The 72,089-nt window shown below is 34.7% G+C and overlaps 5 protein-coding genes and 3 non-coding genes across 8 annotated transcripts; 3 read left to right on the top strand and 5 right to left on the bottom strand.

The window, feature by feature from the left end:
• Nucleotides 1–2,448: 2,448 nt before the first annotated feature.
• LOC127842339 (NF-kappa-B inhibitor alpha-like) lies at nt 2,449–9,646 on the bottom strand. The gene is made up of 2 exons (XM_052371795.1): nt 7,861–9,646; nt 2,449–7,516 (listed from the first exon to the last, which is right to left on the bottom strand). The coding sequence occupies exon 1, from the start codon at nt 9,026–9,028 to the stop codon at nt 7,880–7,882; it is 1,149 nt and encodes a 382-aa protein (XP_052227755.1). The 5' UTR covers nt 9,029–9,646; the 3' UTR covers nt 2,449–7,516; nt 7,861–7,879.
• A 5,965-nt stretch (nt 9,647–15,611) lies between these two features.
• Nucleotides 15,612–15,752, top strand: LOC127843298 (U4 spliceosomal RNA). The gene has a single exon (XR_008032206.1). It is a non-coding gene; the product is annotated as a U4 spliceosomal RNA (small nuclear RNA).
• Nucleotides 15,753–19,396: 3,644 nt separating this feature from the next.
• On the bottom strand, nt 19,397–22,430 carry LOC127842338 (NF-kappa-B inhibitor alpha-like). The gene is made up of 2 exons (XM_052371794.1): nt 20,622–22,430; nt 19,397–20,328 (listed from the first exon to the last, which is right to left on the bottom strand). The coding sequence occupies exons 1-2, from the start codon at nt 21,892–21,894 to the stop codon at nt 20,318–20,320; spliced, it is 1,284 nt and encodes a 427-aa protein (XP_052227754.1). The 5' UTR covers nt 21,895–22,430; the 3' UTR covers nt 19,397–20,317.
• A 4,381-nt stretch (nt 22,431–26,811) lies between these two features.
• On the top strand, nt 26,812–26,952 carry LOC127843290 (U4 spliceosomal RNA). Its single transcript, XR_008032199.1, has one exon. It is a non-coding gene; the product is annotated as a U4 spliceosomal RNA (small nuclear RNA).
• Nucleotides 26,953–32,175: 5,223 nt separating this feature from the next.
• On the bottom strand, nt 32,176–35,275 carry LOC127842342 (NF-kappa-B inhibitor alpha-like). Its single transcript, XM_052371805.1, has 2 exons — nt 33,491–35,275; nt 32,176–32,822 (listed from the first exon to the last, which is right to left on the bottom strand). Exons 1-2 carry the CDS (start codon nt 34,554–34,556, stop codon nt 32,812–32,814), a joined length of 1,077 nt encoding a protein of 358 aa, XP_052227765.1. The 5' UTR covers nt 34,557–35,275; the 3' UTR covers nt 32,176–32,811.
• A 9,288-nt stretch (nt 35,276–44,563) lies between these two features.
• On the top strand, nt 44,564–44,704 carry LOC127843288 (U4 spliceosomal RNA). Its single transcript, XR_008032197.1, has one exon. It is a non-coding gene; the product is annotated as a U4 spliceosomal RNA (small nuclear RNA).
• A 4,423-nt stretch (nt 44,705–49,127) lies between these two features.
• LOC127842344 (nuclear factor NF-kappa-B p100 subunit-like) lies at nt 49,128–51,508 on the bottom strand. Its single transcript, XM_052371807.1, has 2 exons — nt 50,308–51,508; nt 49,128–49,768 (listed from the first exon to the last, which is right to left on the bottom strand). Exon 1 carries the CDS (start codon nt 51,345–51,347, stop codon nt 50,313–50,315), a length of 1,035 nt encoding a protein of 344 aa, XP_052227767.1. The 5' UTR covers nt 51,348–51,508; the 3' UTR covers nt 49,128–49,768; nt 50,308–50,312.
• A 17,395-nt stretch (nt 51,509–68,903) lies between these two features.
• Nucleotides 68,904–71,264, bottom strand: LOC127842343 (NF-kappa-B inhibitor alpha-like). The gene is made up of 2 exons (XM_052371806.1): nt 70,056–71,264; nt 68,904–69,646 (listed from the first exon to the last, which is right to left on the bottom strand). Exons 1-2 carry the CDS (start codon nt 71,086–71,088, stop codon nt 69,636–69,638), a joined length of 1,044 nt encoding a protein of 347 aa, XP_052227766.1. The 5' UTR covers nt 71,089–71,264; the 3' UTR covers nt 68,904–69,635.
• Between the last annotated feature and the right edge of the window lie 825 nt (nt 71,265–72,089).

The following is a 72,089-nucleotide window of genomic DNA, read 5'->3' as shown; positions in this document are numbered from 1 at the left end:
CTTGTTCAATTTATAGATCGCTGTGACGTCTTAACGCACTTAAACTAAATGGCCCATTCCCCAAGCGGAGATCACAAAGTTTGTATTGTAACAGGCGCATGTGATTTCTCAAAGAGACACCCACTTTATAGTTTAAATTGCTTACCCGCTTTAGATTAAATGTAAATAATGTACTTATTAATAGCATTCATCTACTGACGTAATAGTATCTTTAGTAAATGAAGGCTATTTTGAAGATACATTATAGTATTTTTATTGCAAGTTATTTATGGGTAAAGTGTATGGACTTTAAAAAGGCGGGAACTTGCAAAACTTATTCAGTTTTTTTATTTATAAAGTTGGAAAGCTTCAACGTGCTGAGTAAAAGGCGAGATTATCAAAACATGATTGCTATTCGAATGCTGGGCAGATGGTTCAAAGTACACCCACCCTTCGCTTGTGTGATATTGTGTTGCAATATAACAGACGATGAAACTCCATCAGGAGAGAAATTCTTGTTCTAATCAAATGCTTTCCATAAAATACCAGTAATAAAAGCATAATATTAGTGAATGTAACTTTCGAAAATTTGGAAGAAAAAATAATGAAGAGATGGAGCTTAAACTTCGACGTCTGCATTTGATTGCAGTGCTGATTTTTATATACATTTTAGGGGTTTGTCAATGTAAAATATAACGTTTGTATTCATAGGTACACGATGTGTTATAAATGATAATAAGGGATGTGTTATAACATGTCGTTTCAGCGAATTTATAAGTTCCAGTTCTGGAATCGAGTAAAATTGTAAAAATATAACACTTAACTACTTCTATGTTGTCATTTAAATCTTGAAATACAAACCACAGTTGGTAAGCGTGATGCTATGATATATTAATTAGTGAAAACATCATTTTGAATGATAAATAATCAAATTATAACGAAACATCTATTTTTCTGTACAGTTGATGAAGTTATGGCTGTTTAAAGCGATGCATCCCGTTTTAGGGTGATTTTGAGTTGAATACCTTGTAATAAATTTATTTGATAGTGATTTTTTTTCTTCAGAAAAATTGATTGTTCGTTATAATTTGATTATTTACCATTCACAATGATGTTTTCACTAATTAATATCATAGCCACACGCTAACCACCTGTGATATTTACTATCATAAATTCCTACGGCTCCTGAGTCATGTTCAAACCCACGTGGCCTTTTATTTTTTCTGACTTTGTTCAAAATTGTTCCTATCAACTACTTCGTTTTGTATTATAATATATATTGATTAAAAGAATGCATATGTTGCAGTTAAGTGAATTTATGTAAAAGATAACATACATTGCTGTAGGAATCCAATTTTCCTTACTACATTGTATAGCCTTAGTAAGTCAATTCAAGGATTGACATTAGTTTACGTTCCCTTATTGTCTTATTCACAACGTGCGCATGCGTATGGAGTTTCTTCCAGTGCAATTCAGACGTCACGGTTTACCTACTACAAATGATATTCCAACCCGGCCTCCTTAATGTGTCTTTGGGACATTTTTTTCGGCGTAGCTGTTTAACGTCACTTTTGACCTTAGATGACCTTCATTCATGATAGGTCCGAACTGAATAAACCCGACTTGTGCATTGGCTAATAATACAAAAATCCCCGTAAACATTGGTAGTCTGGTTCCCAGACTAAAACAATGGATGCATATCATTTGAACTGAAATATGAATATATTGTAAATTACATGTAAATTACAATAAATTAAAAACTGTCATGATACAAAACATCCTCTAAACATTACATCGAAACGTTTCTCCTTAGTTTACGAAGCAGTATAGCATTAATCACATGTCTCTACAATTAAACGAATCAAAAACTAGGCTAGATTGCACTTTGCGGGTACGCAGTTGTTTACCACTATCGACAAAGCGGGGGTTTGGGGGCGGTAGCCCGCGATGCTAAGGAAATATATAGGTGTTGGAAATATATCTGTCTTTGATTTATTACAATCCATATTTGCGTTTATTAGTGTAAATATATTTCTTTGTACTTTGTTTTGTTGATTTTTTTAATAAAAAGTTCTGTTTTTCTGCAAAAAATTCATATCACTATGATGCTTGCAATATTGAGTCTTTTATGTTTACATTCTACTAACATCTGTACACATTAAAACACAATATCTTTTATTTCATTCCAACATTATGTTCATAGTTTTTCAGTGGCGAATATGTTTTCTTTTCCTATTGAAACTAATCTATAACTCGTTCAATTATGAAAACCTAGAGTGCGTTTCACTAAGCTGCGTACGCAAATAATTTCCGTAAATATTTGCGTACGCAAATCTTGTTCTCAAAAACGCGTTTCACTAAACAGCGTAAATTAACGCAGTGCGTAAATTATGTCGTAAATTTACGCCAGATATGTACTTCTAGTCATTACAATACTTATTGACAAAAATACACAAAAATTTTCACCTCTTCTTGTTCTTCATTTTTATTTGTTAATACATTAAACTATATTATCTTATTATCACTCACTACCTTCATTAAATAACATGGTCGCTTCATTCCATCTCCTTTCACTGGTCGCAAACATTACAACATCAATGCCGTATATCTTTTTAAAGATATTTCTTGTTTTAATTATAAAACAAATAGTTAAGTGAGAGCTCATAAAAACGAAACATGCGTTAAAGGGATCTTTTCACGGTTTGGTAAATTGACAAAATTGAAAAAAAATTGTTTCAAATTCGCAAATTTTCGGTTTAGTTATGATATTTGTGAGGAAACAGTATTACTGAACATTTGCCATGGTCTAATATAGCCATTATATGCATCTTTTGACGATTTAAAAACCTAAAAATTATAAAGCGTTGCAACGCGAAACGATTGAATAATTTGGAGAGTTCTGTTGTTGTCGTTTAAATTTGTGAAACTACGAAGATTGCTTATATAACGTTAAAAATACGCATGTTACGTATGCTTGGCAGGATAGCTCAGTTGGCTAATGCATTTTTACTTCAGGATTCCGGGGGTCACTGGTTCGAGCCCTGCTGCGGGCTACTTTTTTTCCTTTTTTAAATTTTATTTTTGTTTTTTTTACTGGAGCTTTTAAAATTTAATGTTTACATTTATCAATATAAAGCATTTAATGACAAACTTCAAAACATGCCAAAATCTGTGAAAAGGCCCCTTTAAGGAGACGTTCAATAAAGCATAATTAACATATTATATTTTTTTAATGAAATAATAGTGCCGTATTTATGCCACTTTCAGACAAAAGCTTCAGTCCCAACTTAGATTTTTCTTAAGATCTTTGATAAAGAAGGAGTATATTAACCTCAATAGATCCATTTTGAGATTAAGTGGTATACTGACATAAACAAACACATTGAATAGACTGAATACTATGCCAACGTACACATTTTATGGCACAATGTTGGTTATAATTTCAAAGAAATGCCCAATTAAATTTAAAATATATATCTTCAAATACATAACTTTTAAAAGATTGCATATATTGCTGACAACTAAGTGTTGACTGCTTCCATGTTTACAAATCAATGATTAAACTGTCCTATCTGTTTTCGATAAAATGTTCTTATTTGATATTGAATTATCATAAAGTCATTAAATAAATCAGAAAAAAAGTGCTAACATAAAATGTTGGAATACTAAAATCAAAACATTATTTTAAACATGTGTCTCATGCGCCACAATGCGTCATATGGTCCTTGTGTTATTAACCCATTTATGCCTAGTGGACTCTCCCATCTTTCTAAATTAGATCAATTTATTTCCAAAGTTAGGGATGTATTGTATATGTTTTTATATTTAGAATGTTTCTTACAGAAATTCCTTTAATCATACAGCGAATACCCTGAGCTGCGGCGTCTCATCTGGGTCTACGCTGTTTGCCAAGGCTTTTTTTCTAGACGCTAGGCATAAATGGGTTAAATAGTGAGCACGCGATAATACATTAAACTAACTTAAACGTATAAAAAGTAATATTATTACATGACAATAATAATAGATTACGTAACGTAAGAATTTCTTAAATTCCTAAGTAAATATCCATTGCATCGGTATCCAAGGAAACCTGGTATCTCATACCGTGAAATCGGTCCACCACGCCTATTTACACTACTGTATACATGTACGAATCAGTTACATATTACTCATTTTCGTAAGTTTCGGTTAAACTTGTCTTCGATCGATTTTACAAAGTTGTATCGCGATATGAATTTCGTAAACAAGGCTTTGGCAATGTTGCACTGAATCGAGGAATGTGTATCGCTTCATAGTAAACCCATATCCATTAAATCCTCAGTATTAAGACTCAAGACTTTTCATTTGAACTGTCTTCAGACGTTTTACTTTTGATGTAAAACAACTTTTGCAATAACATGCTGTCTAAATAAATTAAAGATTATGCAAAATCATGCAATAACTGGCATTTCATTAAACAAGTCAAATGACTGCAGTTAACGTATTTTTGAGTTATTTTAGTAGTGCTGACGGATGGACGGACGGGCGATTACCGTAAGTTTTATAATAATGATAACTTGTTGCCGACGAATTGTAACACCTGAAGGAGAGTATTTACAAAACATAAATATAAATATCTAAACAATATATTTCTTCTGTAATCTTTCTCTAGAGATATATGTATTGCTGTCGTATTCCTAAATCATGAAAACTGCATAAAATATTCGTTTCTGGACTGTAGAAATAACGCACGAAATTATAATACAAAAAGAAAAATGTACCTCATCAAATACAATAAATAATAAAGATATCAATCAAGATTAATCAATTAAAATATTACGTACATGTTAACATTAAAATTTTAAATCAAACTGTAAATGAATTCTCACATACAATATGTTTGTTTTCATATGTTCTAAAATCGCAGGCATGCTGTAACCCAATATGTGTGCAACGTGCACATAAATAACATCAAATATGTATGCAACGTGCATATAAATGACATCAAATATGTATGCAACGTGCACATAAATTACATCAAATATGTATACAACGTGCACATAAATAACATCAAATATGTATGCAACGTCCACATAAATAACATTAAATATGTATACAACTTGCACATAAATAACATCAAATATGTATGAAACGTTCACATAAATAACATCAAATATGTATGCAACGTGCACATAAATAACATCAAACATGTATGCAACGTCTACATAAACAACATCAAATATGTATGCAACGTCCACATAAATAACATTAAATATGTATGCAATGTCCACATAAATAACATTAAATATGTATGCACGTGCACATAAATAAAAACAAATATGTATGCACGTGCACATAAATTAAAACAAATATATATGCACCTTGCACATAAAATACATTAAATATTCATGCAACTTGCACATACTTAACATCAAAATCGTTTACACGTACATATAAATAATATTATCAACGATAATAATGCACGTTTGTACAGATACAGTTTGTTTTTAGTGTGCACAACAGTGTTTTTTCAGTTTTGGTGGAAAGGGGTCGGGTCCCCTGAGGGGGGGGGGAATTCGAGCTTAAAAGCCAAAAAGGGGGAAAAGAGGGAAATCTCAATGCATTACAAGTAACAGTACAACTTAAATCAAGTTTTAACACTATAATTCACCATACATAGAGAGAAAAACATTATTCCAACTCTTTTTCATGTTTTGTTCATGTTCAACATCAACTTTCTTGGCTTTTCTGTGAATTATCTTAATGTGGTATTGATTAAAATTGAATTACACTTACGAGAGGGGAATTTTTCAAATATTTGGGGGGGAAATATATACTCTAGAGATGGGAGAATGGGGCCGAATAACGCCAAATTTTTCATCCAAAAAAAACACTGCACAGGATTGATTTACATGGTTGTTTGTATAAGCTTTAGAAAACAATTAAACAAGTACAATGTAATAAACAATTTAAGAAAGACCTTTGCGCACTTATTTCAACTTTTAGAAGAGTTTGATGTTAAATTCAAGTTAAAAAAAGAAGAAAAAAATACTATTCAAGTCATACATATAAAATAAATTTAAAACTGTTATGGAATTTTAAAATTCATGCTGTAAGTATTGTAAAACAAAACAACATTATCACTGTAACTTACTACCGTTCTATCTATACATGCTACATGTCCATTAATATTGTCCATTAGGAAAATATGTTATAAGTTTCGATTGTTTAACAAGAGTATTTGTTCATGTTGTGATGTGATTTAATGAGCGTCTTTTTATTGAAAACAAAATAATCTATCATAAATAACTGATTGATGTTATACGTCCCGTTAAGTTTAAACCCATGTACCGAACGTAAACGAATACATATATCTATTTTAAAGTAGATTGCTTAAATAGAGTATACGCAGACCGCAGTTGAAACTCTATTATCATGCATGGTTTAGTTGAACCCTTACAGTGCTGGAACCGAATTTTGAATGCCTTTGCAAACAGTTTGGATCCAGATGAGACGCCACAGAACGTGGCGTCTCATCTGGATCCAAACTGTTTGCTATTCTGATAGTATTCTTTGAAAAAAATCGAAGAAAATGCTAATTTTAGAAATTCAGCAGACGACATTTTTGCAGGCGACAAATTTCCCAGCATGCAAAGGGTTAAAATCATAGCACTCCAGCATTGGTGAAGCCCTGTGCTAACCATGTTAAAACATTTGAAAGATGTCGTCACATATACAATGTTCCAAAAACCATAATACACACACAATATTTCATTAAGCCCATCCATCCAGTCTTGAGCAGTCCTTTCTTTCAAACATTTAGTTCGTCGTAATACAATAATTCTTATAAAAAGTGTTTGCCATTGTGATATTTCCTTTAATATTTCCCAATTGAATTTAACTTGGAAAGACAAAATAATGAAAGGGATCTGTATAACTTTAGATATCAAACAATTGGAGCAGTTTATTTTAAAAGACTTTACTTAATTTATTTTTAAACACAATATTTGCCTTTTGTACATAGTTTTGCTAGTAGTTTAATATCCTAAAATTTCACTTTAAATAACAGTCTGAAATGTTTACATGCTCGTTTGCTATTCACAACAAACTGCACACTGAGTTCCGAGTGGAAACAATTTATGAATAAACAAAAACAAACCAATTCGGTTGCAAAAACAATTGCAATGTACCTGCTAACCCTGGGATAAATATATTGTGTAACCATTTACCGTCATTTCTTAAGTATATTGTTCGGCAATACATACTCTGAGATCAATCTACCCATCGTTCATTTAATAACAGTTGAATCGAACAAGCACCATTGATTGCCAACTTAAATGTTTAACCTATCACAACACACATTAATAAAAACAAGTATATATGGCACATGAGTTTGAACACTTGTGCCATATGTCAACTTGCAAGATAACTACGCACGTTATACCACATTATTACGGTACATCATGCTGATCTGATGCTTAATCTCATTAGCGTCTAGAACCACAGTAGCCAGCCATTTGTCTCAATATCTGATAACGTTACACAGCATGCCCATAATCTGAAAAACAACAAGAACTATCTTTGAGTATATTTCAATTAGTATGCCAATTGAAAAGGAAATTGACTCTTATTTTAGGGGCATACTTGTTCTAGTTAGCGCACACGCCAGTGTAAAAAAAAACACTCTGACGAAAACTGATAATAATAATAATGTTATCAGTAAAGCACGAAACCACAACTAGAACACACTTGATAAATCTCACTATTGACACATAACCAATAATATTTACATACATATAATTTATGTAAGAGATTAAACTGCATACTTATTTAAGTTAAAAATATTTCAGTCAAATCAGCTGCAAAGGACATGAATCACTTTAAAGCAAAGTACATTAATACCTCTGATTGTCATCCTCTTTTAATCGTCTGCATCTAGCATGGTAAGATTTTCGTCGGCTGGGTAAAAAGGCCTCAAAAGTGCGATGACCTCTGACATTGATTTTGGCCTCCCGATTGCCAGCTGTAACGCAGTATAACCTGAAAAGGTAAGCGCATCCAGTTCGAGCCCTTCGTTTGCCAAAAGCAAACTAACCATTCGAATATCCCCGGCCTCTGCAGCAAAGTGTAGAACGGTTCGGCCACTCCTCCTTTCAGGAGCGTTAATGTCTGCCCCGTGGTCTAAAAGAATATGCACTAGCTCACATTTACGGTTCAGAACAGCAGTATGAAGACACGTTTGGCCTTGGTTGTCGTAAAAACTTACACAACGCGTTGGTTCATTATCATCTGCTTCAAGAAGAGCGTTAAGACTCGCTCTGTCGCCTTTCAAACATGCAATGTGTGCAGGTGTGCGTAGTTGACTGTCTTGAAGTGTCGTCTGCGCTCCCAACCCTAATAGACAACGCACGATATCAGTCCGTCCTGTATGCACGGCCAGATGTAGGGGCGTCTGTCTGTACTTGTCGTTTTGATGATTCAATACATCATGATCAGGGAATCTTTTCAGAATCGTGTTTATTATGCAATATATTTGTTCTATTGTAAATAAACATATTATTGCCAAATGCAGCGGCGTATCACCTTCTGCATCGATGCATGTATAGGTAAAATCATCAATGATATGTTTCTCTATATCACCAGTGCGTTCAGCATTGAGTGTCTCGGTGCCGTGTTCAATTGCTTGTTCATGTAAGCAGATATCACTTAATCTCTGTGCGATTTCTTTTGTTTCTTGAACATTCTCTTTCTGGCCGTGTGGTTCTTTATCTTTGCAACTTTCTACTTCAACAAGTTGAAATTGCTCGTGCATATGTTTCCCGCGTTCATCCCTAACGGCAACGCCATTTGTGTGTTGGTTCGGTTGGTTTAGTTCTTTATCTTGGCAACTTCCGATTTCCGCGAGTGTTGCTTGTTTGTATAAATGTTCCCCGCATTCATCACTAACAGCAACGCCAACTTTTGAATACAGTTGTGAAGCCGGCAAGGTGCGACACAAGTCAATCTTTGAAGGGCATTCGTCTGGTTCAACATTTGAATCTAAATCCGTGTGTCTGTCTGCCATGTTCATTACCAACTGATACTCACTTGTGTAACTAACTAAGCTATTGACACACAATATTTTATGTTTTTTTCAACAAAAATCTACGTCATGTTTGACATGGTTAACATTAGTGAAATATCTTTGTTAATTCATCAAAGTCGTACTATGTTTAGTCGTGTCTTGGCCAAGCGAGAACTGGTATTTCCATCGTACTATGTTTCGTCGTGTCTTGACCAAGCACGAACTGGTATTTCCAACAAACTTTCTTTTTTATAGCAAACAAATACGGTTTAGTAATAGTAATTGTCTCTGGAAATTCCAGTTAACACATTCCATTGAAAACAAACGATTTCGACGTTTAATTTAGTAAACACAGTTTAATATGGTTGTTGAAATGTTCTTCACACGAACTCGCCGTATAAGTTAAATAATGTCAGTGAACTTTCGTTATTCGTACAACAATACAGGAAGTATTTACATGTATTCATTAAGTAATTAATAACCGTATACTAACGTATGTTTGTGTAATATATTTATTATATAATCCTTCACTTGTCAACAAAAAAAGTCTAAATTAACGGTTGTTTCGATTGACGAAAAATTTATTTGAATAAATTTCCTTTTTTAACCTCACATGATATTTAGTTCACGCAGAAACAAAAAAAAATACACACAATCTATTTATAATTAAGTAAAGGGACATTACTACGGTTTGTAAGTCAATATACGAAACGACGGTTACTCCCTCTTGCATTTTACATTTGAAAGTTAAATAAAACAGCCTATCAAACTCCTTGTACTTCTCAACGCGCCGCCGTCCGATTTCCACGTTGTATCCAAACTGTGTCACCATAATACGAATCTCCACAAGATCGGACTTTCGACCTGACTCTGAAAACAAACTAACATGATCAGATTTAGAAATAAATATATTAATTTATTAAAAAAGTATTTGTATATTGACCTAAGGTGTGGTAATTAATTGACGGGTCTGTATTTAAAATCTGTTTTATTCTAAGATTCGACTAGCTGTTAAATTGTATATCAATATACATGGGACCCAATATATATAGAGAATATTATGTGAGTTTTGGATAAAGATCAAGTTTATCATGCGAGGCTTAGAACCGATGTAGCGCGAGGCTTGCCGAGCGCTAACATGGTTCGTGCCGAGCATGATAAACTTGATCTTTATTCTTAACTCACATAATATTCTATTTATCCTATTATTTTGGGGTCGTTTATCGTTCAAAAAGAGTAGAAATACTTTAAAATTCAAAGAAACAGCGCTGGTTTTCCAAGTTGACTCCGAAGTGTTTGTTTACTTCAACGCCAATTGGCAATGCGTATGGAATATATAACACACTTAGGAACTGTGTTGTTCATTAACTGTTTTGATATGATGGTACTTGTGTTGCCCCTAAGTGATTTTGGCAAAACGTTTGGAGGTTTTCGTGCCTAACTAACGCTAAATTGGTCATTGTCGGCTCAGGTACTACTTTATACTATTATAGTAAAACGGATACTCTTTTAAGCACCGGTTATTTTGCACTATACTGAAGAGTACCCGGGGACCGGGGAACTTGTAAGTAGTATCCGGGCCGTCAAACACGAAACGTGGCTATCTCATTTAGTCGCTGTTGGCTCAGGTACTACTTAAAAGTACCCCGGGTACTCTTTTGAATACTACAAATATATCCCGGTTACGGAAAATACCTGAGCCGACAATGACCAATCGGTCTCTACTGATTTAAGTGTAAACCCGATCGTAACAGTTTTGGAAATCTAACATTCATTTGCGATTATAACTTGACAGCGGCGAACTAACGTAAAACATTCTTGGGTAGGTTATAAACCAAAAAAAAAATTGTTTATCTTTTATTTGATGTTTAATTACTTACACGAAAAACGCGCATCAACTGATGAGTGATAAACCAGATCTTTTTATAAATGTTTTAAGATGACAATTTGGGAAACACACACCAAATCAGCAGTGTGTTAAGGATTTTACTTTATAAATTTCCTTATCCCAATACAGTAATGAACAGGATACCGCATATGACTGCACGATACAAGATGCAATTAACTTTGCCTTTATCCTAAATATTGTTTTTTAATCTATCACATTTGTACTGAGCTTAAATAAGTGTGAATAGTGCATAGCCCTCGTAAATCGCGATATGACGATCGTGAAACATGTGTTCATTGTAAACATTTATAAATGGTGGATGACGTGATTTTATTCAATGGTGAATGCATGCAGTAACGATAATATTAACACTCTTTCAGTTTGGAAGAATATATAAATTATGTAAACATATTGTTTAATTGAGCTTGTTATTAACCTTTCCTACACTGGATCACGAAAAGCAATCTTGGTCATGCACATTAAGTTAAAGCTACATGTCCACAGATTTGTGACTTTTTGGAAAATGGCATTAAATGTACTTTCAGAAACTATAATATTTGGAATAATCTGCAACAGTATTCATATACAGAACACAAATTCAACAATGCTTCTTGCCTTCATCGCAATTTGAACCTGCGAAAGCTTTAGAATGAACAACGTATATTACACGATATTTAAGGCATGTACATACTAATGTCCAAATTCTCGATCGCACGCATTAAATATCTTTCGGTCGATGACAGGTAGTATTAAAAGTTGATTTTTACTTGAAACCATGACAATGTTTAAAATTGTCAATCGACAATATACAAATAAGTGACGGAAGATAATGCGTGTAAATAACGGATATACCCCAATTATTACCGGGTGACATATCACGCCTCTAAACTCTACATTTACAGTACCTAAATCAATACATAGGCAAGTTAATGTCACACGTACACATCTTTAATATGCGTTTAAAGGTTGTTTTTTTTACATAATTTTGTCACAAGTTACAAACCATAAATTAAACAAAATGAATAAACTTCATTGTTTAAAGGGGTGATATAAAAATAAACAATAAATGAAGAAATACAATAGTAATACCTCTTATTCGAGCAGATGCTTTCAATATGGGTAGTAAGAAGACCGGTGTCGATTAAAAAAACACAAAGACAAACAATTATGAACATGAAAGCAATATAGCATATTTTTACCGAAGGGATCAAATTGTTTGAATGATATAAGATATGTACAATGCACGTGATATTTCATTATACTAATTGTCTTAGTCCTTACTCGCTGATTTTTTGGGAGATGTGTTTGATACATATTTAAAGAAACATCATGTGGCATGTAAACCATGTATACAGTTCCGTCTACGTTAAACAGATTGAAAAAGCAAATAAAGCATAAATATTTGTACATTTGCTTGGTATCCTATCTGTGGCCTTACAATAAAAAGTAGAAAATTGTTTTCGATCATCAAAATTGTGCTTTTTATGAAACTGCTGCTATCCGAAAAAGAGCCTCAAATAAAGAGATGTACAACTTTACGTCGATACATTTCAAAACGTGTGAGCGTGGTAAGCGCCTCTGACAGTTGATATTGATTTTCAAAGTTTGAACGCAATCAGGGCAATATCTTAAAGATATAATTTGGTATCTTCATAATGCTTCTGACGAATAGAACAACGATTAAAGGAGGTCAACACCTCTCAAATCATTTCATAAAAAAATATTGCGATGTATCACCTTTATAAACTGCATATGTCACTGAATAGGAATTAATTATGTATTTTACGCTCAATTAAAAGTGTCCGAAAGATATAACAAGTAAATATTTATCACGTACGAGTTTATAAATTGTACGTTATAGGTATATACAAAATGTAATGAACGTGTCAGAACTTTAATTTTAGTTTGAAGTATCTACAGTGTCTATAAATGGTTGTCCGATACTGGACGCAATGGGTACGTCATCCAATCTGTACCATGGGCTATACTGTCAACATGGACTACTTGTTTAGGCGACGACTCTCCAAATACCAATGGATATTACATTTTTGTAATTAACATCTTTTAATGATGAAATGATACGGTTTATTGAAGGGAAATGCGTTGTTACTTTAGAGAATAAACATCTCTTGTTTTTTCTTCGGCAAAATGTTTGAATATTCGCATTTCCAGTGAATGAATGAGACTGAATAATGTGTATGACTTGTTGTTTTTGTACGGATTTGTGTGACTAGTTTTGCAGTTTCCAAGTGTAAGTTAGATATAGATGTCATAACCAAGAAATACAGATATCCCAGTGCATAAACCAAACATACTTTCAGTAAGGTACATCGAAACCAAAACCACAAATAATTCAACATGATATTAGCCCACCTCGTCCATTTTAATATTGAATATTCCGATGAATAGATTGGATAATTAACAGTCACGTCCAAATGTTTATGAATACATGAATATTGCATAAACGTTAAAAGATACATACCTAGATTCACGTTAAATTATCACTGCATTTATGGGCAAGGTATAAGTGTGCAATTATACGCAAGTGTATTGTACAAGGACAATATTCCATAGATGCACACTTCTGACTCGATTGTTCTTGATTAAGAGCGAAATGGGGTGGACACGGTTTTGTTTTGGCACACTATACATCACTACGTTAATTGGGCCAAAACGCTGATAGCGATACAAATGAACTAAAGTCAAACAAGTGTGGGTGGATTTTGCTGTTTTATAATTACTCATTGTATGTATCGTTTTAAACACAATAAATCCAATGAAATAACGTTCCATTTGACTGTGTACATGTGAATTTTATGTTGTTCATGTACAGTAATAATATTACTCCAGACACTGTTTCCATATAGTTGTTCGTGGTACTATTAGCTACTGTTAGGTGCATAAGATTAAACTGTTAAGCAAGTATGCTATAACAAGTATGTTGTAACCAATATGAAAACGGAAAAATTGATATAACCCCAGAGGGAATGCTTGAATGGAAAGCATTATTAATATGAGTCGTGTTCTGAGAAAACTGGGCTTAATGCTTGTGCGTAAAGTGTCGTCCCAGATTAGCCTGTGCGGTCCTCACAGGTTAATCAGGGACGACACTTTCCTCTTTTATGGTATTTTTAATTTCAAGGAAGTCCCTCTTTACCGAAAATCAAGTTTAGGCGGAAAGTGTCGTCCCTGATTAGCCTGTGCGGTCTGCACAGGCTTATCTGGGGTGACACTTTACGCACATGCAATAAGCCCAGTTACGCACATGCATTAAGCCCAGTTTTCTCAGAACAAGGCTCATATCTTTAACCTATGTATGTTATGTGTAGGTTTAAGAAAAGCATTTCTCTGAAACAATTACTTGTGAATGCAATCATGATTGTTTTACTTAACAGCGAAGCAATTTTCTTATATATTTTTAAACCATGATGGATGATGGTTTGGGATGCAGTAGTTCCTGGAACAAAAGATGACAACATCTCCATCATTTATAAGATTTATGGTTAAAACGGTATTGCAAATTTATAAAAAAAAAAACGCAGAAATAGTTGATGTGTCGTAAAAAAATAAGAACACAAGCTTTAGAATTATCCTCACTGAACGGGTTTCCTATTGTTGTCCTCGAATTAGTTGCAGTGAACCGAGAAAGTCTTTACAGATCTAGCGAAAAAAGGTTTATATTTATTTTGAAATTAAAAGTTCCTTTGTTTTCATATATCATAGATGTACCCCGAGCATTCATAAAAACTAATTCGAAGACAACAACAGGAAATCTGTAAAGTGTGTACACTCATGCAACATGTGAGCTTATTAATTTTCGACACATCAACTATTTGTTCGGTTTTATTTATTTGCTTTGTAGTTTGATCAAAAGCACTCATTATAGATTGTGAAGTTTTCTTCCTAGGATTTTACCAAGGAGTGCGACAATACAAGCCAAGTGTTAGACATCCTAAACTAATAACTCTTCGTTGTTTAGTAGAACAATTTTTATTACATTATGAAGTCATTTGTATATATGAAATGCTGTACTCAAAGCTACAAACAGCATGCACAGGTTTAATAAATCTATATGAATAATATGTTTCATACAACCATTCTCTCTGGGATGATATCATGACTTCCAGATTATATCTCCGCTGTAATACAGGAGTCATTAATCATTTGTGATTAACACTTATCATTATACAGTTTCTATATTTACACTATTCATATGTACGGACAATACTAGTGTAAGGATGTTAATTCGTATCTAACTTGATATTCTTATGCAAATACATTTATAAAGAACAACACAAACTTAATTTTTCAGGTTACAACACACAGTAGCTACTGTGTTAAATTATTTTCTGTTACGTTTTCCGCTACAGATTCATTAGACTCAAAATTGATCAAATATTCTAGAGGCGGAAGTTGTTGATATACCTACATACTTGCATTTCAATTGAAGACACTGGCGACCGTATCCAATACGTGTTCTAGCTTGTGACGGGAAGACGACGAAATAAAGACAAATTATCGAAATAAAGGGACGCAATCCTATAACAAAATATGGAATATTTTGGACGTGTATTTTTAAGACAGAGATTTTCTTTTTTATATAATTGTTAATGATTTAAAGACGCTGTCAATTTCATATATCTTTAAATTCCGCTTTGTTATATTAGATTTGCATATATTGTTTTCTCTGTAGCTCTCAGTAGCTTTGCGCAGTGGCGGTACCATAGCCAATGAGGTTTATCCGTGGCGTGGTTATTGCTAGTTGAAAACTATACCCAATACCCCGCGCCGACGCCCTGAAATATGGGCGGCGAGTGCAATTTTTTAACGTCCTTACGGGGACTGTTAATAATCGATAATCTTACACATAAGATGTAAAAATGAAAAGTATATTATTAAAACAACAACACCAGTAAAGGTTTTTATGGCAAACACAGTGCGTTTGAATCAGCATTGAGATGGCATAATTTTAGTAAAACGCACGGGTACAACATATTCGGTGACGTGACTTCTCGACCATACTATATTCTATAACTTTTAAGAAATATTCAAACAATATATTCATGATAGGGAATGCTTGTAAGTAATTATTCATGATAGGCCATTGCTTATTAGAACTACACTTAATTTATGTTGGCTTGCGTGGTACGATTTTAAGTTACTCTGTTAAATTGTCACACGCACGCGTCTCTACGGTAACGTTGACTTCGCTGCAGTAACTACAGCAGTTTAGCTTTAAATCTTCATTTTAACCCTTTAATTAATACATTTTATTATAATATGTATATCAAAAATATGTTTCAACGCATATTATGCGTATCGAAGTTGATATCATTTTCGAGGAGTGTATTTGTTACGGAAAATATTCTGCAAAAGGAGGGATTTCCTTGTTTTTTACTGATGTCGCAAGTCAACTCAAATAGTTTCATGGACTTACATGACACTTGCCTGTTTACAAAATGTAATTCTGTATTAACCAACATGTGAAACAAAAGTGATTTTTGAAAAACACGTATCGTGGAAATCACATGCATGTTACAAGACAATAAAGGGAACATAGGAATGTCATTTAAACCAACAAAAATGCAATCCTGTTTTCTACTGTTTCATATGTACAGATATTTTTGTTCTTGTGCTGAGTCGTGCCAATCTTTATAGCATGACATATATTTCATGAGCATTTGATATTCATATTTATGTTGAACAAAGAGTACGGATCTTGTTTGCACGGTACGATGGATCGCCATTTTGAGCGACCTTTACAACAAAATTCAGCAAATATTTTAACAGGATTCACATGCAAAATCAAAAATAATAATATGGTGTTTAAAACGATATATACAGTCAGACATTAAAATGTAATCAAACCAAAACTTTGCAACAAAATCCACTCATACTTGTTGAAATTAAGTTCCTGTTTACACTTCAGCGTTTTGGTACGTTGTAAAGTATTACAAAACGACATCATGTTCTCAATAATTATGTTCCTGGTCAAGAAACAGTGCGCACGTACTGTACTCCTATAGAATAGTGCAGTTTTTCAATATAATACCTTATGTATGTACACACCTGTACATCACTTAATCATGTACATGTAGTGATAATTTTATGTGAGTATGAGTTTGGCATCATAGCTATGGTATGTTAGTTTATATTGAGAAGTTGTTTTGTCAGTTCCTTAAAATGATGCATATAATTAGAAACTTAATCATCAGGCCATTGGTGACACTACTTAGTCAATTTCTTATAAAATTGAAAACAAAACTTATCACATTGACAGTTATGTGCTCCTCGAATCGTTCGTGTGCTTATTGCCATAATAGTTCGATGCTCATCTGATGTGTCCCTGCTTCACAGTGCAATCTGTATGAAAAGCTCATTTGCAATAGACAGGCATCATGTAACAATGGATTTGAGACGAAGTAGTTAATAAATTTCTAAGAAAACAAGTGTTACGATACGTATGTACTTTAAACATTAATTATTTCAAGACATAGATGTGAGTCGAGAGATAGTATATGAATCTAAAACTCTAAAAGACTATTATGATCATTCGAAAATGTTGGACGATCGTCTAACTCAGATCAAAATTATCAGATAAAAGTCTCTAAGTAAAATCCTGTGATTCAGTATACACTTGATAACCTATTACATATCTCATCATGAAACATCATGTTTACTCAACTTATCATCGAACATACACGGTCTAAGGATTTATTTAAGTCAAGGAGGATAACATCTGGTTTTCCCATAGGGGAATACGGGCAATGGGCTGACTTTCAAATAATTCAACGTTTCACACAGAAGGCATTCTAAGATCTCATATAGTATGTTAAATGCATTGAATTGCATTGAATTGTATTTGAAAAATCTCGTTACCATAATTCTGTATATAAATAGGCAGACTTCACATGCTAATCTTAGATGACACTTTACGCACATGCATTAAACCCCTTTTTCACAGAGCACGACTCAAATGTAAGTATAAAGAAGCCCCAGACTTGCAAAATTGTGTTAATTTAAGAATTTCACCATACTTGTCAAAACGAACATTGTAAATGAGGCCCCGAACAACGTTATTACATTACACGACACTAACTCACTGTTTGGTGAGCAGTGACACCCAAGGCAAATATTTTAACGCACAGTTGTAACTCAACATAGAAACGAATGTGCTGAATTCGTGTATACATGAACATTTTGTACGGGACTGTTAATTATTCGTCATAGTCGTCATCGTCATAGTTTCTGTAAAAATGAAGAGGTTCAGACAACGGAGAAAAAGGGACTCTTTCAAACAGGCACTTCTTTCGACCACGGAGGAATACAAAATGATTTATTGTAATGTAACCTGTATGCTTTGGAACAACTGCACTTGTTTGATATGACATTAATATCACATCTGCACTTGGAAACTGCCAATTAAGTCACACAAATCGTTCTAAAAAAATAAAGTCATGAAATGAAGTAATTAAGATTCTTTTCTTGGAAATTACAATTGGATTGGTATTGAAACATATTTTTGTCTCTTGTCCAAATTATTTACAATTAGCAATGCCGATAAAAATACGAAATGCTCGTCTGACGATGATTGCTGTTAGCCGTCATAGGCATGCAAACAAATTAAATGAGTTTATCTTAATTTTATGCTAGTCAATTTGATAATACAACTGGAAACACAATGACGGGATCCCCACAATTACATAATTAGGAGCTTTGTATATGCATTGTTTTAATAGTACTTTATCTAAAATTTCGAACTTTTGGTCATGATAAGATCCTTTTTAAGAATTTAAATACATCACATATATGTCCATAGTTGTTAACAAGTTGTAGTCCGTGAGTATGTGTGAACCGTTAAAATGTGTGGAACGCAAGACTATGTGAATCGTGATAATGTGTGAACCATGCGAATGTGTGAATAATAGCAATGTGTGAACCGTGAGAATGCGTGAACCGTGAGAATATGTGAACCGCGAGAATATGTGAACCGCGAGAATGTGTGAACCGCTTACGGAGGAAAATTCGGAAGTATCGATGGAGTAAGTTAACTGATCGCCATGATATGACACTAATACTGTTAAATATGGTCAAACAAATACACGTGTATTTACACGATTTGTTTGGACTTTGATCGCATGCATATTGGTCATATATGTACCTTTATGTGATACGTTTGCCGGTGCCATAATGTAATCGTATTTAAACGGATATATGTGAATTTAACATCATCACCCATATAATATGGCCAAGATTTTTTTTAAAGTTAGATCTGTATTTGTCTGTCATGTTTTCGTTTGTGTCTTAACTAGTTCGTTCAGAGTTGGTGTTGTTTTCTGTAATTCACAGAGAATCAAATTTGAGTGTGCAAATACAATGTGCATAGATTTCAAAGTCATATTCCATACGATAGTGTTTAGTGCACATGCCAAAAACAATACAAAGATCGGAACAGATGTACAGAAAAAGATGGAATGACAACACTCGCTTCCTTCAGATATACTAGGCAAGCTTCACATGTATGACAATTTGAATCTAGAATTTACGAGTAACGTTTTTCCAATCGACAAATTGAATCTGGTGAAATTGTACAATATGTGACTCTAAGTATGAAACCGATACAGTGAACGTTTTTTCTGTTTTAATTGAGTATCACACAGTTACATTTTCTATCTGCATGTATTGTTTGTGCAACGTTACTACTATTTTATATACAAATAACAAATATATATAAATTCATACAATCAACAAAAGTAATGATAACAACATAGTACAATTGATCTGCGCAGTAGCATCGCCATTGGTCATAAACCTGATGAAATTTAGTGTACATATTCGATATATGTGATTACGTTCACAAAATCACGAATGCACATATGGTTAAATTAGATACTAAAATAGTTCAAACATCAAACACTTGTATTGTTTCAATTGGTATCACAATAGTATACACATACAAAACAGAACCTATTTTTTGTGCTGCCGTACGCTGGTGTCAGAGTTATGTTTGTCATCTGCATGACATGGCCGTAACCTTGACCTTTATGTATGCATTAATGCACAAAGTCATGTATAATTATCATTGAATAATTATACTATTTCCATAACAATGAGTGTTATGGTAACGTACGTTTAGATATCAGTTCAATTTTACAAGTCATACATTAGCCACAGCTAAGTCAGTCACGTGACTTTCTTGACGTGCCGGGAATCGCATTGTTCCGTCATAGAACATGTTGGAGGCTTGGTCAGTCACATGACTTGAATGACGCGCCGGGAATCGCACATGTCCTTCATAGAACATGTTGGAGACTGGGTCGGTCACATGATTTGATTTGTTCGTGGGCCATCGTATCTTCTTCCAAAATAGTATATTGGAGAAGTAGATACCAAGATCCAGTGACCTCTCACTCGCTGTCTGCAAAAAATAAGCCCATGATTAGCACAACAAAACGCAAGTTATTCCGTTTTATATGAAAGCTGGACTATGAGGACAATGTTCAACAATTTTACATAGGATAACAAATTAACGACGGGTGATCCTATCCGGAATGCATAAATAAAGTACTGATTTCTAGAATAATATGATAAGAATTTTAACGAATTGAGTTCTCATCATGCATCATAAACAACAAAATTGAATTGTGAATAAATTATATGCACAAAATTATATCAACCATTTTACCAGCAAATAAAATTATGCGTATGTACCTGTATTGTCATTGTAAAAATCATCATTATCGCCATCTTCGCTATCATCATTGTAATCGGAAGGAACAACGGAAACTTTGAACATGGGGCAACGCCGAAGATGATCAACCACATCGGCTCTCGTTGCCCTACTTCCGTATGCTAGTTGTGCCGGTGTTTTCCGCGTAAAGGTCCGAGAATCCACTTTTAGTCCGCAGTACTTTATCAAACATGTGATCATGCTTTTATCACCAGTCTCCACAGCGAAGTGTAGAGCGGTGCGGCCACTCTTTCGGTCATGAGCGTTAATGTTTGTCCCGTTTTCTAGCAGAACCTTCACAAGTTCAATGTTACCGTTCAGAACAGCAGTGTGAAGACAAGTTTGACCTTGGTTGTCGTAAAGGCTAACAGACCGCGTGATTTCGTCGTCTTTGGTTTCGAGTAATGCCTTTAGGATTTCTACGTCACCGTTTCCACAGGCAATGTGTAAGGGCGTACGTAGTTGGTTATCCTGAAGAGTTGTCCGCGCTCCCAACCTTAGTAGAAAACGCACAATATCAGTCCGTCCTGTAAGCACTGCCAGATGTAGAGGTGTCTGTCTGTGCTGGTAATTTTGATGATTCAAAACATCATGATCAGGGAATCTGTTCAAAACAGTATGTATTATCACTGAGATTTGTTCTATTGAATATGTACATATGATTGCCAAATGGAGGGGTGAATCACCGTCCGCATCTAGACATGTATTAGTGAATACGTGTTGTTCCTGTTCCTCTTTTACGTTGCCAAGTTCGATTCCATCGGATAAATCTTCCTTAAAGTGTTCCTCGCTTTCACCCTTTGTGGAAACACTGGCTTTTGACAAGTGATGTGCGCCAAGAATGGAGCTCGACACATTTTCATGCGCAAGGCATTCTTCTGTTACCGCTAGCGAGTCTTTACAATCATTAGTGAATACTTTTATGTGATATTTGTCTAACTCATCATTGTGGACATTACAGAGTTCCTCGGTTTTATGTTCGATTAATCGGTCATTTAAGCCGAAATCACTAAATCTCTGTGTTACATCTTCTATTTCTTGGAAGTTGTCTTTCTGTTGTTGTGGCTCTTTTTCTTTGCTACGATCGATTTCAGCCGATAAATGTTCTTTAAAGTGTGATTTACTTTCATCCCTAGTTTCATCACTTACTTTTGAATAATGATGTGGTGTAAGAATGGAACCCGACACTTGCCTATGTGTAGGGCATTCGTCTGTTTCCACTAGCGAGTCTAAATCCGAATGTTTCTTATCCATCTTTATGTTTGACGGTGCAAAGAAGTTAATTTAATAAAGCCAAAAACAATTGTGTAATGACCAAAAATTCTGTACGAATGTTAGTTACAGTTCAAATGGTTTGGATTACATACTGTCTGAATGTAAAATAACCGTGTGTACAACTGGTATTTCTATTGGGATTTCCCACTTTCGAAATCCAAATGCTCCTTTTGATACATACATTGTGGAATGTTTACTGTATGTTCTAACAACGTATTACACTTCTATCATAAAAATAACATTACAAGTTGTAAAGTAAAGAAATATACCGGTTTTCTGAAAAATCGTTGTCTAAACAACAATTCCAAGGTCACACCAATGTTATTATTTGAATATCCGGTGTGTGTTTTCGCGTATTTCACATCGGAACAAACGCAACACAATGCGAATCGTTAACTCAGTACTTGGGTAATTTGTAAATTTCTCGAATAATTGTAAACGTGTGTAGATTTCTCTTTTGAGCTTAGTTAATATTTTAACTTCCTGATTAAGTTTGAATGACGTGTGCATTGTGTGCCCTTTATCGGCCAATTCTTTATCTATTTTTTACAATAGAGCTATTTCTAATTAAAATTCAAATACTCACATCTTTCATTATTATTGTATTTACCTACAACGAAAACTATATCACAATAAAATTGATCTATATTTACTTATTTTATATTTTGTAGACTATTTATCGAACGCAAAATACTTAACTCATCGTGATTAATTGTCATATGCACTTTTTAGTTGTTCGCTTGCGAACAAATAATGTTACTACAATAAACTTCAAGTTGGTCTGCTCTTAACTATGCTAAGAACGATAGCCACCGCATCTGCCTGTGTACACTGATTAGCCTGTTTATCTGTACATTACCTGTACACTGCAGACAGTGAGTGTGTGTATGTAATCAATAGTGTTTTACAACTTGTCCGACGACATTGGCCAGTTTGTCATTGAAATCTGTACATATTGGCTGCGTTCATGGAAAACGGGGCTTAATCATATCAAATAAGTGGTGTCATGTGCACACTGATTAGCCTGGGCAGTGCGCACAAGCTAGTTAAGGACAACGCTTTCTGATTTTATGGTGTTTTTCGTTTTAAGAGAGTCTCTGGTACTGGGGTGACAATAAATGCATATGCATTATGCCCTGTTTTCCCAAAATGAAGCTTAAATTATCTTTTCTTTTAATGATTTGAAAATAAACAAGATAAAAATGACAATAACTTCAAAGTAACCTCGCTGACAATGCAAATAAACAAAATCTGTTTAAAATCAAGTAAACAACCAATGAGTTCTAATTTTTTACCTTGTGGCATTTTTAGTAAACCCCTAGAAGGGACCTTTTCACAGTTTGTCATTAAATGCTTAATATTGATAAATGTAAACATTGGATCTTAAAGTTCCATAAACAAAAACAAGAATAAAATTAAAGAAACAAAAAAGTTACCCTCATCCGGGCTCGAACCACTGACCCTGGAATAAAAGTCTATCGTTTAGACCACTCGGCCATCCGTGCTCATACAATGATAGATGTATTTTATACTTAATATAAGCAATCCTCGTGGTATGAAAAAACATAATGACAACAACAGAACTCTCCAAATTATAGACTTGCATATTGAATGAGTTCAATACCCTGTCAGATCTTACATCATGAATAACTTACAGGTTTAGTGCTTGCCTGTTAGCCTGTAGCCAATAGATTTAAGCTCAGAAAACTAAATTTCAAAAGTTGGTTACAGTTGGGCTAAAAAGCTTGAAACAACTGAATCCATTTAAATAGAATACAAATCGGCGACTGTGTTTCAATTAGGCATAGGAAATTATTCAATTCCGGCTCACAACAAGACATGATGCATTAAAAGTCTGTCATGTCGGCAAAATGGTTGCTCAATAATTAAAAGAAAATAAATAGAGTATTAGATACACATAACACAACATGTACATGATTTTAGGCTTGTTATTCTTTAGCAAGGCAACCAAAATTCTAAAGATGGTTGCCAGTGCAACAACCAATTGCGAAAAAGAGACATATTGTTGTTATTTTGTCTTAGTTATCTCTATAACATAAATATGAGGATAAACAGTGCACCCATATCTCAACCTGTGCTTTATGGCGCACTGTTTATAAAAGTGAATGGGTTGTGTTCATTTCAAACTTTCGGTATAAATAGCTATAACATAATTTTGAAAACTGACTTGCGTCAAAGATTATGCATTAGCGAACAACTTCAGTGCCTTCAGCGCTTTGATTAAAGGTATTTCATCACAATGTGTTTTATGAGATAAGAATTGACATCCATGCGTTTTGAGAACAATTTTGATAATCGGAAACACCTGCTCTACTTTTATAGTTAAAGCTGGACAGAACCGAAATCGATACGATGTTAATGAATACGCCGTATTTGCCTATTCAACCTGTTCAACGTAGGCTATATATTATAGTAGTACATGTTTCACATACTTTAAGGTGTTTCCTTATATATGTTTCACACATCTTCCACATTGTAAATAGTAAATGTATATCAAATGTGTGTGTTACTTTATTCTCATGCTATTCCATTTAGTTTTCTTACTTGTTTTTTTTATCTCGCCAACGATTTTGTTCGATATGAGCGTTCTAAAATCCCATATAGAACTCTTTTTTTCGGATAACAACTCTTGCTATTGTACTTCTTTATCATGATTGTTATTTTGCTCCTCTATAATCATTAGTTATATTTATGTTTATTTTTGGAACATGTAACAAAACTGTCAGCCAATTTGTGAACAGACACCTTTAAGCGGATATGAAAGATGTTTACGTAACATCTAATGTAACATTAACGAGCCTAGTATGTATTGATAGCATGATATGTTGCCCGATAAAACATTTGGGGGTTTAACAGTTATTTACACGCATTATCTTCCTTCCCTTCTGGTATCATATTTGCAGTTTGAATTTGAAACCATTTGGCATAGATCGAGCAAAATGTATAACCTAAATTCAACTAAGCAAATTACACGACCGACTTAAACAATGAAAGATAAAATCGTTCATTTATTCTCGTTCGAAAAACTTGTACATCTTTAAACCGTGTGTAACGCATTTGAGTGATAATCTCCAAAATATGTGTAGTACTAAAATGGCGTTAAATAAACGTGGTTAATACGCTTGAAAGGTAAAGTAGTAGTGCAATACATTGGTCCAAAGGTGACATGTTCAAATTCCGATGAAGAAAAAAATACTGTATTAACCTTCTTTTTACATTATAAATGTTGCATATTATTCAAAATATTATAGTTTTGGAAAATACATCTTCCACTAATTCTGTGAGCATGTCTCTTTATCTCAAAGCTCGTGACCCAGATTAAAGATCCGGTGCGGAAAGTGTAACTAGAATAAAATGGAAATATATGTTGAAATATGTATTCGTCGCAATGCATGAGTGTAAATATTATTATTTGTTTAACCTTAATTACTCATTTAGTATTTACGCATGTTTATGCTGAGTAAAAGTGCAATACTTCAGAAACAATATTAAAATTTAGTCAAATTCAACTGTTTTAGTATCGTTCAGCCATTTGCGGTAAAATGTGCATGTATGTGTAAGAACAATGAAACTGCTGATATAAGGATACAAATTCTTGTTGAAACCGTAACACCATTCAGGCGTTCTCAATTCACTCTGGTTATTTTGTGAGTGCTTCCCAAATTGTCATCTTATAAAAATGTCGATCGATTCACGTTTGGGGTAATGACACATCACTTGTTTCGCTTTTATCAAAGTAGTACTGTTAAATCCAATATTTAAAAACAAATTTTGTTTGGGTTTACACTTACCGGTAACTCAAAATTGTTTTTACTTTGCTGTGTCGATATGATAGCATATTTTTTCCAAAACTGTTTCGTATGCTCTCATAATGACTCATTTCAGTCTTACTTTATGTGTTTCGCATATCATAATATAACTCCACATAAGTTTTGCAACTCAACATAATTTTTCAAGAAAACGTATGCTAATCGGTTTATTACCGACTCAGTAATTTTCATGATTATACGTGACTCAGTAGGGTGTTGGTTGTATACTTACACAGCAAAGCAGAAAGAGACTGTACATGTACCATAGATACACGGCGAAACGTAGTTTTGTCCCTTATTAATTAAACTGTTTGGAAGACGTTTCCGTTTTCAGTAATTAGCTACTTTCACATGATTTCATCAAATTGTACTAAAGCAAAATTGAATTAACGCAGTTAAAGAAAATACTTAATTGAAATAGGGTGACATAAATCAAAACGTCTTTCACACAACGCAAACATTAGACAAGCAAACGTGTCTGACCAAACACATACAGTTTCAATGAAACCCTTTTTTCTAATGTATGGATCAATAACGTAGACAGGTGCGGCTTTTTATATAACATCTACAGCTTTCTTTTTTTCATGTTCACCACTTCATCACAAAAAAAATGGTCGAAACCAATATACTTGTACACGACAGTACATATATTTCCCTGTTTACGTTCGTTTCATACCGAATTTAAAATAATGATTTTAACAGGGAAAAACGTCTCTCAATACGTCGTCGCGTATAATGACAAAGTAACACTGGTATATATTAGATTGAACATTTTGGTAAGAAAAATATTCTTAATAAATAAATTGTTTTAAGTATTCGATTAAGATTGCTAATGTTAACGCAGTAAACGCTACCTACGTAAAACCTCTCAGTTGTCTCCTTTTTATAAAAGGGGCGTAATTTCAAATATTGTAATTAAATCAAATATTGATTATGAAATGAAATGTGTGTATAGGACAATTTTTGGTAATAAACAATTATAAGGTTTAATAAATTCGTGATTAATGTAAATAATCAGATTAAAAAAAAAAAGAGTTACAAAAATCTCTTAAACGTGCATTCCATCAGCTTTGCGCAGTGGCGGTACCATAGCCAATGAGGTTTATCCGAGGCGTGGTTATTGCTAGTTGAAAACTATACCCAATACCCCGCGCCGACGCCCTGAAATATGGGCGGCGAGCGCAATTTTTTAACGTCCTCACGGGGACTGTTATATATAAGTAATGTAACAAAGAAGAAGTCACAAACATGTATTGAAACGAACATTTTACATACAATCAATGCACATCTGCCTGTCAAACAAAATGCTTTGAAATCAGCAATGATTTGATTTCAGAAAAAAACAACATAGAAACGAGATGATCGGTTACGATCTATTGACCGTATCATAGTATGTTTGTTTAAGATGCTCCCAATCTGTACCGTTACACTTATAAATTATAACACGCATTACAGTTACGTTTACTTCTGTACCGTATCGACAGCAGTTTAGCTGTCTTCATCTTCATCTTCAATTTTAAAACTTTAATTAATACATTTTATTATGATATGTTTATCACTTATAATACGTATGTTACAATTCATGTTATGAGTATCGGTGGGGATGTCATTCTCGAGGAGTGTATTTGTTACGCAAATTATTCTGCGGTACGAGGGATTTCCTCGTTTTTTTTAACTGACGACGCACCTCAACTGTGATAGTTTTCTAGACATACATCAAACGCATATGTTTACGAAACAGTATGTATTAAATTAAGAATGAACCGACATGTGGGCCAAGAGTGATATTTGGAAAACACGTATCGGGAAAATCCACTGCATGGTACGAGAACGTTAATCGCAATCGTTTGATATGTTCACAGTGTAAATCTATTTTGAAAGAAATGTATTTCATGAGAAGTTTACATACATGCTACTGTTCAACAAAAAAGTATGGAGCTTGTTTAGGCGGTGCTATGAATGCCCATTTTAAACGACCATTACCATCACATTAAACCCATTTATCAACGTTAATTCATTCGATTTATCATCTTTAAAACGATACATACAGTGACCCTTTTAATTGAAATAAAACCAAATCAAACCAAAAGTTTTTCTAGCAAAATCCACTCGTACTTCTTTGTATTTAGTTCTTTTTCGGCGTCAGCTGTATACGCCAGCTTTTCACCTTAGCCTGACCTTTGTTAGCGTCCAATAGAATTCAAATAAAACTTCCCGCGGCCAAGTACAGATGAATACACTTCATTGACTGCATTGGCTGATTTGATAATACCACTAGAACATTGGAAACATGTCCGCGTCTTTGTAACACTGTTTTACTGCGTGTTCAGCATGAAACAGTTTTATCTCTAATAAAAAGGCTTTATAGATAGAACAGTTTTACACTCAATCTCGACATCAATACAGTTTGTGCGTACATCTTTTATTTTCAGAGGATTTTCAGCGCGAGAACGTTGTGTACTTAAAGGCCATGTTCTCATATTTAGTACTGACTTCCATATTCCTGACAACATGTTATATGTAAAAGTATAAAGAGCAGTGGAAGCGATGCCTCACTTTAATGTGTTGCATTTCAACCCGCGAGGTATAAGGGGTCAGTTCGCGGTTAGCGTGTTTGAATGTCAGAGTTTATATACAGGTCAGACCTTCTGTGCTGTTCGGAGTTCGCGGTCAGTTATATAATAGTTATATAATAAAGACGCTATAGCGTGAACTAGGTGAACCGGAATTTTCTTTACCACCAGAAAGATGTGAAATGAAGATATCCAGCGATATTATTTTATGGCATGTCAATAATAGATTCTTAATGTGTTTTCAACAATACCATGATAAATATTATTTTTAATTAATTAACAAGAATTATTCCATCATATTTACTAATGTATTATTGCAGCATATTGACTAATGTATTAAGTATGAGCGCGATGATTCTCGATACTGTTAATAATCGAATCAAATACACGTAGCAATTCCCGATAAACCACTCAAACAGGTTTGTTCGAAGAACGCGCGTATACATATTTAAAATATGTACGGAGACTTCGCGTGTGGCCGGTTGACTTTGGTTTTCTTTTTTGTATCTATAGGTGTATGACCAGCAATATGTAATAATGTAAAATAAGCCGCGAAAACTCCGCGTAACATCCCGTACTGCGTTTGATGCAGCTAAAAACTGCACAGAAAAAGATATTAGCTATCCTTGATCTCATTCATTTAAATCTTTACCTTCCATAAACTCCAACCACAATCAACGCCGTATATCTTTTTTAAAGATATTTCTTGTTTACACTATCCGTGATTTTGTCCCATATACGTTGTTAAGTGTTAAAAAATCAAAACTAGTTGATGTTATTATGCTCCGGGTAAAGAACCATATATTAAGTATTGTGCTGCTATAGACTATTGTAGTTGTGCAATACATTCCGTGTTATGTACACAATTATACATCACTTAGACATGTAGCGATAATTAAATATGAATCAAGGTTATGTTGTCATTGCAATGATGGTTTATATTGAATAGTTGTTTTATCAGTTCCTTAAATAATACACACATGTGTAAACTTTATAAACTCTATCGCAATGCCACTGATGACATTTCTGCGTTATTTTGCTGTAAAATTGCACATTAAAATTTATGACATTGATAGTAATGTGCTCGTCGAATCGTTCATATGTTTGTTTTCAGTGTAGTGTGATGCGTCATCCGATATTTTTTTCAAAGCATAGCAATATCTATGAGGAGTTTAATTTATTCCATCAGTTTACAATGTATTGGAAATTAAGTAGCTAATCTATGTCTTAAATAAATACTTATGGTAATTTAAATATTACATTATTTTCAGACAGTGATGAAAGTTATGAGACAGAAAATAACACTAAACTTCCCAATCTGTTATAATTAATGTCTTTCAAGAATTTTGGGCGGACGTTTAACTCATGTCAAAAGATCCTATACAATTACAAATTAAAATTATTTTATGTTCATATTGGTAACCCATTATACATCTCATCATTATATAGTATTATAAGCATTCTGTTTACTCAACTATTCATAAAACAGACATGGTCTAAATGAATTTTATGATTTCAATGAAAATTAACTTATGTTTTCCATAGATGCAGTGCAAGTACGGGGCATGGGATGGTTTTCACAAACTCGTAATTTTATTCTAAGTTCCACTTTAACGTAATTTTAAGATCACATTTTGTATGTGAAATGTATTGAATTTAGTTTGACATATCTTACAAACTGAACATTACCAGCTATATTTAGTAATTAACAACATTAGACTGTATGTTAATGTAAAGATGAATTAGCCCGAAAATATTGTAAATTTAAGAAATTTCCTTTTTTTTCACTAAAGAACATTGTTAATCATGGCCCGAATGGAGATATTTATTTATTTATGTTCTTTACAAGACAGTAACTCCACAGTACTTGGTGAATAGCAATGCATGTTGTTTCACACAAGTCAAATCTAACGCCCAATTCTATTACATCATACAAACTTTCATGCTTAATTCATGTAAACAGTAACATCTCGTGAATGGATGTCAAATATCAAATATTTAAATCGAAATATATACTGGTAAAATGTAAGTTGCAGCTTATATCATATTGACCTATTTGTGGTTTTTGTTTCGATTTAACATATTGACAGTATTTCCGTTTAATGAGCTGGAACATGTATATGTTTTTGTTGTAAACCTCAATAGTGAAGTTGTACTTGGAAACATCAAAACTACTAACTCTAATTCGTACTAAAAATCAAGTCATACAATGAAGTCAGTGGTATTCTTCCTCAGAAAATTCAAAATTTACTGGTATTGACATTCATGTTAGTCACTTTCCCTAATAATTTAATATTACCGATGACGAAAATTAATCTAGAATGCTCGTGCTTACAATGATTACTGTTAGTCGTCATGTGTAAGTATATAATCTAAATGAGTTTATGGAAAGTTTATGTAAGTCAACTTGGTACAACTAGAGCCCTAGCATTGGGATCCCAAGATGACATCACTACGAGCTGTAGATATATTGTTTAACCCATTTATGCCTAGTGGACTCTCCCATCCTTCTAAATTGGATCAATTTATTTGCTAAATTAGGGATGTCTAGTATATTTATTTCTATATTTAGAATATTTCTTACAGAAATTCCTTTAAGCAAACAGCGCAGACCCTGATGAGACGCCGCATCATGCGGCGTCTCATCTGGGTCTACGCTGTTTGCCTATGCCTTATTTCTAGACGCTAGGCATAAATGGGTTAAATAGAACCTCATCTAAAATTGAGAAATTTTGGTCTTGACATGATTCTTTTTAAGAATTAAAATCTAGCATATGCCCACATTTTCCAAAATTAATACGCACGTTGAACCAATTGTATTCACTTTGCTTTAGCCGCATGTCGTTCACTTTGCTTTAGCCGCATGTCGTTGAGTTATAGTGCATGATAATGTGTGAACCGTGAACATTTGAGAACCATCAGAATGTGTGAACCGTGAGAATGTATGAACCGCTTACAGGGGAAAAGTGGGGTGTACCGATGAACTTGATTAACTGAACGCCATCACTCTAATACTGTTAAATACGGCGAAAACAAACGTTTTTTGATTTTGTGATGTGAACGTTATTTTGGCATGGCTTTTAGTAAAGTACGAAATCACAGTTTTATTTCGGTACGGTTGTTGACAGTTCTTGCATACTTTTAATTATTTGTATGACTTAAATTGGGTATCATCATCATTAATGGAATAGATATTGTTTAACATGTGTAATCTACATATACTGGTAAAAATTTTAATATAAAAAGCAGTTATGTATTGGTATATCTGTATAATTTCCTTTCCCATGATATAACAGTATTAGCCTTTACAATCATTACTTTGCTTTCAGAATAATTTTTTTGCCTTTGCAAAAACATATTTGCCGTAACAAAAATACATTTGCCTTCATCAATGATATATTTAACTTTAAAATGAGATATTACCGCTTACTATTTTAAAAGTGCCCTTACCATAATGAAATTGCCTTCATTACAATATCTTTCCCTTCGAAGGATATATTTTCGTTCTTAATAAAATTTGCCTTTAAAATGATATATTTGAATTGATAAACATTACCTATATAATATGGCAAAGTTAACTCAAATAAGATGCGAATATGTCTTTCGTCTGTATCTCCACTATAAATGAATAGATTTAAAAGTCAGATTCCATTCGATCGTGTTTAGTGCACATGACAAAACACATTCAACGACCTGAACAGATGTACAGATAAAAATGGAATTGCAACGTATGTAAACCAAGATACACATGTAAGGAAATAGGTATCTAGAATGTAAGAATAACTTCTTCGCCAATCGACACCATGAATCTTGTAAGATTCTGCTATAGATTACTATACTTATTAAACAAAATATAGTGAACGTTTTGTTTTTAATTTAGCAACACACAATTATTTTTTCTATCAATATTTCTGTACAACATTTCTGGCATGCTACAATATATACAAACATTCAATGAGCAAATTAATGAAACAAACATATCGGATTTGATCTGAACAGCAGCATAGTCATTGGTCATAAACACTTATTAAATGTACTGTGCATATTCGAGACATTCACAAAGTCATTATTTCATATATGCTTACCTAAGTCGCGGAAATAGATCAAACACTATTATGTGTTCCATTGGTGGCACAATAAATGACACATACAAAACAGTACGTATTGTGCTGATGTTGTATTATGTTGTCAGAGTAACGTTTGACATGCACGTGGCATGACCGTTACCTTGACCAAATGGCCTATATATATGCATTTATGTACAATGTCATGTATTTTTATCTTGGAATATTTTTACTATATCCTTCATAATGTAGCTTGTTATAACGAAAGTTTGAAATCAGTTCTCTGCTATCCAACTCATATACAAGCCACAGCTGAGTCAGTCACATGACCAGATTGGCGTGTGTGTCATCACATCCGTCCACCATAACGACTTGTAGGAGTAGAAGATGCGACGGAATCGCACTTAACTCAGGTGCAGTCACCTTCTGTCACTCGTTGTCTACAAAAAATAAGTCAATTATCAGCCAATTCAATAGAAAAACAAATGTTTATTTTTATGATAACAGTTGAGCAATACAGAATGTATGCGGCAATAAAGTAGGTATTTCTATAATTGTGTGATAAAAAATTAAACACGAAACGAGCTTTCATCATGATCCATAAAGAACATGATTGTGCTAAAATATGTATGTATGCGGCAATAAAGTTGGTATTTCTATAATTGTGTGATGAGAAATTAAACACGAATCGAGCTTTCATCATGATCCATAAAGAACATGATTGTTCTGAAATATGTATGTATGCGGCAATAAAGTAGGTATTTCTATAATTGTGTGATAAGAAATTAAATACGAATCGAGCTTTCATCATGATCCATAAAGAACATGATTGTTCTGAAATATGTATGTATGCGGCAATAAAGTACGTATTTCTATAATTGTGTGAAAAGAAATTAAGCACGAATCGAGCTTTCATCATGATCCATAAAAAACATGATTGTTCTGAAATATGTATGTATGCGGCAATAAAGTAGGTATTTCTATAATTGTGTGATAAGAAATTAAACACGAATCGAGCTTTCATCATGAGGAACATGATTTTTCTGAAATAATATACAAAAAAAGAATATCAACAATCGTATCCGCAAATATAAATATACATATGTACCTTCATCGACATCGTCTTCATCATCATCGCAATCTCCGCCATCATAATTGTCATCGGAAGGACCACATGAGACCTCCAAGATGCGGCAATGCTGAAGATGTTCAACCACTTCGGGCCTCGTTGCCCTTCTTTCGTATGCTAGTTGGGCCGGCGATTCCCCCGCAAATGTCCGAGCATCGATTTTTATTCCTGGGTACCCTTGCAAAAATGTGATCATGCTAATGTCACCGGCCTCAACGGCAAAGTGTAGAGCGGTGCGCCCACTCTTTCTGTCAGGGGCATTAATGTCTGCCCCGTGGTCTAACAGAATGTGGGCTATGTCAAGGTTACTGTGCAGAACAGCAATGTGAAGACACGTTTGGCCTTTGTTGTCGTAGAGGCGTATAGATCGCGTTAGTTTATTTTCATCGGTTTCGAGCAAGGCCTTAAGACTCTCTATGTCCCCGTTTCCACAGGCAATGTGTGCTGGCGTGCGTAGTTGATTGTCTTGAAATGTCGTCTGCGCTCCCAAATCCAATAAACAGTGCACAGTATCAGTACGCTTTGTCAGCACAGCCAGATGAAGGGGTGTCTGTCTATACGAGTCATTTTGATGATTCAAGATATCATGATCAGGGAATGTGTTTAAAACAGTATTTATTAAGCGCGAGATTTGTTCTTTTGAATATAAACATATGATTGCCAAGTGTAGTGGCGTATCACCGTCCGCATCTGTACATGCATTTATAAATACGTCAATGTCATAATTCCCTATGCTTCCAATGAGGAAATCACCTTGTTCCACGGTAGTATGTGTAATTAATCGGTCATTTAAGCTAACATCATTTAATCTCTTTGTTACATATCCCGTTTCTTGGAAGTAGTCTTTTTGTTTCCGTTGCTCTTTTCCTTTGCTGAGTTCGATTTCAGCAGATAAAAGTTCGCTATAATGTCCTTCTTTTTCGTCCGAAGTGGCATCACTTACTTTCGAAATAATTTGTGGTGTACAAACGGAGCTCGACACATGTACATTGGTAGGGCAATCGTCTGTTTCCACAATCGAGTCTAAATCCGAAGGTATATCCATGTCGACTGTTTGATTGTATACAATAGTTTATTTCATACAGCCAAAAGAAAAAAAAATTACATCAAACTCTTAACAACTTTTAGTTTAACTTCAATGGTTTTGATTATATACTGTCTGTATGTAACCATGTTTATTCCTGGAGTTTTCATTGGGTTTTCCAACTTTCGAAATGAAAATTTTTAAACTGAATAATATATTGTGGAATGTTTATTTTCTATTGTAACAACGTAATACACTTCTATAATCCGTATCATTCAATTAAAAAAAAAGTTGCAAATTAAAGAAATGTCATATCCATCTGTATTTTGGCGAGTAATTGTCAAAATTACCAGTCCATGTTCACACACTAGTTATTATTTGAATATCCGGTTCGTGCTTTCGTATAATTCACATCGATATCAAGGCGACGCTTTGCAAATCTTTATTTCAGCATTTCACTTACTTTAAATTCTCTAATTAAGCGTAAAATGCTATTTTGAGAATGGAGTTTCGTTTTTACATTTTAACTTCTTGTATATTTTAACTTCCTGTAACAGTTTGGATCACGTGCCAATTACATGCCCGATATCGGAGATCATGAATCTATTTAAAACACTGTAGACATTTCATTGTTAAAATTCAAGCACTGGCATACTTCATTATTTACTTTATAGACTATATTAATACAATTAACTTCATAGATATTTAATTATATTATCTGTCGTACTCTATTAATAGAGCGTAACATACTAATTCTGATTCAATGCCATATCCGGTTTAATAGGTACTAAATCACAATACTTACAATAAAATATGTTATGACGTACAAGAGTTGACCCCCATTAATTGATTTACTATTCGTGGAAAAGCATTACAAGATAAGTATTGATGCAAAGCATAAAGGGCGTCGGAATTTCAGTGTAAAAGGCACTCAATTAAGTTACATGGAACTTTTTTTTTCTACTGAAAATATTAATATATTGGCCGATTATTTTAAACAAAATAGAAAAATATACTGGTATAACCATTATCTATGATTTTGTGTTATAACCCCCAAATAACCATTATTTATGATGTTGTGTTATAACCCCCAAATAACCATTATATATGATTTTGTGTTGTGACCCCCAAATATTTCATAGTTCATTTTATTTACATTGGTTTCCTTTTTTTTACTGGTATCCGTGTGCAGTTTTCATTTATGGAACAGAACTGTGTAGGTTTAAAAAAATCTGCTTCATCTTGTAAGCGTAATTTCATATTTTTCTCAACTTCAAGGGGATATGATTCTGAACTTATTCTTACGTTGCTCATTTACGATAGGGGTTGTGTACTCATTAATATGAAAACACTGTAAAAGTTTGAAAAAAAAAATGAATGAAAACTGTAAATTGTATAAAGAAGCTGCATTTCACAATACTTTGAAATTCAGTAAAAGATCATAATATATTTATTGCTCCGATATTCATCATTTTCAATAGGGTTCGAGTAATACTGATATAAAAACACTTAACAAGTTTCGAAAGATTCAGACGAAAGTTGTGAAATCTTTTAAACAAGTGGAAATTGTTTATGTTGTCACATTTAATAGAAAAAAATTCTGGACTTATTGTTTCAAAGTTTCTCATAAGGTAAAATGAGGTTAAAATGCTCATTGATATGAAGACACTGTAAGTTTGAAAAGAATCTGATGAAAAAAATGTTGAAATAATCACCTAACCAAACAGTTGTTCACTTTTATTTTTAAATTCAAAGAGACATAATTCTGGACTTATGGTCCGATATTGCTCATATAGAGTTTTGGTTGGGTCCTCTTTGATAAAAAAAAACTGTGAAAGTTTGGGAACAATCGAATGAAAATTTTGGACTGCGAACAAGGATTTCATAATTTCTCAACTTCTAAGGAAGATAACTATGGACGTAATGGTCGGATAATTCTAAAGGGCCCACACCACTTGGATAGTTATACGTGTCGCGCTTTGCGCTCTTTATGTGGTTCTTAAAAAAACTCCGAGGAGTGCTTGACTCTAGGGAAACGGGTTGCTGGGACACAGCTCCTCCTTGATAAGCGGCTGCTTCCTTTATCGCAACTCATTGTTACAATCAATAATACGTGTCGCGCTTCGCGCTCTTTATGTGGTAGTGATAGGCCTATGATAGACAACCATAAAAATACATGGATAATAGATGTGTTTTTTGCATTTATTTGTTAATATAAAAGCATGTGTATTTTTTATAAGATAATTAAGTGATGTAAGAAATTCACCACGTTGCATCCATTAATTTTAATAAAAATGTCCAATTGTAGTAAAATGGATTTTAAAATGTCTACATAAAATAAAGCTTTATTATATTTATTAACCTGACTGAAACAATTGTCAGCCGCCTAACTGTTCCGTTCGTGCCGGAACCCGGGATTAAACGGGGAGGGGGGGGCTTTAGATGACTGTTGCGTAAACAATTTCAGTCTAACGCTCTCCCATCTGAGCTATTCCGGATTACATTCACTTATGTACTGCTATTTGGTGAAGTTGTGTATAGCGATCGTTATTACATGTCTGTTAATAAACTAATACATTGTACGTTTTTGTACCACTACGCCTTCCAATAAACTTGCTTGCGCGATAGGTCGTCAAATATCGTACTACATTGATTCTCCACTAAATAAGCAAATTAGAAAAACCACAAAATAAATACAGTCGAAACTGACCTAACGGCCACTTGAATTTACCGGTCACCTGCAGACAGCGGTCAGTCTGGAATCCCCCCGACGAAAAACACTATATTACACCTGAATTTAACGGCCACCTGTCCATAACGGCCAACGGCCACTATATTCAACTCCGAAATTCATGTTTAAACTGAAATCAACGGTCACGCGTCAATCGCCTCGAGTCGCGAAAATTAAAAACACTGCACATCATTTGTCCGTCTATTTTGCGGTTAAAGCGTTTGATAGCGGTAATTGCCTTTGATATTATAAAAGCGGCCCGCTGCGAGTAAACAAATAATAAGGTGTTGAGAAGGTTTGTTTTCCCGGGATAATTGTGGGGGTTTCTTCAAAAGAAAATATGTCAGAGTTTTTGACACGTTTAAAGTAATAATCGCTAATTAAATGACCGCTAATTAGTACATTTTACTTACAATATTGAGTATCGATTTTAAAGTAAAATTTTCGGATCATTCTTTAAAAGAGCTTTCTAGCGTTCACAACACTTTTAAAAGCAATCGGAATAATAAATCACGGAATAACAATGAGTGGTGAACGTAAGTTTCTCACATTAGAGGAACGAGTCAAGTGTTTGAAACTGTTTGAATATGGAAAAAGTTCGCGTGTAATTGCAAGTGAGCTCTGTGTTGGACGTACGCAAGTGCAGAGTGTGCTTAAGCATAAGCGAGACATTATGTAGGAGTATGAATCGAATGCAAATGTGAGTTTGAAGCGTTGTATTTTGTATGAGGTTATTGAATTAAAATTGCTTTTTGTGTGATGTTTGCGTACGAATAAATTTTAACAAACTGTTTGCGTCTTTTTTTTATTAGAACGGTACAATATCACCGTACTATCGATTTATGAATGCGAATCCGCTCTTTAGACTTGTACGGACGTGACGTCAACGGCACGTGACGAGTTTTATTTATTGAATGATCAAGATGCATGAGTAAACAATTATACTAGCGTTGATAAAGTCATTGCTTTAGTTTAATAACAATACGAAATTAAATAAATCTATAATATATTATTCTGTATTTTTCAATGTACGTAAATTCTGTTATTATGCTTAGTTAACGGCAATGAGCATTTGTTTAACACCGTATGCAAACGACTGGGTGGGGTAACGACGTAGCAATACTACCGACTGACAAACCATCTTAAAATTGTGATCCGAATTCAACGGTCACCCGTGAACAACGGTCACTTTGGTCATTTCCCTTGACTGACCGCTGAATTCAGGTTTGACTGTATATTTTGATTATGTTTTGTTTTTATACAAAACATCATTTGTTTTATACAACACCAGAAAGTTTCGCGTATTTGCCCAGTCCCTGTGATCTTTCCCCTGTGATCAGTTGTGGATCAGATATTAATTTAAACAATTAGCTTTGCATTATTGGCAATAAATGTTGCAATAAATGTAATAGGCACGGGTGCTGGATGTTTCGGTAAATGACCAGTTCGGTAAATTGATTTATAGAGTAAAAGTCGTGGATGTTTCGGTAAATTGATTTTATATAGGAGGTATACCTACAACGAGGTGTTAATGACACCTATTATCGGCTTACAATAACATTGGGGGCATTTATTTGCAAACTGTGGATTACTTTTGAGTTGAGTAATTAATGCCATGCCTAAGGTAAAGAATTTAGTTAATTTTACGATTTAAATAACGCAATACTGTTGTTTGGTTTTTAAATTGGTGCTTTTATTTAATTAACAAAATTATAACATAATAGTAAAAATAAGAAATAATGATTTATGGCGGAATAAATGTAAGCTCTGCAATTACGTTTAATGCTATTTTAAAAAGTTTTTTATGATTAAAGAATAAAGGTTTCATGTTGAATTTTATATTTATTTATATGTTTTATTATTTCTTTCTGGTTGCGAAAAACACACAAAAAAACAATATATAAAATTTAAAACGTGTACGTAATTAATAAAAAGTAATATAATGATACGCGTTATGTTTTATAATTATGTTAAGTGCGCGTGTCATTGAACGTTGAGTTAAGCGAAGAGATACACATACTTGAAAACTGATAAAATTGACATATAACACAACGCCAGCCGAATGAATACACTGTGTAATAGCAAGCTGCCGTGATGATCATTATCTTATCAAATTAATACACTGGCACCTGACTACTGTACTGGAACAATGGGTTTTACGGCCAAAATAACTGATATCATTTTTTGCCCTAACAAATCGGTTCAATAAATAAATAATAACTGATCTACTTTGTAATCCGTTTTATTTACCATATAATATAAATAAGCAACAACTAAACCTTGGATACTATATATATATATTTGAATATTTCATGTCATTTAAAAAAAATGAGGGAGTAAGCACATATTAATTAGATACATTTTTGACGCACTACAATATTTTTACATTTTTATCACACATTTTTATCATTCAGATTTTCTAATACAAATTAGATACATGTACGACACTGTTCAATTTAATGTTACATTTCAACCATATCAGTCGTTCATCTTTCAAGCCTCGTCGTCGTCGAGCATGTGGTGGACCGCTGTGGATGGTCCGAGGGCATTGATGTGGCTGATGATCCTCAGAAGTTCAGTTGTTGTCAGCTTCTCTTCTTCGTAGTCATCCCATGCTTGATGCAGTCTGCCGTGTATCGTAACATACTTCTTCCGCCTGATCTTCGTGAGAAGGTGCTGGCTCACCAGCCGTATATGAAGATCAACAGTCTCAGATTCCTCTCTGAGAAGGTTGGCCAACTTGTAAAGCCCGAGGTTGGCTGAACACGCTCGTGCGTTGATGCGTCTATGCCATCCTGTAATTATAATAAAAACATGTTTGTACTTAATAACAAGATTATGTCATTTTTTTATCAGTTTTTAATAACATTATTATGAAACAAATGCTTATTACCGTTATAGTATGATATGAAAGTATAAGATTAATATACGAAACTGTTTGTAGGAAAAAAAAGCGAGAAATTTATTTACATACGAACAAACATATTTGATCTTATTATTTTAAACCACCGAAAATTAACCATTACATAAACATGAGGTAGTTTGCCAACATAATGAATATGTTGCCCAGCTCTTGCCACGTGGAGGCCACCTCTTGTAAGAGCCACATTATTATATTTTTTTAACTGCTTTAATTAAGGTATTTATCAACTAAATGTTTAAAAACATATATAAAATACAAAACGATCATGACCTTAATATATAATTTACCTCCATCGATTAGAAATTTAATAGGTTGCAAGCCTGGATAATTAATAATAACACTTTGCAAACATCGTACATTTAAACAGATAATTTAATTAGTACCAAACAACTCAATTAATGTACATCAAAATTAATCCACAGTTTGCAAATAAATGCCCCTAATGTTATTGTAAGCCGATAATAGGTGTCATTAACACCTCGTTGTAGGTATACCTCCTATATAAAATCAATTTACCGAAACATCCACGACTTTTACTCTATAAATCAATTTACCGAACTGGTCATTTACCGAAACATCCATAACCCATAGGCACAAATGCAGTACTTATTTACACTAATTTACACAAAAAATCACCACTATGCAAGATATTCTTAAAACAAAAATATATACATTGATCCGTAAAATAACTTCTCCTCCCATAAGCGAAAAAAACTGTATTACCTACTAGTCGCAGCCTTCCAGGGCGACGCCAATAAAGAGGACATATTATATCATAAACTTCAAAATTAGCTCGTATTGCGCTCGATCTCTAACCATGAACATCAATATCAAAACTCAGAGACGCTTACTTTACTCACAAACGTACAGATGTATCGACGTAACTTTAAGCAGAAATGTATTTTTAGCCCATTTACGGATGGCAACGGTCTTATTAAACGTTATATTCTATATAATCGGAAACGCGTGATCTACTTTTCATTGATTATGTTTCAAACGCCAATCCCAAAATAGAGTGAGTACGGAAAATGACATCGCGTGTTTGGAAATAGTATGTGCATTGCAAATAGGTGATGTCATTGAACCAATTATTTCCCGTGTGTACACATATGCTAGATCCCTTTAGTTTGCTTTCATGTTTTCACACCAACGGTCTTCAACACTATCAGTGTTCGTAGTTTCAATATCAAAAGCCTATTTTTTGGATAAGAACTGATGTTATTGTATTTCATTATCATGATTGTACCTTTGTTCCTTTATAAACATACTGTATAGTTGTTGTTGTTTTTTGTTATCTTTGTGTGATATGTGACAAAACTGTTTCCCAATTCGTGAATATACCACTTTAAACGCATATCAAAGATGTGGTGTACGTTAACATAAACCAGTCTTTGTATTGATAAAGGTAGAGTTTAGAGACGTGAGTGTAAACCCCCTAAAACTTGGGGTTTAACAATTATTTAGACGCATTTCTTCCTGCACTCAATGACAAATTGGCACATTGACAAATTAAAACATTGACATGTATTTCAACGAAAATGCATACGTTATATTCAAGCAAGCAAAATTAAACGATAAAACATAAATAACACCGATTATTGATTCTATTAATCATCGATCGAAACAATATAAGTCTTTAAAGCTTGTGCAACGCTATTGATTGATAATGTGGGAAATATGTTTATTAACCCATTTATGCCCAGTGGACTCTCCCATCCTTTTATATTGGATCAATTTATTTCCAAAATTAGGGGTGTCTGGTATACTTTTTTCTATATTTAGATATTTTCTCACAAAAATTCCTGTAAGCAAACAGCGCAGACCCAGATGAGACGCCGCATTATGCGGCGTCTCATCTGGGTCTACGCTGTTTGCAATGTCCTTTTTTCAGGACGCTAGGCATGAATGGATTAATTAAATAACGTTTTATATACGCTGTTAACTCTTAAGCTTGAAAGATCCCGTTGTAGCGCGTTATATTTCACTTTCCAAAGGTCGCAGGTTCAAATTCCGATGTAGGAAACAAACTGTAATCAACTTTTGCTCTATATATTATAGTTATTACAGCTTATTCCAAATATTTTACTCTGTGAAATCACATTTAACGCCATTTTCAGAGTATTCAAAGATATGTGAACATGCTTCTTTAACTCAAGGCTCGTGACCCAGTTTAGTGATCGAGTGTGGCAGAGGTCAATAACAAGCTTAATTAAAATATGCTGAAAGGGAAATTCGTCTCAGCTAAACGAGTGCTTATATTATTTTACTACCTAAATTAAACATTTAGTATTCACACTTATTTATGCTCAATACAAATGCAATATATTCAAAACAATATTTATAATTAGGTTAAATTCAGTTGTGTTTAGTATCGTTCAGTCATATGCGGTATAGTTTTGAAGAATGTATGAGAATCATGAAACTCCGGAAACATTATAAGGAAATAAATTCTTGTTAACTGCGTAACCTTGTTTGGGGAGTTAATAATTGACTCTGCTCATTTTCAGTGTGTTTCCCAAATTGTCATCTGATAAAAATTTCGAACAAACTCCGTTTTGGGTTATGACACACAAGTTGTTTCGCTTTAGTTCTGTTAGTAATTATAACAACTAATGTTTGAAAACAAATTTTGTTTGGGTTTTTAACTAACCCACGAGTATTATTACATTTTAGTCGTTGTGATGTGAGAATTATATTTAAAAGTTCCAAAACTGTTTCGCTTGGGATCACAATTGACTGTTTTCGGGGAATGGGGGTATAAATGTCCCAGTAACGTCTTATTTTGTTTCACAGGTTGTCAAAATTCCAAAATCTGTGAGCATGTCTCTTTAACTCAAAGCTCGTGACTCAGATTGAAGATCCGGTGCGGAAAGGTCAATAACCAGAATAAAATGAAAATATATGTTGAAAGATGTATTCGTCTCAATTAGAAGTATTCACGCATGTTTATGCTGAGTAAAATGCAATACTTCAGAAACAATATTTAGGATTTAGTCAAATGTAACTGTATTAAGTATCGTTCAGTCATTTGCGGTAAAGTGTTCATTAATGTGTAAGAACTATGAAACTCCGGATATAAGGAAAAAAATCTTGTTAAGACCGTAACACTTTTCAGGCGTTCTCAATTGACTCATGTCATTTTGTGTGTTCTCCCCAAATTGTCATCTAATAAATATTTCGAACAATTCACGTTTGGGGTAATGATACATCAGTTGCTTCGCTTTTATCAAAGTACATGTAGTACTGTTAAATCCAATATTTAAAAACAAATTTTGTTTGGGTTTATACTTAACGGTAACTCAAACATTGTTTTTACTTTGCTTTGTCGCTAGGATAACATCTTGTATTTCCAAAACTGTTTCGTATGCGCTCACAATGACTCAGTCTTACTTAATTTGTTTCGCATGTCATAATATAACTCCACATAAGTTTTGCAACTCATTATAATTTTTCAAGAAAACGTCTGCTAATCGGTTTATTACCGACTCAGTAATTTTCATGATTATACGTGACTCAGTAGGGTGTTTGTTGTATACTTACACAGCAAAGCAGAAGTAGACTGCACATGTATCATAGATACACAGCGAAACGTAGTTTTGTCCCTTATTAATTAAACTATTTGGAAGAGGTTTCCGTTTTCAGTAATTAGCTGCTTTCACATGATTTCATCACATTGTACTAAGTTTTAAGGAAAATTTATATGAACGCAGTTAAAGGAAAATACTAAATTGAAATAGGATGACATAAATCAAAACGTCTCACAACGCAAACATGTTAAACAATGAAACGTGTCTGACCAAACACATACAATATCAAGTAAACCCTTTTTCCTAATGTATGGATCAATAACGTAGACAGTTGCGGCATTTTATATAACATGTACAGCTATCTTTTTTCTCATGTTCACCATTTAATCACAAAAATGGTCAGAACCAATATACTTGTACACGACAGTACATATGTTTCCCTGTTTACATGTACGTTCGTTTTATGATGAAAGATTAATTTAAAATAATGATTTTAACAGGAAATGCATTGCCCTTAATACGCCGTCGCTTAAAATGAGACAGTCACATTGGTATGGTAAAAACATATATTCTTTATAAATAAGTTGTTTAAAGTTTTCGATTAAGATTACTTATAGGAACGCAGTTAACGTTGTGTCTACGTTAAACGTCTCAGTTGTCTCCTTTATATGAAAGGGACGTAATTTGAAATATAATAAATGAAGAAAATATTTATAATATAATTGAATGTGTGTACATAATAATTCTTTGGTAACGAACAATTATATTGTTTTATAATTGTGTGATTAAGGTTAATAATCTTAATTTAAAAAAAGAGTTATAAAAATGCTTAACCTCTTATTACATCAGCTTTGCGCAGTGGCGGTACCATAGCCAATGAGGTTTATCCGAGGCGTGGTTATTGCTAGTTGAAAACTATACCCAATACCCCGCGCCGACGCCCTGAAATATGGGCGGCGAGCGCAATTTTTAAACGTCCTTACGGGGACTGACAAATACAATATATAATAGTACACAAGAGCAAACATACTGAAAGCGAAAAAAAAAATCATTGTTTTCAAATAATATTAATATTACGCGTTTCCAAGTATAGTGTGAACTTTTTGCCTTATATGCGTTAAACAAGTTTACAGTAGGCATATAAGCGATTTCTATTGGTCAGGTTTTGCACGAAGACATTATAATAAAGTTATAGGTTGTGTACAGTCATTCTACCAAACTCTCTCACGTCGTAAATATCGAGTTTGATATAAAAGTATTATTTTGTATGTATGTTTTTCACGAAAGAACAATTGTATGTTATTCTATAAACAAGCTAACAAGTGTACGTTGAAAACAAAATAAATAAATTATTGAATGAGGCCCATCATTCAATATGTAATCTGACATCGGACAGATCGGCACAGGTTTTCAGCGTTCATCGTCTCTGTTTTTTCCTGGTCGATGAGTTCATATTGGGAATTGTGTATATATGTTTTCCAAAGATTTTATGTATTTAGCACACGCTTGTCATACTGTTGGATTCTTTCATATTTGTCGTGGCTTCACTATGCAAACATAGAGCACTAATGTGACATTGCGAAGACATTGTTGTTGTTGTGTATAGAAACGGGTATTAAGCTCGGAACTTGTATTATTTTACCAAAAGTGGTAAACTTCTAAACTTTCAGTCCTTCTTAATACAATCTTTCTTATTTCAATATGTTGGTTATATATTGGTCTTACGAACGCGAAAGGTGTAAGCTATAACTGTGAATGTGTTCAAAGTAATGCCCACTAACACCAGACTGGCGCTTATACTGCGTTCTTACGGCAACCCAGGGCACGGTCGTAAAGAGAACGCACAAAGTCTTTTTTTACTATGACTATCGGCGTTTCCAAAAACGACTGTTTCAGTCGTAATAAGGACACCAGATTAGTGCGACATATGCGCAAATTCCTATGTTCTCCGTTCTTGCGGTTTTCTGGCTAGAAGGCAGACGGATCGCTTTGAAATCACCACACACACATCGGCAGCGCGATAGAAACACGAATAACGCGAGGGCTCATAGTACAGTTTTACTGGAGTCGCCGTGAAACGTAGCGAACAGGTCAGCGCGAACGTACTGCATCCCCAGTACGTATATGGTGGTCTTATTACGACCCTGTCACATTCTTTGTCGTAATGCAGTCGTAGTGCATACGACAAGGTCTCAGTAGAGTCTAAAAAGCAACGCCAAGAACGTAGTGTGTGACGTCTTTGATCGCCGAGTAAACGCCGATGTCTCGCAGTATAAACGTAGTGACGACGTTCGTGATTTGGATTGAATGCCACGTAAAGTCGGAAAAAAAAACAGTTTATTGGAGTCGGTGTGATTGTTGACGTAATTCAGATTTCTTTGACGTAAACACACATTGGCGTTCCTACTACGACTTTTGACGTTCCCCTCCCCCCCCCCCAAAAAAAAAACAACAAAACAACAATCACCAACAACAACTACGATCTGAACCTTCAGTTTTCGAGAAAGGTCAGTGCATGTTGCTCTCTGATAATCCCAATACCGTCCTTTCATTACCCCAGGCTTCTGGGGTTTTTTTCATCGGGCTTTTGCGGCGTTCTCACCAAGTCCAATACGTTTTCATTATTTGAATATAAACATAAAATGTATAATAATACTTATAATTTGATCTCTCGGCGTCACGCGGCGATAATCACCGATGTCACGTTAACCCCAGTACGTTCATAGCATGTCTTATCCTTCTGCAACCTATGGGTGTGCACTTCAACTGCGCTGCATTACGACTAAGAGCGCAGCATGGTGGCGATGGAACCTCATAAACGTCACACACTGGGAACGCAATAGGGTCGCCATATAGTCTTTGGAACTCACTGCGAATATAGTACGTCTGATCTACGTCACTTCTTTTCGCTCCCGCTGCTTTTATTGCGTTCTCGGCGCGATCCTATGACGCTCTAGCCAGAACTCCGAACCTCGATCTTATCTGTGAAAATGTCAAGATTATTTTGCCGTATGTACCTCGGTCCCGGGTCGCCATGCTAACGCAGTACGAACGCACGTCCGTTGTGACGGGGGTGCAGGGTATATACATCATGTATAATAACATGTCTATCAATTATCTTGAGATCTAAAGTGACATCCAAGGGTGTTTCAGACTGTTCCATTTATCTCATAACCCATGATGTCCTTGTGGACTGGTCAACACAAACTGTATGAACATAGTTCGAATGCAGTCCGAATGTTAATGTATTTTTGCACATGTTCAGTGGCAAATTAAAAAAGACAAACAATATGCTTTAAAACCTTTTGCTTTTTAACTGCAAGACCCACACAATTCTTCGATTAAGTAAATATTTTGGAATGTCACCAGACCGGAATGTCTTTCCACCATTCTCAATGTATTTAACGGCATAAGTTGCTTAAAAATTGATGTTTCAGCACTGGTGATGATGTTACATTTAGTTGTTCGTTTTCCTTTAAACATGATAACAGTATTTATGTTAAAATTCTCTTGAATATTAATACCGCTGCACTTGACAATTGCAACATAAGTCACAATTGTTTGTATGTACAATAAGTCAGAAAATACAGTGATGAGTATTTATTCTCCGGAAATTCGGCTTTATCTTGTGGTGAAATACATTTATGTGTCACTTAAACATATATCAATGGGATGATGACGATTTGAGTTATGTAATTTTATGGAACCCATTCCAAAATAAACTATAGTTTAATCAAGTTGACTGGCATACTCATTTAGCCCATTTGTAATTTTAATATTATATTAATCAGCTCCTATTTACCCATGGCGAGCAGCTGAACCAATCGCCAGCAAGAGCTTAAGCACATTTTAATCTTTTCAAATACATTATTTTCTTAATATGACTTAATTTGATAGGTTAAACTTAGGTCTAGACATAAACACGCTTCAGAAAGAATACGTTAAGCCGATAAATGTCAAAATAAAACAAAAACATAAATGAACAATAAAACGCACTGAAGCAACGTTTGTTCGGTGTTTTCTTCTGTTTGCATTAAAATTGTTATCCATGACTAGCTTAACAATATTGTAACCTCTTTAGCGAAGACTTCTGACAAAAAATTAAAGAGTCGGTTTGGTAGGTCGCCGTCATATGATTATTACGGAAAAAAATGAATCTTTAAACATTAAAGTGCTAACGCGAACGTTCTTACAATATATAATAATTTAACGATTGTACGATTGTAAATGAATACTTTACACCTTTAAATGACTTTTTAATAAGACAAAGTTCGCCAGTGTGATCTTCTGGTACATATTGCACTGGAAAAACAAAGTTGTATTTTTCATATCGGCCTATCAGCCTTTAAATTGGTATACTTGCGTGTACAATTATATGTGCTTTACAACGCTATATCTGCATTTCCAATGATATATATGCATTAAAATATATATATATATATTTGACTGTCTAATGACATATTTGTTTCTACATAAAACACATTTTCATATGAAATTTTGTATTTGCCTTAACTATGGTATTTATAAACTAAAAATGACATATTTGACATAACAATTACATATTGTTTTGTATAATTGAAATAAAATTAACAATTTATTTTTGCCTTAACAAAGAGAATAACATAGTACTGCCCTATTGTTTAGTAATATATCAGGTGAAAGACATCGAAATAAACTACGGCGAGAATTAAATAAAAACTTATTACGTATTAATAATAAAGTTATACGCAATTGAAGTAAATACTTGTTAAATAAGTTTAAGATATGTGTGTTGTTGTTTTGTATCTTAATATACAATATTTTGGTTTCAAATTGATTATTTTGTAAAATCGGATTACTTTCTACTGAAAATTAATACTCAACATATGATTCCGAGAAACACGTCGTACCTGTAAATATTGCGATAAACGTCTTCTTACATGATATAAAAGTATATCAGACACCTTTGCATCAGGCCTATATCAGAGTAAAAGTATGATAAAAATGTATACCAGGCAAAGTTGATTAAAGTTAATATCAAAGTAGAATTATGATCTAAAAAATCAGGCACCTCTGTGTTAGGTCGCTATCAACTTAGAGGTATGATAATATTATATATGTGCATTCACAAGAACCATATGCCTCTTATATGACATGTTTGCATTAACAATCACGCATGCTTTAACAATGATATATTTGCATTTACAATGAATATGTCTTTACAATGATTTTTTATCTTTAAAGTGATCAACTACATAATGTCCAAATGTATTCTGATTTCCGTCTGTTGTGTTAAGCAACATACAGCTCTTGGGAAATAAATATCTAGAATTTACAAGTATATTATTTTCAAATAGACTCATTTGTCGTGGTGAGATTCGGAAATAAACAAATAAAAATATAAAGCCAAACCAAGTGAACTTGTTTTTTTTTTTACTTTAATGACAAAACACTGATTGTTTGTATCAGTATATCTGTAAAACAATAATACTCGGCGATATAAAATTATCAAATATATAAATACATTCAAAATCAAAAAGAAATGATAAGGTATAACCAAAAAATTGCACATACGATCTGTCAAGCAACATCGCCATTAGTCATACACGATCATAAAATGAACTTTGCGTATGCTCACGGTAAGTAATTAATGCAAATATTGGAAGCAGGGATAGATAAAACACTTTTCTGTTGGCGGCACAATTTATCGCACACACAAACAGTACACATGCATGCTCCACTGGTGTAATATTTGTGGCATACCCCTGACTTGGTCGCTACCTTGATCTTTTAATGTAATTGTATCAATTTATGTACAAAGTCATTTTTTATTTTGTCCTATAGTAGTTCGAAAATATCTGTAACAATTTAGCTCATGGTAAAGTTGGCTCTGAAATCAGTTCAATTCTATTCAAGCCCTATGCTATCAACAGCCGAGTCAACCACAAGACTAGAGTACTGTACTGGTCTTCACATCCTTTCTCCTTAACGGCACGTTAGAGGAGCCTTTGGTAGATGCAAGTGATTCGCATTTCACAACAGAGAAGTTATCTCGAAGCTTCTGTCCCTCGTTCTGTGAAATTAATAAGTCAATCATCAGCTATCGTCATTGAAAAAACAAAATGAGTTGTTAATTTTATGGCAAAACATAAAGCTCTATTATGAGGAAAAGATCCAATAATTTTGCAGCGATAAGCTAATGCATGTGAAATATATTTAATATATATTATACATCGGATAGCAGTTTAACAAATCAGTAGATATGTCAGTTGCGTGAATAGAAATTCGAACGATTCGAGCTTTTGACGCGACCCGATAAACATTATTGTGCTGAAATAATATCAACAAAACGTATTTGGACAATCGTACATGTAAATATAATAATGCAAATGTACTTTAACCCTTAAAGCGCTGGAGCTGAATTTTAAAGGCCTTTGCAAACAGTTTGGATCCAGATGAGACGCCACAGAACGTGGCGTCTCATCTGGATCCAAACTGTTTGCTATTCTGATAGTATTCTTTGAAAAAGAATGAAGAAAATGCTAATTTTAGAAATTCAGCAGACGACATTTTAGCAGAAGACAAATTTCCCAGCATGCAAAGGGTTATTACCTTCGTCACAGTAATCGTCGCAATCTCCACAATCTGCATTCATTGGGATGACCACCGGATACTTCTAAGATGCGGCAACGCCAAAGTTGTTGAACCACATCGGCTCTCGTTTCACTTCTCCCGTAGGCTAGTTTTGCCGGGGATTCGCACGAAAAGGTCCGAACATCTACATTTAATTCGTGGTATCTTACCAAACAAGTGATCGTGTTTATGTGACCGGACTCCACAGCGAAGTGTAGAGCGGTGCGGCCACTCTTTCTGTCCGGGGCGTTAATTTCTGCCCCGTGGGCTAACAGAATGTTCACTAGTTCAGTGTTACCGTGCAAAGCAGCGATGTGAAGACACGTTTGGCCTTGGTGATCGTAGAGACCTACGGACCGCGTGAGTTCATTGCCTTCGCTTTCGAGCAACGCCTTTAGAATCTCTACGTCCCCGTTTCCACAGGCAATGTGTGCAGGCGTGCGTAGTTGACTGTCTTGAAGTGTCGTCTGCGCTCCCAACCCTAAAAGACAACGCACGATATCAGTCCGTCCTGTAAGAACGGCCAGATGTAATGGTGTCTGTCGGTAGTGGTAGTTTTGATGATTCAAGAAATCATGATGATGGCATCTGTTCAAAGTAGCATCAATTATGTATGATATTTGCTGTATTGTATATACACATATTATTGCCAAATGGAGAGGCGTATCACCATCCCCATCTATACATGCATTAGTGAAAAGCTCAATTTCATACTTCTCTACGTTACTACTGTAGTTACCACCGTGCTCAATCGTTCGATCATATAAGCAAATATCACTTAATTTCTGTGTTAAATCTCTCGTTTCTTGGAAGTAGTCTTTACGTTGTTGTGAGTTTTTGTCTTTGCTAAGTTCGATTTCGCCAGAGAAAAGTTTGTTCAAAGTTTCTCCGCTTTCAGTGTTATAAGGAACACCGTCTTTTGAAAAATGATGCGGTTTAAAAATGGAGCTCGGTACTTTAACATTTATAGAACATTCGTCTGTATCCACTAAAGAGTCTAAATCGGTAATCTTATCCATGTTCAATGTTCAACGATACACATTAGTATATTATAAACAGCGAATGGTCAAATTTTATTTATCACACATTTTGCACAAAATTTAGGTTAACGTGAACCATTTTTTGTCTATATATTGCCTGCATGTAAAATAACCGCTTAATTAATCAAACACAAAGGTTATTTTGTCGTAAAATACTAAACTGGAATTTCTATTGGGAATTCCAGCTTTCTAATAATACCAACACACATTTTCCAATGGAAATTCTGCTTGGACTATTTTTGGAAAATCGTATTTCTTATTCTGACAATATTAAAATTTCTATAGGCCTTTTAGACATGAAAAGACCGCTCATTTGGGTCTGAAAATTGTTTGATATTTTAACTTCCTATTTAATTGATCATGCTCCAAGTGCGTGTCCGTTATCTAGTACATGATATGACTTGTAGTTCAAATACCATTTTAAGTACAAACTTCGTTCGAAATAGAGTGTATGCTTGAATAGCCTTCACAATACGCCCGGTAGTGTATTTTAACTGACATGATTTAATCATTTTAACTTTTGTTACCTACTGTTTTAGTCTAACAAACCTTGCCTAACACTGCTCCCATTTAGAACAGTTTTAAAGCGACTTAATTACATTGCTATAAGTACTAAAATTTAATTCTAATTACTTCATTTCTTACAACAAGGAAAATCGTTTAAAAAAAGAAAAATATACATCTTCAAACTAAAGAAAAATACAAAAATCGGACTCTTATCATTTCCTCGGTAATGAGATTTAAAAGCGCTTATCACGTTCATATGTTTTAAAGGAATAGACGTTAGGTTGTGCAACGCTTTATTTTTACACAATTTGCAGAAAGCAGCGGTCGTATTAGAAGAACACGAGGTACAATTGCGACAATCGAAAACGCCCGGTCTGCTTCTTATCGTAAATGCTGCAAAGCTGCAAAACTCTTGTGTATAATATAGGACAACTTGTTTTCTGCCAAACGGTATTTCGACGTTTTAATATACATGTATATTATTCTCACGTCATAGTAACTCGTAAACACGAATTGATAAATAATGGGATAACTAAATCGTAGTAACGAGACGAATGCTTATGGAAACGAATTAGTATGTCACGGAAGCCACGTAACTTACTCATATAAATGATCATTGTCTCGACTTAATCAATCAGAATACAAGCTGTTTGAAAAACATTTGCAAGTTATGTCGCTGTCTTGGCTTACTTATTACGTTCCCATGACTTTTTAAGTCGTTACCACGAGTGAGTTATCTTATTGTCATAAGTTATTAATTCGTGTTATTTAGTAAGTTTTGTTGTTACAAGGTCTTACTAAGTCGTTCACACGTGAGAGTAATCGTTCCCACTAATTATTCGTAGTAACGACACAAATGAACTTGCATATGCCATGTCTATGAAACCGCAATTTTCCCCAGCCTATAACTGTTTTATTTGTATTTGTATATATCACTAATGTTTGCTCTTCTATAATCATATAGTAGTTGTTTGAAAAATGAGTCAAAATCTATGGCACATTGGTTATGCGTTTATAAAATGTGTGTACATGCAAAGTTTACTAGCCTAAAGATGCATGAAGGGTTGACAGGTTAAATGTCTTTTTGGATATATACACGAATTATCTAAGTAAGTATTCTGTCTGTCTGTCTGTCTGTCTGTCTGTCTGTCTGTCTGTCTGTCTGTCTGTCTGTCTGTCTGTCTGTCTGTCTGTCTGTCTGTCTGTCTGTCTGTCTGTCGGTCTGTCGGTCGGTCGGTCGGTCGGTCGGTCGGTCGGTCGGTCGGTCGGACGGTCGGTCGGTCGGTCGGTCGGTCGGTCGGTCGGTCGGTCCGTATTAAGTGTCCGCTCTCTAATTCCAGTAGTTTTCACCCAATCTTCACCAAACTTGGTCAGAAGTTTAATCCAGATGATCTCTAGGCCTAGTTTGAACATGGTCTATGCCGTGCCAAAAACTAGGTCACGGGTTTCGTTAGTGCGTTTTTTAGCATTCAGCATAGTGTCCGCTCTCTAATTCAAGTAATTTTCATCCGATCTTCACCAAACTTGGTCAGAAGTTTTATGTAGATGATCTTAAGGCCAAGTTCGAACATAGGCCTTGCCAATTCAAAAACTAGGACACGGGGTCACTTAGTGCGTTTTAAACATAGAGCATGGTGTCCGCTATCTAATTGAAGTAGTTTACTTCCCATCTTCACCAAACTTGGTCAGAAGTTTTATATAGATGATCTTTAGGCCATGTTCGAACATGGGCCATGCCGGGCCAAAAACTAGGTCGCGGGGTCACTTAGTGCGTTTTAAACATTCAGCATGGTGTTCCCTATTTCAAGTACTTTTCATCCGCTCTTCATGTGGGGGTATTCGTCACGTCTGTGACAAAGCTCTAGTAAATTATTTAAGTATTCCTAAACATCATAGTTTTGATAGTAAAAGCATTAGATTTGACATTTTACATTAAAGTGAAACGTTTTGTGAGCAATTGTTGTAAGGGTAATTCACAAACTCAATCAGCAAATATTTTGAAAGAGATATTCGTCTTAACGTAACCTGTTATAATAATATTTTGGGGTGGATATGACTCATAACTATTAGTGAAGTTTTTAACACGTGTTTACATGCTCAGTAGAAATGCAATAGAATAAGAATAATATTTAGGATAGGTCAAAGTCAATTTTGATTAAACCTCGTTCCTATGAGGATCATATCACGGTTTATTTCTGCCGTGTTGGTGGGTTAAAGGGAGGGCTCCCATGCGATGAAGAATAATACATCGGCTTATGGAGACTCGCAACACATTGGGCACTCTAATATCAGAGTTTTATCTTGTACTTGAAATGCGTTTATTTATATTGTTTCTATTCTTACGTAGGTGTTTGTTTTTCCAGCATGTAGAGTTATTAAGTGATTAACATACTGAAATTTGTATAATAAGCAATCAAAAATAATCGAAAAAAGAGCATGTTTAGATAGGTGGTATGCATGATTTTTTTCATTTTCATAAAACTTAGATGATGTAGACACTTTGATTAGCGATAGCAGACCAGTCGAATAACGGAGGCTGTTAACACATTTGGCACTGTCGGACCGTATTTGGTACAAAAACGAATATGGTACAAGTTTGTACCATATTCGGCCGAATATGGTACAACTGTCTAATTGTACCATATACGTATCTGCAGTTTTGGGGTAAAATGCCTGACCGAATATGGTACAAACTTGTACCATATTCGGATGAAAAATGTACCACATTCGTTCCGAATATGATACACACTCATCATCGTAATCATCATCATCATCATCATCGTTATCTCATCATCATCATCATCATCATCATCATCGTTATCTCATCATCATCATCATCATCATCATCATCATCATCATCATCATCATCATCATCACATCAATTATCAACACCCCAATGATCATCATCGTTGTTATCTTTACCAACACCACCATCATCATCACCATCAAAACCAACATCATCATATCCATTATCATGATCGTAATGGTGATCACAAAAGTTTTTTTTGTGATGATAATGACAGCGATGTTTTCGGTCGATAATGAGGATGTTGTGATGATGATGACGACGATGAGAATATCATCATCATCATCGGCCAATAAACATCGCCATCATCATCATCACAAATATTTTGTTATCATCATCATCATTATCATCATCGTCGGCCGATAAACATCGCCGTCATCATCATCTAAAAACTTATCATCATCATTATAACCATCATCATCGTCCGATAAACATCGCTGTCATCATCATCCCAAAACGTTTGTTATCATCATCATCATCATCATTATCATCATCATCATCATCATCATCACCACAATCATCAAACCCCAATCATCATAACCACTGTCATCATCATCACCACCACCATCATCATCACAATTTTTTTACCATCATCATCATCACAAATGTTTTGTCATCATCATCATCACATATTCATTTTACATTTTGTATTTTATAATTTGTTTCATTCAAGAGATTCAACAAACTTGTACTTTTTTCATTTGTTGGTATACTGACAGGATTTTTCAAAGTAATATTGAAGAACATAGAACAGCATTTAAATTTTAATCCAACTGTAGCATTTTGACAAGACATAATATACATATATACATTCATTTTAGTAGCAGCCAAAATATCCCAAATGTGCTTCGTAAAAAGTTACCAGTAAATGAGCAAATGACAACAAATTTCCGGTAGAAGAACATAATCATCAATCACAAAAATAACATAACAGGTTTCCAAACACCGATATACATGTATATTTCACCTGTAATGTCTGTACATGACATCTATGATATCATACCAACCGATTCCACTAACACGCAAACGCAGCCATGCGTTTGCCCATTTTGGCCCCTTGATGATTTCTTTTATTGCCGAAATAAGACCGCTGTTTCTGCCCGCTCTTGTTAATAGGAAACGAACGCTAACAGGATTTCTGTTACTAGCATCTAGTCCAATATCCGGCCGAATGTAAATTCTAGGTGTTTGCAAACTCATTGACCTTATTAAATCTCTAAAGGGTTTGCCGACCTTCGCCAACACAAACTGGATTGACGGGTTTGATTGTATGCAGAACTTAAAAATTTCAACTTGAATGTGAAGTGGTAACATCAGAAATGGAAAAGTCGTTCGCTTCTGTGCCCTCCTATTGTTTATCATATCTTGAAGCTCTTTCAGGGCTGAACACACAGAGACGTCACCGTTGTCGCCAGAGTCACCGTTGTCGCCGGAGTCACCGTTGTCGCCAGACGCAGCGTTGTCGCCGGAGTCACCGTTGTCGCCGGAGTCACCGTTGTCGCTGGAGTCACCGTTGTCGCCGGAGTCACCGTTGTCGCAAGAGTCACCGTTGTCGCCAGACGCAGCGTTGTCGCCAGATGCAGTGTTGTCGCCAGACGCAGCGGTGTCGCCGGAGTCACCGTTGTCGCCAGAGTCACCGTTGTCGCCAGACGCAGCGTTGTCGCCTGACGCAGCGTTGTCGCCAGACGCAGCGCTGTCGCCAGAGTCACCGTTGTCATACGACTGTTCTAAGCGTGATATTATGTCCTTGTACACGCGTTGATTGATACGGATACTAACGTAATACATGCCAAATCCTTCTGGGAAATACCCCAATGCAATTGTTCCAACATCACCATCGAACTTTCCATCTGCTGACACAATTGATGAGTGTTCTAGTCCTCGGGTAGAAACTACCAGGCACTGCAAATTATATTCTCTCATAAGTGCAATGAGCGTGAGGTTGTCGCCGTATGTCCCATTCTTAGACATATTCTTAACGTATTCATCAAATGTTTCATCATAGACAAAAGTTTCATAGAAATATCTGTTTTCTACAATGTGATGGACTGCTTCCTTACGTAAAGCATCTACGTCTTTGTATATACCAATTTTACCAAGTTGATGCGATATAGCAGCAAATTGACAATTTCCATCCGGATTTGGGTCCATGGCAATATTCACCCCATCCAACAACTGCAGATTTTCATGGTGTGTTAAAACATGATAGTACTTAGTTCTGTGATTTTGTTTCTCTGAGCGGTTCTGTTTTAATGAATGTTTTTTAATTTTTCGTTGTTTCTCTAACGCAACAGTTAGGCTAGTCATGTTTTCGACCCCAACCGATTTGCTTACGAATCCAAGTTCGGGTTTGTTCGGTACTTGAAATGACACGATATAAACACCATTTCGTTTTACTTTTTCTACCTTGCCTTCGATAACATATCTTTTGGTTGGCACCCTGGATTTTCGAAAGGGATAGCGAATTAATACTGTCTCTCCTACTTTGTACTTGCTTGGGGAAGTTGCGTTTTTCAACAGCGACCTGTAAGCCTTTTTATTTGCTCGCCGTATGGTTTTCTTTATTTCACGAGAACTATGACGTTCTTTGGTAAAAACATGACTTCTTCCGTAGTAGGCTTCAAAGGGCGTGAGACCCCCAAGAACTCGTTTGAAACTTGTGTTTATGGCATAGGCTAAATCTTGAAGCCCTTCGACCCAGTTAAATCCACGTTTACTTTTTGTTGCAAATAGAATCTTGGCCTTTATAACACTGTTTGACCTTTCACACTTGCCCTGTGATTGAGGATGATACGGCCTACTATTGATCATTTTGATGTTGTACTTGTTCAACAAAAGTTTCATACTAGGGCCTTTAAATTCCAGTCCGTTGTCACATTGGATGATGTCAGGGGCAAGGTTAGCCATCAACACGTCCTCTAATGCCTTTGCAACTTCACGCGAACTCTTCGTTTTCAGGGGTTTTGGCATAACGTACCTAGAATAAACGTCCACGACTTGTAGAATATAACTGTATGTGGACCCCTTGTAGCTAACACTTTGATTTTTCATGTTAATTATGTCAATCTGCCATCTTTTGCCTGGTTCCTCTTCTGTAATTGTCTTTGGCTTTGGCTTGTTTGTAAATCTCGGATACTTCTCATGGTAATACTTGCTATTGTACAGTATTTCAAGGATAGCTTGTTCCGAGAACCCCGTGTAATTTACTTTCAGTTTGTTGTAAATAACCCTTGCTCCACATCCTTTGTTTTCCATGAACATCTTCTCAACAAATCTAGGAAGATCTTCTTTCACAAGGACTTGCTTTCCGCCACACAATAAAGAACCCCGGTCACCAAGCTCGAAGTCCTTACGTTTTCTAATCATGGCCAAACAATTATTCTCTTCAGGTGTCCGTTTCTTCACAGGGACATCGAACGATCCGTTTAAACATCTGACAATAATGTCGTACTTCGACCTGGGCAAGCACCCTAATTGCTTCCTTTTTCTCCTAATTGCTTCCTTCATCTGAAATAATATAATAAGTTATTATACATTTATACTTCATTAGTTAATAGAGCTTGTATTGAACACCGCGTGTCGAAAACGAATGTCTCACGACATGAGCTGAGCTAAAATCACTCGTCTGATAGCTCCGCTAAAATTTACAATCCGAACTTCCGGGCAATATGCGCAATGAAAGTAGCAAGTACTTCATGTAAAGTTTCATTGAAATCCAACCGAATTCAAATTCAGGGGAAAAATAGCGGGCAAACTTATGGTGGTCAACGGACAAACGGTCTGTAGAAACCAATGCTACGTGGATGGAAGGGATATAAAGAAGGGGCCCTGGGGGCCTAGGTCGCTCACCAGAAGTCACGACTAGGCAGGGTTCGAAGGTCAAAGACCTATAAACTCCATAAAATTTAAAATGTTCAAATCTACAGATTACAGGAGCTCGATCTGATTTTGGTGGAAAATACACTTTCGAAAAAATGACTGTAGCTTAAATATTTTAGCAGTTTAGGAGTTACGCACCCGGAAGGAATGCCACGGACAATTGGATAGACGGACGGACAACTGCAAATGCACTCTGAGGGGGGGGGCATAAAACATAAAAATCAATGCATGTTAAAACATCAATGCATATTAAGACAACTGAAAATTAAAATTATGTACAGTACTTACTGTCAAGAATTCTTTTGAAGTTTGAAGAAAGTTTGGATTTCAATTCTTTCTAGTCGAAAATCACAACTTTTCTTGCCGACCGCCAAGTCAAATATGGTTACTGACTTCTGAGTAAGACTCGTGTGCAAAATTCCCGCCTTTTTAAAGCGGCACGTTATCAAAGAAAAAATCGGAAACTTCAAAGCTTTGTCGGCTTCTCAGCAATATGACGTCGGAACGACAAATCAACTTTACAAAGTAATGTTTAGGAATACAGTCACACCTGTCTAAAGCAGCCAGTCAAACATCCTTATTTTTGGAGAGATATATTCATTTAAAAGAGCTCAAAATCTCTTAAATCGGATTTTGGTGAAAATACACTTTCGAAAAAAAAAGTTTTAAAAATTTGAAAATTGCTAATAATGATCTCCACGAAAGTATCTGGCCCGCCCGGGAATCGAACCCAGGCCGCCTGCGTGCCAATCTGACGCGCAACCGACTGAGCTAGCCGACGAACACAACCAGCAAAATCCATGTAGAGTGTCGTTAGGTTAGCTGTTTCTGTTACTGCTAGTTACGACGACGACGACGACGACGACGACGACGACGACGACGACGACGACGACGATGATGATGATGATGATGATGATGATGATGATGATGATGATGATGATGATGATGATACTTTTGTCACTTCCAATATTAGGTTAATACAATGTATTTGAGTTTGAAAAAAGTTTACACATCGGCAGACTATTTCATTTATTAAGAAATACATAATTTATGTACCATATACGTAGGCCATTTTCATTTTTATGAGTTTTTTTGGTATGTACCAAATACGTTTTGGCGAGCATAGAAAAACTTATTCCAACCGAATATGGTACAATGTTTGTACCATATTCGGTCGAAAATTGTACCATCTTCGGTCCGAGTATGGTACATTTGTACCATATTCGGCCGAATATGGTACAAATGTACCATATTCGTTTTTGTACCAAATACGGTCCGACATGGCACTCTTATATGTTGTAGAACGGCGAGAGTACCAGTGTAGTACCAAGGAAGCAGACATCAAGAAGAATGCATATCAGCTTCAACGTTACAATCGATATAAGAAAAATGAATTGAAATATCACGCTTAAATGGTCAAAATTAAATCACCAAGATGTCGTGACTTAATTGAATAAACCATGGAAAAGAAAATCATGCTCATATTACAATTTGATACAAAAAATCCGTGTTTCGTTTTCAATTTACGTCAGTACAGCCATTGATAGTTATTGCCTGCTTACTATAACAGTATTCAACAAAGAATTTTGCATTTCTGGTTCACTAAAAATAGTGCATATATATGTTAAAAAGTGTCGGGTAATCGGAAACAGAAGTCCATCGGCATTGAGATGATCGGCTTAAGTGTCCATGGCATCCAATTCTGTAAACATTTGAATTCCCTCAAATACGTCAATAAACTAAAAGTTTAAGGTGTTGCAACATTATTGGACAATATTATTAATTAATATTTATCTTTTAAAGGGGCCTTTTCACGTTTTGGTAAATTGACAATATTTGAAAAAGTTGTTTCAGATTCGCACATTTTCGTTTTAGTTATGATATTTGTGAGGAAACAGTAATACTGAACATTTACCAAGCTCTAAAATAGCCAACATATGCATCGTTTGACGATTTAAAAACCTGAAAATTATAAAGCGTTGCAACGCGAAACGATTAAATAATTTGGAGAGTTCTGTTGCTGTCGTTATATTTTGTGAAACTACGCGGATTGCTTATATAAATATAAAATACTTTCTACATTGCGTGAGCGCGGATGCCGAGTGGTCTAAATGGTTTATACTTTTACTCCAGGACTCCAGGGGTGAGTGGTTCGAACCCAGTTGTGGGTTACTTTGTTTTCCTTTTTTAATTTTATTCTCGATTTTTTATTTCCAATGTTTACAATTATCAATATAAAGCATTTAATGAAAAACTTCAAAACATGCAAAAATCTGTGAAAAGGCCCCTTTAATTCGAATAGTAAACCCGTTCTTGATTTATTTCTAATTGTTTTTATTTTGTTTAAATATGTACTGATCATCCATTTCATGCTGATTTTCGATGGAAGTATATCTTTTTTTTCATATAATCAACCGTTTTTCCGCAAACTTATTTCTTCCCAATACGAATATCTATGCACTTAATCGGTAAAACAATGTTCCGTGTCTGAAAACCCAATAAACAGAACAATGCAAAAAAAGCTGAAGAACTCTCGCGCGTGGATTTTGTTGTTCTCTGTAATGGAAGTACCATCCGTTATCAAAATATCTTTATGACCAGCGTGTTTTAGTGATATGATTATTATATTATAAACTGTTTTGTTATTTATGGAAATGATACAGTAATTCTGAAATACAATGGTAGAAAAACTGAATGCCCTATTCGATACGGTGTCTGCAGAAAACCAACAACACAAATTCTTAATATGGACTTTTTGTTTTGTGTGGGGTTTGTTAAGAATTTATTCAATTGTAATGTAATTATGTTATGCTGCAAGAAGCAATATAAAAAGGTCATGTTCGTAAAACAGTCATCAGCTTTATGTCAATCGGAAATTAACACACACTCAATATTAATTCAGCAATGACTAAGATAACGACTAAAAGTTAATACAATGTTCAAAATGCATGTTAATACAATGTTCAAAATGCATGACTCAGTTCATGGTTTAAGTGGTGAAGTGGAAACCAAATTATATATAAAAATAGACCATATAAAATAAACTTCAAAACTCCAAAACCAATTTTCACTATACTCACCATATTCAAAATTTGTACTACGTTATATATTCTGAGCAAATTGCCATTGAACAATAATAACAACATACACTCGTGGTATAGCCTTATTTACATAATAATGAAACATCGAAGCAGTACATGTATAAAATATGATAATATCTGCATTAGTTTGTTGCGCCCTAGATAGCATTTTATGCAATTGAAAATTTCAAAATAAGTTACCATGATTCATATAAAAAAGACTAAAGTAAGGAAATAAAGTCAGTGGTATTCATGATCGGCAAAATCAACTGGTTCAAGTATGGAGTTTTTTTTACGAAGAAATGACGCTGCCGGTATTTATATAAATTTCGGGATCCCATTCATTGGTTTCCATCAATTTCCGTTTTCTATGTAAGTTGACTTAAATAGATTTTATTAAGATCAATTCTCCGAAAATTAGTTCATCTTATTATACGGCCGTTAAAACAAAATGTGGGGCTTATTATGGGAACATTCGTGGCGGGCGGGCGATTCGGCGGTTCCAGGAGAACGATTTCCGCTTAATAACTCAAATAGTTTAAATCGGATCGACATGAAACTTTGTAATAATTTTTTATGGAAAGTAACTCGGCCATGTTCGATAACCAGTCGGATTTCACCAAGCACTTCTGAATTCCGGCACATTGTCTCTAAAACAACAACAACAAATAAGACGTATGTCCGTTGTCCAAGTTCTCCCCGCGATAGTTTATATCGGATCATCGCCAAACCAAATGGTAATTTTCGTGGGCATATAATGTCCACCAAGTTTGATAACCAATACAATTTCATGAAAAATGACCTTTCAATTAACCCTAATTTGCCAAATAAGTAGTGTGTGATCTCCAATAAGTGGTTTACGGTAAGAACAACTTTAGTTTGCATGAACCAATTTTGATGACACTTTGCATTTTGCAAGCTTGAATGGAGACCAAGCATGGGATTGTATATAGGGGAAGTCAGGTCAAGGTCTCTATTGTTAAACATACAAATAAACAGTTTCCGCTTAAAGTAAGGATTCGGGTATAGCATTCAACTGCTGCGTGTAACTGTCACTGTTATTTAAAGTAGAAGAACGGTTCCCGTTCAATCCATTTAGTTTAGAATGGTGAGTTATAACAAAATTTAGTGTGTAAGTAGCATACCTGCAGAGCATGCATGAGATTGTATTAATGGGCAAGTCATGTTAATGTCAAATGCACTGTTACTAAAAATCAAAGAACAGTTTCCGATCAATAACTTTAGGGTAGATGGAGGTCTTGTTCTGAGATTTTTTGTTGCGATTTCTGTCATGTCGACCGCGCTTCGATTAGAATTACATTTCGGACCAGTTAGATTTAAACAAAGTCAAGTATAAACTGTTATTTATACTTTCTTTTAAAGTGTCAATACTAGCATTGTTCACATCGGAAATAACATGATAAGCAAATTGATAAAACTACAGCGTTTCTGCACTGAAAAGGAATGCACTACGTAACAAGAAAATAGAATAAATCACAGTCATTGTATATTATAACAAAACGCCACATGTTGATCTTTACATCAAAAGCCCTACTGACAACCTTTGTAGATCAAAAGATAATATCGGTATCAGCACAGCAAGAAATCATGATGTGAACATAGGTTCATAGTCCCAAACATTACTACTATGATGTGAACATAGGTTCATAGTCCCAAACATTACTACTACATATGTATCATGATGTGAACATAGGTTCATAGTCCCAAACATTACTACTACATATGTATCATGATGTGAACATAGGTTCATAGTCCCAAACATTACTACTACATATGTATCATGATGTGAACATAGGTTCATAGTCCCAAACATTACTACTACATATGTATCATGATGTGAACATAGGTTCATAGTCCCAAACATTACTACTACATATGTATCATGATGTGAACATAGGTTCATAGTCCCAAACATTACTACTACATATGTATCTATATCGGTGAACATAGGTTCATAGTCCCAAACATTACTACTACATATGTATCTATATCGGTGTCGAAGATGGATACAATCATGATGTGAACATAGGTTCATAGTCCCAAACATTACTACTACATATGTATCTATATCGGTGTCGAAGATGGATACAATAACGTTAATTGTGACAAAATATATCGCAATAAACAACAACAATCAAAAGTATTATCACACTGCGTGAGTTTGGGTAATTTTGCACGTGCTGAATACGTTCGCAACCCTAACCAAATGCAAAAGTAACTTTCTACAATATATTTCAAAATATTGCTAGGCTAATTGTTCTTTAAATATCAGTCTGTTTTTGTACGACTCAGAATAAAGATGTATTGAACGTTTCCAAATAAAGCTTTGCTCAGCTACGACCACGTCCTACGCTAGCATCGGTTGAGTGTGCCGTAGCAACACATATATAAATAAACTCGATGGATAGTTCTTTGCTCTTTATTCAGTTGTTAACATAAAGTTTCCAAGTCCATATAATTCTTTAAATTAGTTGTTAATGCAATACTTACAAGTCCAAGTAATTCTCTAAGTAATTAATAACGTTTCCAAGACATGACAAAATCAGTCTAACTCCACCCAGACAGGACCCAACCCCAACGGGGGGCCTGAAAATAAACCTCTAGCGTCTCTCCTATGTGTTAAATCCTTCTTGTCTTTTAGTGTCCAAAACGCATTGCTTATATACATGTATCGTTACATAAACATGTCAACTTGATGGGTCAAACCAATTTGTTGAAATGCATATACGGGCGTATTCTTATCTGGTAATTGCATCGACACGAAAACAAATATCATTCAAACGGACTGAACCCATTTAGAGGCATGCTTCTATTGTCAACAAACTAATGAGTTCCGGCCATACTGACGTAAACACAAGGCATGCAAGATATATACATCAATTATGCGACACTGAGTCAGTCACATTGCATCAACAAACTGACGACTAGCAAGTGTCGCTCTCATCACATCTCCAAAAGATTGTCGAAGAACCGTAAGTAAATGCGACGGAAGCGCATTGTACTCAAGTGAGGTTTTCATACTTCAATCGTTGTTTGCAATGAAAATGTGTACGTTCAGCGACCGACAGTGAAAAACAAATGTTCTATATCGTCAGATTATATAATAGACACTTACTGTACAATTTTACTATATTGTTTTAAATTTGCATTTGTGATAGAATAAACGTATGAACCGTGCTCTGGGACAATGGGATTTAAAGCATATGCTCGAATATTCCCTAATCTGGGACGACACTTTCCGCCTAAACAGGATTTATGATAAGAACAGAATTCCTGTAAACGAAAATACCATAAAGGCGGAACGCATATGCATTTAGCCCTGTTTTCCCTGTTTTCAAATTTTATATCAAATACTATACATGTATGAATGTATCGCGTTACAACTGAACAATTGCAACCATTGTCCTGTGACAAATAATCGGTTATGTTTAGTATCGGTTGGATAAAAGAATCGAAGTTTCAATATGAGCAGATATGATCATTTTGGTGTATTGCAAATGTACAAAGGAAATTGTGCAGCAAATAAGTTAACAAAAACATACATAGTCATAAATGTGAATTTTGGTGTATTGCAAATGTACAAAGGAAATTGTGCAGCAAATAAGTTAACAAAACATACATAGTCATAACATTATTATAAAACGTGTTAAAGGTATCATTATCGCTATCATCATCGTCGTCATTTTCGCCATTATTGTCGTTATCTGATGGAGTACATGAAATAACAAGGGTACGGGATACAAGGCACGCCTAAGAATATCTTCCACGTCTTCTCTCCTAATCCAATCGGAAAAAACACACTCAGTATTGATTTAGATACGACTTAAATTATGGCATTTAAGCGAGATTATACGATTTGTTATATGTGTTTAATTGTAATATATTGATAAAATATGTTTATTTAACACAAAAAAGGCAAGAAAAATTATACATTAAAGACGAATTTCATAAAATGCATAAAATCCGATGTGAAGTAACACTATACTTGGTGAATAAGATGCCAATACCAAACTGTTGCTACTTGCATAAAAACTGAGCATTAATTAATAAAGTAGACTAACAAGTATATACTGGTAAATACTGATGAGAAAAGCGATTGAGAGTTAATAATGCGGTGTACATGTGTCTTCATGATTGTCACATCTTGTTTTAATAAAAAACAATATGAAAAAAGCAGAAACAATACAAACATGCATGCTTACCGGTAATTACATTGAAACCTTATCTCAGTAAAATCATATTGAGCTGACTAAGTGAAACATCAAAACAAAAAGTTATTAAAGGGGCCTTTTCACGTTTTGGTAAATTGACAACATTAAAAAAATTGTTTCAGATTCGCAAATTTTCGTTGTAGTTATGATAGTGTTTAGTAAACAGTAAAACTGAACAGTTACCATGCTCTAATATATCCATTATATGCATCTTTTGACGATTAAAAAATTATAAAGCGTTGCAACGCGAAACGATTGAATAATTTGGAGAGATCTATTGTTGCCGTTATATTTTGTGATACTAAGAGGATTGCTTATATAAAGTATACAATACATTACTCATTGTATAAGCACGGATGGCCGAGTGGTCTAAGCGATAGACCTTTTTTTCAGGGGTCAGTGGTTCGAGCCTAGTCGAGGGTTACTTTTTTCTTTCTTAAATTTTTTTTTCATTAAGATCTAATGTTTACATTTATCAATATTAAGCAGTTAATGACATGGAAAAATCTGTAAAAAGGCCCCTTTAACGAAAATATCAATTGTTGTAATTTAAGTGTCGCATAGTTATGCTTTAAATTTGGATATTAAATTTTGATTTGTTATGAAATCTTGTATGCGTAATTTGTGAAAAGAAACATATGCAAGGTAACATTCATTAACTCCGATTTGATCATCCTGTAAGTATGCTTATGTCATGTATATCCAAGTTCATATGCAGAATGTGTTGTGTTTATATTAATAACAACGACGGGTATACACAACTTTGAACCCACTATCGTGTGGTTTAAATGACCGCCTGTTCCATTATTGCTATTTTTTTTATTTTACTGACATTGAGCCAAAAAGTTCCACTAGAATTTCGGACCTGCATCGCTGCTGATATTTATCTTTAAGTTGCAGTTTTAGCAGAGTGATGTTTCATGCCATGTCATCTAGTATATTATAAGTAAATGACCTTAGTTCCTTCATTAGGACATAATTATACATGCTTTAGATCAGCCGTTTCGCTACAAAGAATGTAATTTAAAATTGTTTAAGATCGTGTACTACGCGAAAATCCATCTGTTGGGTGACTCGAAAACAGGAAAATGTATGGTCATATAGACTGTACTCATCAGACATATCGAAATATTTTCACATTTATCTTTCACATTAATACAAAATCATAATAATATTCCAAAGGGATAAAAAATATGTCGGTAATTCTTTTTTAATTTACGCAAGTACATACATTTTTATTTATCGCCTGCTTACTATAACAGTTTTCCAAAGCGAATTCTGCGTTTCTGATTCACTAAATAGAGTGTGTTATATCTGGTAAAAAGTGTCGAGTAATCTGGAATACAAGTGTCATTGTCATTGAGATGATCGGTAAAAGAAGTGTCCATGACAATATGACATCCGACTCTTTAAACATTTGAATTTTCTCAAATACGTTAGTAAACTAAAATGTAACATGTTGTAACATGAATGGACATATTGATCTTTTATTTGGAATAGTTGGCACGTTCTTGATTTATTTCCAAGTATTTTTATTTTGTTCAAAATGATTATCGACGGAATTTTATCATTTTTTGTATAAAATCTGCCGTTTTTCCACGAATTTCTTTCTTCGCAATTTGAAGTACTATACCATTAATCGATCAACCAATGTTTCGTGTCTGAAAACCAAATGAACAGAACATAAATGCAAAAATAACTGAATAACTCGCCGCTCGCGCGTGGCTTTTGTTGTTCTCTGTTATCGAAGTGTCATCTGTTATCAAAGTATCCGCGCGTGGTAAAGGTCGACTTAAAAATAAAGCATAAACTTGAATGCTCAGCGACCGATGTTCACCATAATCAGTTGTACTTCGTGAAATTGTCTTACCTGGTAGCTGCATATTATAACATTTTAGTTTGGCATAATTATTGATATACAGAAGATTCGTGTCAGCAAAAAATAGAGGCGGTAGATTCCTTATCGGGCAATTCAACTTGTAATAGCTTAGAAATTTCTTTTTATCAATTTTCTACATTATTTAACATTTTCGATGACGTTGTAACTATTTATATTATTTTCGGGATCCCATCGTTGTTTTTCCTGATAAGACCGTAGTTTCATAAAGTTGACCTAAATACACTTCATTTATAAACTGTCAATACATCCAGGGAGCTTTTTGTTGTTGTTTTTTGTTTTATGTGAATTACTAACATCCTTAGTTGCAGTTATTTCCCCGTTATTCAATTCTTCCAGATTGGGAAGTGTTTAAGAAATATTTAAAAGCTTATAGAACTTTCTCCGGAATATGGAATGTTTTACGTCTGCACACACACACGAATGCACGCACACAAGCACACACGCACACACACATGCACTCACGCACAAATGATCGCACGCACGTACACATGCACGCACACATGCACACGTGCGCACACGGACGCACACAGACTGCATCTTACAAATGGAAACCTGGTGCATTTTAGCAAAAAATGAAGTTTTACCAAACGATAAATAAAACATATGTTGCTTATAACACTTTTCCATTAGATATTCTCACTTTGGATACAAATGTGTAAAACTTTTAAACCGCTTAAGTCAGCGAAATATTGTGATTTTAGATGGTTCCAAAATGCAAACAAAATCATTCACACGTGTGTTTGACAATGGTCACTAATGCATTCTTTTCGAGTGAGATTGTAATATGAGTCGTGTTCTGAGAAAACTGGTCAAAATTCATGTGCGTAAAGTGTCGTCCCAGATAGCTTGTGCAGTCCGCACAGGCTAATCAGGGACGACACTTTCTGCATTAATTGGATGTTTGCTAAGAAAAGACTTCATTTAAACAAAAAAATGTCATAAACACGAAAAGTGTCGTCCCTGATTAGCCTGTGCGGACTGGACTGTACAGGTTAATCTGGACGACACTTTACGCACATGCATTATGCCCAGTTTTCTTAGAACACGACTAATATGAAGCTGTATAAAAAACGATGCAGAATTGTAATTGCTATCATTCTTCATTTAGATATGTTGTAAATAACAAACAGCTTTTACGAGTAACTTGTGTCTATATTTGACTGTTAACATAAATAACATAATCAACAAATGTGTTTAACACAACCATTAAAACATATACAATAAAATCAATAAGAAATTAAATTAAATTCAAAAATATTATATGAAATTAATACTAACAATAAATAAATGTAATGTGCATTATGTATATACATGATAAAGCACATTGCGAATAAGATCTCCATCTTTACCGCCCTATTGACAGTCAGAATACAGTGCAATAGGTTTAGCAGAGTACATGTGTATCTTTGTTCCAAAACACAATTTCATTTGTAATTGCATTAATGCATCTGTATTTTCATGTGTTAAGTAGAAAAGATATAATACAGGTAACAGTTCAATAAGTGAAATTATTTGACATATTACACATAAATGTAGTATTACACTGCTTCAGTCTTGGTGCACAAACATAGAGAACTTCCCTCATTAAATACCACATGTCCGTGGTGGTACAAACCAGGAATGTCCTTAACAATCCTTATGAGATCAGTTGGATTCGCTGTAAAACTCAGGACAACGCTTACTAGCAAAGCTACGTCAAGCGATGTGCAAGTCTTTATCAAACAACGGCGTAAGGGACGTGACCGGGAATTATCGGGCCGTTCCGCACAGGCCTGTAACTCGCATCATTTCTCTACAATATGTTTGAAGAGTATCGGGAAGATGCGACGGAATACAAGTTCATTCGAGTGATGTTTCCTTTCTTCACTCGTTCTCTGCAAGAAAAATGACAACGAACGTCAGGGACTTAATGAAAATAAACGTATATTTTGTCGGAGTATACAGTAGACCATTGCTAAACACGTCTATGGTATTTCGTGCGATGATATTTTAATAACTGCAGTTATTAACTTTTTTCACGATCAAACCGTCCGTCAACTTTTATCAAAATGTATGCATGTGTACATGCATCGCTATATATTTTATAAATAATTACCATTTCAGTGCGACAAATAAGCGGTTATTGCTAGTATTGGATTAAATAAACGAGTCAAGATGACAATATTAATAGATAAGAGAATATCCTGTATTAACAATTTGCAAACAATGATACCATTCATTAAATTGTATACAAAAACATGATTATACAAAAATGAAATTGTTATGAAAAAATGTTTAATATACCTTCATCACTATCACCAGCATTGTCATCTTCGCCGTCATCGTCGTCGTCTGAATAAGTAAATGAGTCATCAGTGATGCAGCTACGCCTCAGAACTTCAATAACATTGGCTTTCCTATGAATATCCGTTCTTCCGTACGCTAGTTGCAACGGTACTTCTCCTGAAAAGGTTTGAGCATCCACTCTTAATCCGGGGTTCCGGAGCAAACACGTGATCATGTGTGTATCACCGGACTCCACGGCGAAGTGAAGAGCGGTGCGGCCGCTCTTTCTGTCGGGGGCGTTAATGTCTACTCCGTTGTCTAACAGAATCTGCACTAATTCCCTGTCACCCTTACGTACAGCAATGTGAAGGCATGTCTGTCCATTGCTGTCGTAGATACCGAGCCAACCTGAGGGTGACGCGACTTGGGAATGGCACAATATTGAGAGGCTTTTTATATCGCTTCTTTCACATGCAATATGAGCTGCTGTCCTAAGCTTGCTGTCCTGAAGTTTTGGGTTTGCCTCTAAGTCTACCAGTAGCTGAACTGTGCTGTAGCATTTTGTAAGCACTGCCAAATGCAGGGGCGTTTGTCGTTGGTTGTTTTGATGATTCAGCATGTCTAAGTCATAAACTGTGGCTAACAACTTAATCCACAACTCTATAATTAGCGATGTGGCATAGTTGCAAATAACCGCTAGGTGGATTGGAGTATCGCCCTCGTCGTCTTTTATCGGTGGTAAAACGTTTTCTGCTTCATCAATCTCGTCTTGCGCCTCTTCACTGGACGTATCCAATAGCTCTTCGAACAGTGGAGTGTCCGTTGCATTGATATTGATGTTGCTAAAAGTTTCGATTTCGATTTCCAACCTTGATAGTCTCATGTCTTTGCTCTGTTTCGTGTGTTGCCCACTGCTTTCTACATATAATGTCGTGTCTTTATTGTAGCGATGGTCGAGTCTAATGTTGCCTAGCATGACCATGCTAGGTAAGTTGTCTTGTTCAATATCTGAATCCATATCGAGACCCATACTCGCGCGATCACTAGCCATATTGCCAGAATTCTGATAAATAACACGAATATAAAAATCACATCTAAAAGAAGAGGAATCGTATTTATTGTTTATGTCACATCCACGTTCTTATTTAATACAACGTGTTACTATTGCATTCAACTTCTTGAATAGTTATGCAAGTGTTTGTACTTGACGCTCCTCTTTAAAGTGCACACATTTCGGAAAAGAAACTGTGGGATCCCATATTATATAGGCCAGTGTAGGTCCCGTTTTGACAGATAAGCCATCTCTTTACCAGGAAGAAAACCCCGCGAACGTTAGTTTTTTTTATATAATTCCTTTTGTTCGTCATTACAAAAAAAGTTGAAAAGGTTATTTGTATAGAATGATATGGTATAAGCTTCAACGTATTAAGTTACAATTAAAAAAACGTCAAATATAACACTTATGTTGGATGTGTTACAATTGAGCAGAATTGAATAAAATATCGTTCTAAAGTCTAATCTGACAATAGAAGATAAATAAAATAATTATGCACTTTATGACATGTTTTAATTTAATTGTGTGGATATCAATTTTAAATAACATAATAAAATTCATGCACAATGCATGTTAAGTTTTGATAGCGTTATTGTCCGATATAAGGCCAAAGAAAACTTCATTTGTTTCAACAATTATCGCCTAAAAATTAGAAAGGTCGGCTAAACTTTGTCTTTGTGCATATTTGTATGATACACGTGTTATTTCCCACTTAAATAAAATTGTTCAATGCCATGCCTATATCTAACCAGAGGATATTACAATTGATCCACTTCATTATGCCACTACGTGTATATATTGTAGATTGTTCCATAGTAGATTTATACCACAACCTTGAGTGTATCGGCGACTATTATGTGCTGTTTATCTGTCGGCCTCGACCTAATAGGAAATTCCTTCGGGCTTTCATATTGCGCATTTGCGTTTTTCTTTCCGACTTGAGCAGACGATTCAAAATAATATCGAAGTGCATTTATTGTTAACACTTATTTTAGGAA

The sequence above is a fragment of the Dreissena polymorpha genome, chromosome 8 (assembly GCF_020536995.1).
Source record: "Dreissena polymorpha isolate Duluth1 chromosome 8, UMN_Dpol_1.0, whole genome shotgun sequence".
Classification (NCBI taxonomy): Eukaryota; Metazoa; Mollusca; class Bivalvia; order Myida; family Dreissenidae; genus Dreissena; species Dreissena polymorpha.
This window is presented reverse-complemented; position numbering and strand designations above follow the sequence as displayed.

What these genes read in the sequence shown, in the direction of transcription:
- LOC127842339 (XM_052371795.1), bottom strand. Translation starts at nt 9,028, where the DNA reads ATGAACATGGCAGACAGACACACGGATTTAGATTCAAATGTTGAACCA.
- LOC127842338 (XM_052371794.1), bottom strand. Translation starts at nt 21,894, where the DNA reads ATGGATAAGAAACATTCGGATTTAGACTCGCTAGTGGAAACAGACGAA.
- LOC127842342 (XM_052371805.1), bottom strand. Translation starts at nt 34,556, where the DNA reads ATGGATATACCTTCGGATTTAGACTCGATTGTGGAAACAGACGATTGC.
- LOC127842344 (XM_052371807.1), bottom strand. Translation starts at nt 51,347, where the DNA reads ATGGATAAGATTACCGATTTAGACTCTTTAGTGGATACAGACGAATGT.
- LOC127842343 (XM_052371806.1), bottom strand. Translation starts at nt 71,088, where the DNA reads ATGGCTAGTGATCGCGCGAGTATGGGTCTCGATATGGATTCAGATATT.